The 71452-nt window shown below is 44.6% G+C and overlaps 3 protein-coding genes and 1 long non-coding RNA gene across 8 annotated transcripts in view; 2 read left to right on the forward strand and 2 right to left on the reverse strand.

The window, feature by feature from the left end:
* The window catches only part of DUSP26 (dual specificity phosphatase 26), a 5696-nt gene extending 2730 nt beyond the window's left edge, over positions 1-2966 (forward strand). For both annotated transcript variants that reach the window (XM_025921665.2, XM_025921666.2), the window contains exons 3-4: positions 1394-1608; positions 2109-2966. In XM_025921665.2, the coding sequence (XP_025777450.1) occupies positions 1394-1608; positions 2109-2308 (415 nt within the window). In that variant the 3' untranslated portion in view covers positions 2309-2966. The remainder of the gene's footprint in view (positions 1-1393; positions 1609-2108) is intronic.
* Positions 2967-13576: 10610 nt separating this feature from the next.
* LOC112858284 (uncharacterized) lies at positions 13577-16224 on the reverse strand. Its single transcript, XR_003223393.2, has 2 exons — positions 15781-16224; positions 13577-14628 (listed from the first exon to the last, which is right to left on the reverse strand). It is a non-coding gene; the product is annotated as an uncharacterized LOC112858284 (long non-coding RNA).
* On the forward strand, positions 15402-29242 carry RNF122 (ring finger protein 122). The gene is made up of 6 exons (XM_025921661.2): positions 15402-15857; positions 20570-20726; positions 25938-25983; positions 26500-26541; positions 27752-27834; positions 28110-29242. Exons 1-6 carry the CDS (start codon positions 15833-15835, stop codon positions 28222-28224), a joined length of 468 nt encoding a protein of 155 aa, XP_025777446.1. The 5' UTR covers positions 15402-15832; the 3' UTR covers positions 28225-29242.
* A 42017-nt stretch (positions 29243-71259) lies between these two features.
* Positions 71260-71452, reverse strand: part of STMN4 (stathmin 4) — a 22390-nt gene continuing 22197 nt past the window's right edge. For all 4 annotated transcript variants that reach the window (XM_086703739.1, XM_086703740.1, XM_086703737.1 and 1 more), the window contains one exon: positions 71260-71452. This exon is cut by the window's right edge and continues 401 nt beyond it. The gene's annotated coding sequence lies outside the window, so the exon portion shown is untranslated.

Raw genomic sequence — 71452 nt, forward strand, 5'->3', positions numbered from 1 at the left:
CGCGCGCGCGCGTGCGCGCGCATATGCATGCAAGAAGGAAGGAGAAGGGTGGAGGGGAGGCGCTGACTCGTGTTGTGGGTTTCAGGTTGAGGACTGAGGGGTAGGGGTGCATGGACAGAGAGTGGAGGATTATGAAGATACCCAACTCTGGACAGAAAGTCTCTGTTCACGTAATAATGTCATTGATTTAGCAAAATTAATTATTGAGTGCCAGTGCTACAAACCGGACATAATAGATGACTTCTCTGACCTTCCATCTATTGTGCTGTGATTCTGGGGGGAAAAAAAAAAGGCAGGCAGTGGGAGCCAGGAAGTGGGTAGTAAGCTGAAGGGTTGACCAGGCAAAGCCACGATGTGTGCAGAGGTTCTGGAAGATGGGGGCCATGGAGAGAAGAGCATCACGGGAAGAGTAGTCCTCCCCTCTCTCTCTCAAGGGCGTTACAGTGTACAAGGAGTTTTTCACATGCATTTTCTCTCTTGATCTTCACAACAGCCTTGTGAGGTAGGTACCACTATCCCCAGGTTACAGATGAGGAAACTGAAGCTCAGAGAAGTGGTGACTGGCCCAAGGTCACACGGGGCGTAAGTAGCAGAGCCAGGACTTGCAGGTTCAAGTTCAGTGCTCTTTCTACTTGAGGAGTTTGCACTGGACAGGGCATTTGCCCTGAGATATGGCCATGGTGCCTGAGAGGTGTCTACCACTGAGCTGAGGGGTGTGGGCCAGACGGACACCTGAAAGTGACATCATAAAACGGTAAATGTGGGTGTGGAGTAACTGGTGAAACATGAGAAGGTTCTGGGTGTCAAAGAGAGCGTAAGGTAACAGGGGAGCTAGGCGTGGGAGCAAGGGCCAGAATCACAGCACCTCAAGGTTACCAGGGAGGTTAAATGTGAGCTGGCCCAACAGCCCACCTGATGTCCAAATTCCCTCTGCCACATCCATGCCTCCACACTGACCTCCTCCCTCTGCTTGAATACCCCGGTGGCAGGAAAATCATTCTCTGCCAATGATTGAAAACCATTCAATCTTTCTTCAGCGTGATTCCATGGCTGGGACAGACTTCCTTACACAAAGTACAGATCCAGTGAATTCTTCCCATAGATCAAGTCAAACCCCGCCGCCTCAGAGCACTCAATATTTTATCATGTTTGTTGTTCACCCACCCCGTAGTCTTCTCTTCCCCAGGCAGAACCTCCCCAGTGCTCTCAACCCTTGCTCAAGGACGAGACTCCGGGTCATTGCCCATCTTGGGTCCCCGCTCTGGGTCATCAGTAAGTAAGGCAGACGCATGGAGCCAATGACATTAGCTAGGCAGCAGCCAGGGGGGAGACAAGGGCTCCTCGCCCCAGAGCCTCGCTTCCCCACCCTCCCTTTAACCTCTACCCAATGCAGGGACATAGCTAACAACCGCCGGGAGCTCCGCCGCCTGGGCATCACCCACGTCCTCAATGCCTCGCACAGCAGGTGGCGAGGGACGCCGGAGGCCTACGAGGGGCTGGGCATCCGCTACCTGGGTGTCGAGGCCCACGACTCGCCAGCCTTTGACATGAGCATCCACTTCCAGACGGCTGCCGATTTCATCCACCGGGCACTGAACCAGCCGGGAGGTAGGAGGGAAGAGAAGGGAGGAAAGAAACAATGGACATTAAGTTAGGGGAAAGCCCGAGGGTTCAAGTATGGAAGAGATTTTAATGACATGACCAAATGCTCCGCGTATAGTATCAAGGAAAGAAAAATGCCCTCAACTGTTTGCAAAAGGCAACGCATGAAAAGGAAGGAAGGAGATAATCCAAAATGTTAACAGAGTGGCGATGATAACGCACTCGGGAGATATCCCCTGGGTCCCCATTCTGGGCTAGACCCAGGCTTCTGTCGGTGATGAGTATCTCCCTGTGAGTTGCTGAGCTGAGCTGCTGTGTTGTCCATCTTATTCTGTTTGGGCCTCCCGGGGGGTCTTCGTTCTTCCCACCGCTAGTCTGCACCCCACCCTGTCTCCCCGCACCCCTCCTTACCTGTCTTCCTCCTCACCTTCCCTACAGCTCTCTCCCTAACCTTCTCCACCCCCCACCAACAGCCCCACAGCTGCCTCGTGTGTCTGTCCTCGCAGGGAGGATCCTGGTGCACTGTGCCGTGGGCGTGAGCCGGTCCGCCACACTGGTCCTGGCCTACCTCATGCTGTACCACCACCTGACCCTCGTGGAGGCCATCAAGAAAGTCAAGGACCACCGAGGCATCATCCCCAACCGGGGCTTCTTGAGGCAGCTCCTGGCCCTGGACCGCAGGCTGCGGCAGGGTCTGGAGGCATGAGGGGAGAGGAAAGGAAGTCAGGCCAGGTGCATGGGTCCCTGGCTTCCGGCTGGAGGGAGGAGGCCCAGATGTCCCACCGTCTCCCGTAGGCGGGAGAGCGACAGGGCTGAGGCTGCCACCACTGCTGCTATTTGCTGGGAGGGGATGGGGAGTGAGGTCGGGTGATGTGCTGGGTGCCCAGGAGGGAGCTGACCAGGGAAGGAAGCAGCTATGGTGTAGGTAGACGGCAGTCCTGGGATTCAGACACCCTGGATTCCAGCCAGGTTGCTTGCAGTGACCCAGAGCCCCTTCCCCCCATTGTGCCCAAGTGTCCCCCCTCACTCCCTTATCGAAACAAAAGTGCCATCTCTGCCCCATGCCTGCGCAGGGAATCGGGGATGCCGCAGGCACGAACGTGATGGTGTCCCCTTGTGTGTAGATGGTGGTGTAGAGACAGACGGTGCAGAGAGGGTGTGAAAAGCTGTGAGACCAGAGGGAGAAACCCACAGACGTGTTACTCCAAGCACAGGAAGAGGAAGTGTGGGAGGATTGGCGCTGTGCCCGTGGGCGCTGGCTGCGGCCAGAAGCTGCAGAAGGGCATGGCTGGGAGTCTTTAGAGGGTCGCTCACTTGCTGGCTGCAGGTGTCTCCAGGAGAAATAAAGACGGTGGACAAGAGAAGAGCCTTGTGAAGTCATTGACAGCTCGTAGGTGTTCCCCACCTCCCTTCTGGGAACCCCCGTCTTGCTGGAGATAGCCACAGTTCCTGACTCCCTCACAGTGGTCATAAACCCCCAGTAGTTCTTAGGGATGGTTTCTTTTCTCTCAAGTCCCATTTTACGTGGGCCACAAGCGAAATATTAAATTGTTATTTCCCTCCATGTCCACACAGGGGCAGCAGAGGACCAAAAACTTCAGGCTTGCGACCAGTTGGTGTAGCTGCTGGCCGGGCATGCCCTCCTCCGTCTGCCAAGCTTAACATAGGTCTCTATTCCCAAACTCAGGGGTGTAGGAAATAATACCTTCGTTTTCAAACATTTCTCATTTCTCTATCAAGTCCCCATCGTGATGGGATCGAATATCCATGTTAAATCAACCCCAGCCTTAAATCCTACATTCAGGGATTCGGGTTTTGCCTGGTTACCAAGGAGTTGGAGGAGAGGGAAGGAGGCTTGATGTGATTGCTTCTTCTTGTAATCTTTACAGGTTTGCCTCATTAGAGTGTAACAACGTCTCCTTAGTAAACTGATAAAAATTTAGACTCACCCACCAGAGAGAATAGTATGGTCTTTCTGTTCTCCCAGCTGCCAAACTGCCAGCTCCCACGTCCCTCCTGTTAAAAAAGACAAGGTCCCAGAGCAGAATATCTGCAGGAGTAGAAGGAGACAGAAGAGAAAGTGAAAAATACAAGCAAGAGAAATCGCTCAATATGCCTGAAGAGCATATCTTACCCCAAAGTATAGAAACAGAATCTCAAAGCTGGAAGGTACCTTCCTAAATACTCCATTTCCAGCCTCCAACAAGGCATAAATAAATCTCCTGTTTAAAGTCTTTCGTGATCATCATCAGGCACTCGCTTAGACACCCTGGACACCTTTGATAGCGTCCACCCCATTTTACTAGCTCTCGACATGAAAAGGCTCTGATACTGTGCCTGCATCACACAGTCCTGCTACAGTGGTAGTGAGATGAAGCCAAAAGATATGGCAGCCTGGGCTCCGTGGCTCGTAGGGCCTTTGGGCAAGTCACTTTGTCTCTTCCCCACCTACTCACATGCCATAGTTCTGTCTGCTTCCACGGAGTTGCTCCGGGCATTTGATTAGATATGCAATACAAAGCTTGGAGCCCAGTCAGCATTTAATAAGTGTTCTTTCTCTTGCTCCGTCCCTCCCCACGATTTGAAGCCAGCTCTCTGGCTCTCCTGTGTCCTCTTACTTTCCGCCTAGCAGCTCTGATTGTTTCCAAGAGTGCATTTGTCATGAGTTTCCTCCCCAGCCTTGCCACTGGAGGCATCTGATTGTGGCAACCAGCACTGGTCTCTGTGCGTGAAGCTACACCTAGACGACAGGAGACCAGCAGGACCTAGTAGCTGGGACCTCAAATTTCTATTACCGTTGAGGGTCAAATTATTCTAAGGGGCAGAGTGAGGTCTTCCTTAGGAATGTGGATTCTAATCCAAATGCATCGATTCCCTGTCAGAACTAGGGGCAGGAGGACTCAAGAGTAAGTACAAATAACCCAGAAGTAACGCAGGCTCTCAGAAGGACTGTCAGTGTGACCTGACCAGTACAAAGTACGGTAGAGCTGGGACCCCCCCCCCCCCGTTTTAGTCTAGTAGATAGATTACTCTTGAGGTAACCGCAGCCTCGGCTGTATTCCTGCAGGCTGAATCTGCCTCCCGTAAATCCCCTGGAATTTTTTCAAGCTGAACAACTTGAGAATTTATTTCTAACTTCTGGTAGGAAAGGATAGTTACTAAAGTATATTTGACCAAAGATGATCCTCACAGAGGAGGTGGCATATTTTTATCATTTGACAAAGCCATGCTTTGCTTTGCTTAGGGAGTCTTCCGCCTTTGTAGATATTAAGACACTAGCTCATTTAATCCCCATAAAACCCCAGCGAAAGGTGTCATTGGCATTGCTGAAGAACAGGGAAATTGAGGTGAAATACTGTTCCCAAGGGCACACAAGTAGTAAATGTAAGCGTTAGGATTCAAACCTGGCACTCTGGCCCCAGAAGCTGTGTGTGTGATCATCCTGCTTCTATGCCTTTGGTCCCTAACTCCACCATTTAAGGTTGTGTGTGTGTGTGTGTGTGTGTGTGTGTGTGTGTGTGTGTTGTGGGCCTATAAGGTTGCAGGGAGAGAAGAAGCTGGCCACAGCCTGGCTGTTACACAGATAGAATCAGTGCTCTCTTCCCAAGGGGCTGGCGATGTCTGCTGTCACAGCTGGGTCATGTGCTACCTGCCGGAACCGACGTTGAACGTCCAGTCTCCCTAATCCTCTTCTTGGAAGAAGTTGACCATTTGAACCCAAGCAAAGGGGAAATGCACAGGAATAAGTGAGCCCTTGTTAGATTCAGCCTGTGCTTCCAGCCGGCTGGGCCTCGCCCCTCGGGAGCTGCGGCCCCAGTCAATCGTGTAATCCTGCTGCGCTCCTGCTCTTGCCGCCTCCAGCCTTGGCCTGTGCGATGTTGACTCAAGCCCTTGTGGCGGGCCCCAGAGCCTGGGCTGCCTCTGGAGAGAAGGAGGAATGTTTGCCCAGTCCGTCACCCCTGTAACTAATCCCAGCTGAGAAGCTCCACAGGGAGAGGAGCTAAGAGAGAACGGCTGCTCTGAGCCCCGACGTAGCAGATGGATCTGCAACCAGACAGGCGGCTGAGAACTGTGTCTGCCGCATGGAGAGGGCTGGGCCCGGCTGGCTGCGCAGAAAGGCCTCCGCCAGAACAGTGTCTTACATAGAAGGAAGCCTGGCCGGGGAGAACGAATCTGGTTGAGAAGAAAGACAAACCCAAGGCACCTGGGTGGCTCAGTCCCTTAGGCGTCCAACTTCGGCTCAGGTCATGATCTCACAGTTTGTGGGTTCGAGCCCCGTGTTGGGCTCTGTGCTGACAGCTCAGAGCCTGGAGCCTGCATCGGATTCTGTGTTGTCCCTCTCTCTCTGCCCCGCTCATGCTCTGTCTCTCACTCTCTCTCAAAATTGAATAAACGGTAAAAAAAAAATAATAATAAATAAATAAATAAACATTAAAAAAAAAAGAAGAAGAAGAAAGATAAGCCCTAACTGGTGGTTACCAGGGGGGAGGCAGGCGGCGGGGAGGGGGATTGGTGAAACAGGTGAAGGAGATTAAGAGTTAAGAGTACACTTGTGATGAGCACCGGGTGATGTGTGGAATTGCTGAAATCACTATACTGCATACCTGAAACTAATACAACACTGTAAACTATACTGGAATTAAAAAAGATTGTTTTAGAAATAAATAAATACATAAATAAATAAATAATAAATAAATAAATAAAACAAAAGGGAAGGAAGGGAGAAAGAGAGAGGAAAGGAAGAAGGAAGGAAGGAAGGAAGGAAGGAAGGAAGGAAGGAAGGAAGGAAGGAAGGAAGGAATCCAGTTCATCATAGATTCCTCTCCCTAGAGCTTTTTTTGAAGATGGAGCAAAGATCCAAACGTTTAGGGAAGAGCCGTGTTCATACCCTAATCCCTGGATCCTATGAAAATGTTACCTCGTGGCAAAAGGGATTTTGCAGAGGTGATTAAAATACAACTTTGGGGGCGCCTGGCTCAGTTGATGGAGGACGCAACTCTTGCTCTTGGGGTGGTGAGTTTGATCCCCATGTCGGGTGTAGAAATTACTTAAATAAATTAAAAAAAAAAACCCAAAACTTTAAACTATAACCTTGCATGGGGAAATAACACTGGACTGTCTGGTGGGCCCCATGAACCCTGAAAATCAGAGAACCTCTTCACACTGTAGTGAGAGATTTGACATGGGGGCTGAATCTTCATTGCTGGCTTAGAAGACAAGGAAGGAGGCTGTGAACAAAGGAAGGCAGCTGGCTTCTAGAAGTGGGAAAAGGCAAGAAAACAGATTCTCCCCTGATCCTCCAGAAGAGAACACTGCCCTGCTGACAGGGCTTGATTTTAGCCCAGTGAGACCCATGTCAGACTTCTGATCTACAAAACTGTAAGATAATAAATTCGCGTTGGTTAAGCCATTCACTTTGTGGTGATTTGTTACAACAGCAATGAGAAACGAATATCAGCCCCTCGATTCTCCATGAAGACCTTTCCACGTGAGCATCTAACCACTGGTTTCAAATGCTGAGACTAATCTCCAGCATGTTTTTTTGTTGTTGTTTTGTTTTGTTTCAACTGAGAGCTGGTGACACACTGTAGGGGGAGAAAGATTCATTTGGGAAGGGCTTTACATTAGGGGTAGCAAACTGGCTGCCTGACACCTACATTTACCAGCAGAGGGTATCTCATGATCTGTGCAATGGTTCCACGCCTGGGAAATGTCCCACAAGATGTGGATTTCTAGTTCCTCCTAAACTTTTGAAAGGAACAGTGAGCCTACATTTTCACATGACAATGGTGAGTAGGGGCTGTCCCGTTGGGATGAAGTAATACCTGCTCTCCAGGTCCTCACTCCCCATCACTATGTTCTTACACTGAGCCTGCTTCATTCAAGATCATTTGCCTACACACATGCGCCCCCAATATTTAGAGCAGCGCTTTCAACAATAACCAAATTATGGAAAGAGCCCAAATGTCCATCAACTGAGGAATGGATAAAGAAGAAGTGGTATATTACTCGGCAATCAAAAAGAATGAAATCTTGGCCATTTGCAACAACGTGGATGGAACTGGAGGATATTATGCCAAGCGAAATAAGTCAGAGAAACACAGATATCATATGTTTTCACTCATATGTGGAATTTGAGAAACTTAACAGAAGACCATGGGGGAAGGGAAGGGGAAAAAATAGTTTCAAACAGAGAGGGAGGCAACCCATAAGGGACTGTTATACAGAGAACAAACTGAGCGTTGATGGGGGCAGGTGGGGGAGAGAAGAAAACAGGTGATGGGCATTGAGGAGGGCACTTGTTGGGATGGGCACCGGCTGTTGTGTGTAAGCAATGAATCATGGGAATCTACTCCTAACGCCAAGAGCACATGTTAGCTAACTTGATAATAAATCATATTAAAAAAAAAAAAAAGATCATTTGCCTATAGTCCCTGTGGTAAATCAAGCCTATCATGGTGTCTTAATATCTTACCAACAAATGTGAGATATTCCTTATCCTAAGAAGCCCAGAGAAGTCCATTTTGCCTCATTTTTTCCCAATCTCCACCTCGACCCCTGCCATTCTTGGACTGTTCTGCTCGTGGGCAGTGGTCACTAGCCTGCGAAATGGCCTAGGATTGTTCCCTTGATTTGGCAGACATTTAAGTCCTCTGCCAAAGTCTCATTTAAGCGTCTGGAAGCAGCCTGGGGGAACGTGGCTAGTACAGCCCATCCCTCAGGAAGATCCCTTGGAAGCCAGTGGGGAGAACTGGAAAGTGACCTCGGGAAGCAAGGAGAGGAATGTTTATCAGCCACGTTCTGATGGTCTGCAGACTAAAAGAAAAGGACTCTCGTCCCCCTAGGTGACTTTCCTGGAGGCGGTTTGTACAGTTGAGAATTGAGGGGAGAGGCCTCTCCCTGCTAGTCTCTGGAGTTCCCTCACAAACTCGGTCAGGGCTGGGCAAGTCCACATTCACCACCTATGACCTTGGCAGAGCCTGAGTTCTTAATCCCAGTTGAAGCCAAAAATAGCCCAAAAAAGGCTGAGGCGAGAGGGGTGGTAGAAATATTAACCTGGGAGGAAGACAGGGTCAGCTTCAAGAATTTCCACATCCCCACCTGTGGGACTGAACACAAGGGTAAGGTGTACTGGCAACTTAGAGCACTCCTTCCCAGCTGCACAGCACCTTGGCCCCCGGCCCAGGGATGGGAGGACGCTCACTCGCATTAGGAGAAAGGAGAGATGCGCCACGAGATCAGGAAAGGGTTAAAAGGAAGTGAGGAGAGGCCGGACACCTGGAGCAAAGGCTCAGGGAACCTCTGCCAAAAACACATGCATGTATAGCAAACTCCCAGCTGCCAAAGAAGACAAGGCTGTGCGATCCGGCCCAGCTCAGGACACACAGGTGAATTATCACAACCTCAAAAAATACCAGAAGTGGCGGGAATACAGGAGAATCTCTCATTCAGTGACTTTTCTGACCCTGCCTCACAGAGCCCTAGCATTTCAAATAGTTTTCATGGGTCCACCGATGGGGAACAGGTACAGGAAGAGAAACCCTATGGTGATTCAAACAGAGCAGATCTGTTTTTATTTCCTTATGTATGCAGTTTCCATTTTTAAATATTATTTAATAGGGCTGTCTGGGTGGCTCGATCAGTTGAATGTCCGACTCTTGATTTCTGCTTGGGTCATGATCCCAAGATGACGGGATCTAGCCCTGCATGGGGCTCCATGCTGAGCATGAAGCCTGCTTAAGATTCTCTCTCTGCTCCTCTTCCCTGCTTTCATGATCTCTCTCTCTCTCTCTTGAAAAAAAAAAAAAAAAAAAAATATATATATATATATACACACACATATATATGTAATAAAAAGATTCTGCTCAAAAAAAAGGTTTGTAATCCACCAATCACTTTATTTTGTGTTTTTATTTTTTGATGTCTAGTTATTTTTGAGAGACAGAGTGCAAGCAGGGGAGGGGCAGAGGGAGAGGGAGACACAGAATCCAAAGCAGGCTCCAGGCTCCAGGCTCCAGGCTCCAGGCTCTGAGCTGTCAGCACAGAGCCTGACCCCAGGCTCAGATTCACAAACCAGGAGATCATGATCTGAGTCGAAGTCAGATGCTTAACCAACTGATTCTTCATTTTATAAAGGAGAAAGCAGCCCTGGAGAGGTAACTAACCGAAGTCTCAGAGAGGACACAAACACCAGGACTTGGGTAGGGAGAGACTATTCACAGACCATCCTCCACCTCTTCCTGTTATTAACAGAACCATCCTGAGCTTCAGCAGGACTCATGATTGTCCATATAGAGACTCCATTTCCCAACATCCTTTGCAGATAGCTGGAACCATGTGACTAAGTTCTCACCAATGGAATGGGAACAAGAGTAATGCTCCATTTCTTACAGAGAAGGCGCCGTCCCCCCACTCTTTCATACCTTCCCTTGGGGTTGAAACATAAGACACGTAGCTGGCAAGCCAGCCTCTAATGTATGAACAAGGAACACATCTCAGGATGAGCCAAGTAGCAAGAGAAAAGAGCTTGAGTCTCTGGATGGCTTTGTGAAGCAGAACTACCTCCTTGCCTTGTACCTCCTTTTCTTGGAATATTTACAAGACAGAAATAAACTAGAGTCTTTTGAGGCTCTGCATTTTTATGTCTCATTGTTACAATAGCTGCCTGATTTATCTTTTGTTAAATAGCACGTTACCTCCCCCAAACTCAGTGGCTTCAAACAACAAACGTTTGTTGTCTCATCATTTCTGCGGGTCAGGAATTCAGGAGCAGTTTAACTGTGTGGTTTTGTCCCAGGGTCTCTCCTGCGGTTTGCAGCCAGGGTGCTGGCAAGCTCTGCAGTCACTTGACGTTTGACTAAAGCAAAAATATCTCCTTCCAAGTTCATTCCCATGGCTGTTATCAGAGACCTTCATTCCTTACCACACAGCTTTTGCATAGGTGACTGTCTTTTTGTTTGTTTGTTTTGGTTTATTTATTTTGAGAGAGAGTGTGGGGTGGGGGGAAAAGAGAGAGAATCCCAAGCAGACTCTGCGCTGTCAGACGCGGGGCTCAAACTCACAAACCGTGAGATCATGACCTGAGCCCAAGTGGGACACTTAACCGACCGGGCCACCCAGGCGCCCTGAGTGTCTTTGAAGGAAACTGCAGTACACTTTTACGACCCAATCTCCAAAGTCAAGGGTGGTCACTTGTGCTTCATTCTACTTGTTAGAAGCCCAGCGGCGTCTCAAGAGAGTGGTAACCAGGCCCCACCTCTTCCGGGGAGGAGCATTCAAGAATTTGGGGACATACTTTCGAAACCACCACAAAGACCCAGCGTGCGTCCTAATTAATACACGAGACGTACTGGCTGTTTGGTCCAATGCTGCTCCTCAGCCATGATACTTCATGATGTAGTTTGGTGGTGATAAGAATGAGCATTTTCCGGGGGCTTGAGAATTGAGGGGAGAGGCCTCTCCCTGCTAGTCTCTGGAGTTATTTTGTTCTGTCATATGCCAAGCATTTATCGAATGTTGTTCCTCATGTGACCCTCTATGGTAGATTCTGCTACAAGGTGAGGAACTGAGGTGAGGAACTGAGGTGAGAGCTAAACCTGCTCTCTCTCTCTCTCCCTCTCAACAATAAATAAACATTAAAATTTTTTTTTAATTTTTTTAACGTTTATTATTGAGAGACAGAGAGAGACAGAGCATGAGCATGGGAAGGGCAGAGAGAGAGGGGGACACAGAATCCGAAGCAGGCTCCAGGCTCTGAGCTGTCAGCACAGAGCCCGACGTGGGGCTCGAACTCCCAAACCTCGAGATCATGACCTGAGCCGAAGTCGGGCGCTTAACCAACTGAGCCACCCAGGCGCCCCAACATTAAACAAAATTTTTTAAAAGAAATGAAAGTTTGGGGAAATGTGGGGTGCCTGGGTGGCTCAATCGGTTGAGCAACAAACTCTTAATTTTCACTCAGGTCATAATCTCACAGTTGTGGGATGGAGCCCTGCCTGGGGCCCTGAGTCAGGCTCTGAGCTAGGCATGGAGGCTGCTTAGGATTCTCTCTCTCCCTCTCCCTCTCTCTCCCACTGTCTCTCAAGAAAAGAAAAATTGGGGGAAATGTCTAAATTTGTCTAATTTTGAAGTATGTTATGTTCATTTGGGCTGAATTATCACTTTTTAAATTTTTATTTATTTATGTATTTTGAGAGAGAAAGAGAGTGAGTGAGAGCACAGGGGAGGGGCAGAGAGAGACGGAGAGAGAAAATCTCAAGCAGGCTTTGCATCGTCAGTGCAGAGCCTGACACAGGGCTCAATCTCATGAACTGAGAGATCACGACCTGAGCTGAAATCAAGAGTCAGGTGCCCAACCCACCGAGCCACACAGGTGACCCAATGATCACTTTTTAATTATCAGCATGGTTAGTGCTCTCTTCCAGACCTCAGGGCTGGATCAGGAGGACCACAGAAGAGAGACTCCCTTACTGAAGGCGAAATGGGACGGTCAAGTTTTCTGGCCCCATGCTCCTCCACAGAATGAGCTGTCTCTCCCCCCAAAGTGGTTCTCTAATGCTTGCAAGGCCTTAAAATAGGGGCACATGGGGTGTCTAAGAGGATGCTGGGGTAGGGAGGTAGGGATGAAGAGAATCTCCGGCTCCTTAAACGTTTTCCTGGAGGCTTAGTATTACCCTTCCCTCTTTCCACGGGAGATTTAGAAACAGAATTCTACTTCAGCTTTCTCAAGTAACTTTGAATATATAATCCATCATCTTCTTTACTGTTTCAGTGTCTTCCTCCATAAAGTAACCAGATATATCTTCCTGACTCACAAGAGGCTAGGGGTCTGAACGCTCTGGATGGGGAAGCGGGGGTAAGTTACCTAAATTGTATTCACATGATGTGGGAAATCAGCTTGTCTTTGGTAAGACCTTCAGTCTAGAAAATGCTGGGGGACTGAACTAATCTTTTCAAGGATGTGTAAGACCAAAGCCTTTCAACCTGTATCTCTCAATCTAAGCCATCATCCGAGGCACAGCCCTCCTGGCCATCCCCAGGAGGGGTGAGGGTGAGAGGAGACTGCGAAGGGATGCATTGGGCTTCCCAAATTAGAGTCCTTTAGTGCCTCAGGAGATCTTACTGAATGCTTAAAATATCAGGCTTAAAACATACGTTGTTATAGAACATTCTGATGACTGTAATCATGGCCCTCATAGGTGTGACCTCAGATGGTCACTGTCCTGATAGACCAGGTCTTTCCCCATGAGAACTTGTGCTGTTCCTACCTTCAAGGTGTCTTCCCACTTTGGGGCTCTTTAAGAAGGGTGGGGAGAGGAGACATTCCTCACTTCTTGTCAATTTTTCCGTCAAAGTTGGAAAATCTATGCCCTACAGGGACCAACACATAGCAGGAACTTAATGCAATCAGGCTCACCTATTGACGCCTTCCCCTTGAGCCAATGTATAGAAAGAATTCTTGCATAATAATTATACACATTTTTAAATCATCAACACTGTCTGGAACATAGCTTAAATTGTATGGTAATTGATACACATGCTCGCACATACATCTATTCCAAAAGTACTTAGTGAACCAGACACTGGTCCTACAAAAGTGGTTCCTGCCCTTGAAAAATCTCTTTCGGGGCGCCTGGGTGGCTCAGTCGGTTAAGCGTCCGACTTCGGCTCAGGTCACGATCTCACAGTCCATGAGTTCGAGCCCCGCGTCAGGCTCTGGGCTGATGGCTCAGAGCCTGGAGCCTGCTTCCGATTCTGTGTCTCCCTCTCTCTCTGCCCCTCCCCCGTTCATGCTCTGTCTCTCTCTGTCTCAAAAATAAATAAACGTTAAAAAAAAATTTAAAAAAAAAAGAAAAATCTCTTTCAAGGAGGGCTCCCGTGAAGGGCTCAAATTTAGGAAATCACTGGAATTATCCCGATAATCCCACAATAGACCACATTTTACGTGAGGTGAAAGAAATGCAGAGAGAGACAATGACAGTGGTGAGCCACGGAAGAGATGTATTTTCAGCTGAATCTTACAAAATGTCAGGCACAGAAAGAAAAAGGGCATTCAAACATAAGTGATGCCGTGTACGAAATCACAGTCAAGAAAGAATGTCCTATGTTTAGGGGACAACAGCAATAGCTTTGTGGCTGATGAATAGCATGTGAGCAAGAGAGTATTTGGCATTAGGAAGACAGGCAAAGGCCGGACTGAAACCATCTGAATGCCATACTCTACAATTTGACTTTACCCAGCAAGTAATGGGAACCAATAAAGGTTATCGAGCAAGAGAAGTAAAGGAGCAGATTTACATTTTAGGAAGATAACTCTGGGCCCAGCAGAGAGGACAGATTTGAGAGTGAGATCAGAGCATTATTTCTTTCAGCATAATTGCTTGAGAATTTGGCTGAGGAGGGGTGGGGGAAGGTGGAGACAAAGCATTCTGGAGCCCACCCTTTAACTACTGAATCAGAACCTCTGGGCTCCAGGTCTGGGAGTCTGTATATGTAACATCTCTAACATAAGTGATTCCTGTGGGCTCTAAAGTCTGGGGTAGAGACTGGAGTCAAAGAGGTCAGTTAGGAAGCTTTTGCAATTGCCCAATTAAGAGATGAAATGAGTTGGATCAGTACATGATTCCGACCCCCCAGACCAGCTCTTAAAGAAAAACAATTGTTATAAGACAATTACGTAATTAAGTGCTAAACTGTTTGTTGCATACTGCTGTGTGATCTCAGCCAAGTTATTTAATACCTTAACCATCATGCTTTTAAATGACAAAGCACTCATATGCATAATCTTATTTGAGTGTCACAAATTCCCAAGCGTTAGGGAAAGTGTTTATCACCTTCAATTAACAGATTAAGCTTAATTGGAAGATGAGATTGAGTCATTCTTATTTGTTTGCTTGCGTGTTTACTGTCTGTCTCCTCAGGCACTAAGAATCTCAGGAAGAGTAGAATCCTTCTGTCGCCAGGGACCTAGATGGGTCTCCGGTGTAAACAGCGCTGGGCACGAAGTAGGTTCACGGTGAACACATTCTGTATAAATGAAAGACAGAATGACAGACGGAAAAAAACAAGCGATGCAATGTCAGATAAAAAGAAATTATTTTGGACGGGGAATTAAAACAGTCTCTCTTCCAAGTGCTATTCAACACCTAGGTGGTTCTAGATGCTGAAGATACTGCCCTTAAGGTATTGCCCACGTGGATTTCTGGATTTGATTCTGCTACTCTGGAGCATGGAGGCCTTGACAGATCTACCTTAAGCTTACTCTTTGGCTCCTTGTTTGTAAAATGAGGGGCTGACCAAACATGAGAGGACAACCTGACCTCTTTCCAGATCTCATTTTTGCAATTCATCTGCTTTACCCTCTTGCTTCAGTTCCCCCTTTAGCAGTGAGCGAAGGAACGTGCTGCTAGCCACCACCCAGGACCGAGTCCTGGACCTCGGAGCAGAAATGTAACCCCTCCCTAGAACTGGCTTCTCAAAGAGCTATAGAAATACTAAACAGTAACAGCTCTGGAGGCGGAAAACAATGTGGTACTAATCCTTCGGTTTCCTCCAGGTCCCGGCGGAGGAGGCTGGCCCCCGCCTGCGCCAAGCTTCGCACCGCGCAGCTTGCTTGTCTTTAGAGTTAAGTTTCCCGAGGACCGGGAAGGCGAAAGGGGAGGCGCCCACTGTGCAAAGATGCTCTCCCCTTGGAGGGGGGCGGGCCTGCAAATAATACCCGGGGCCAGCAGGAAGGCTCTCATTGGCCCGAGGGCAAGTGACGGGCGGGGGGCGGAGTTTGCGGGGTGGGGGGAGTAAAAGGGAGGGGGGTGTGCGCAGCCCGTGTCAGTTTCGGAGTCCTGGCGGCTCACCTTCGCGCCAAGGATCCTGAGCCGAGGCTCCCGGTGAAGCTTTTCCCTCCTCTGCGAACCGGGCTCCCCACCCTGTTCTGTAGCGCCCTGCATCTCCCCCAGCTCGGGGGCCCTTCCTGCATTTCCTCGGCGGTGCGTTGATCCTGGGGACTTTCTGTTTGTTTGTTTTCCCCTTTTCCCTCTTTGTTGCTCCGAAACCATTCAAGCCGAACCCCCCCCCCCCACCACCCCGGAGGGCGTTCGACTTGTGAAGAAAGGCGGCTGCCGCCTACAGCACCGGCCCCTCCTGCGGACCCGAAAGCCGGTGCGCCCACCCCGTCTGCCCTACCCGTCGGCCGCCTGCGTTCGTTCGCCGGAGGAAGCCAGCCGAGAATTCATTGATGCACCCATTCCAGTGGTGTAACGGTGAGTTCCCGGGGCGGGAGGGCGAGCGGACGCCGGGCCGGCCGCAGACGCGGAGGGGCGCAAGGCTTAAGATCAGACGGAGGGCTCGTTCTTCCTCTTCAGCTAAGTTTGTCATGAAATGGGACGGGCGAGCAGGCGTCCTGGCGCCCAACGAGGCTCTGCACAGCGCGGAATTTGAAACAAAAAAAATCAGGTTTAATTCCAGGGCCGGAACGTCTCTGAACGTGCGGGGGGCGTGGGAGCCGAGGGGTTCGCGGCCTTTGTGTGGCGCCTTCGCTCTTCTACCCCCTTCCCTTGCCTTTGTGCGCTCAAACTCTGGTCTTTGTTGTGGTTGTCGGAGGAGAATTAAATCCGCGCTCGGGCTGGGATCTCCTAGAGGGAGCTCAAGTTCCCGGCCTGGAACTTTGCAGGCTATTTTAAATATGTATACAATGCAGCGTGCGGGACGGGGCGCGGAGGCGGCTTCCTCTGTGCCTTTGTTGGCTTCTCACTGGCTGCTAGGGGGCTTTGTGCTTGAGGAAGATGCCGGATTAAAGAGCGTGCCTTTATTGGATTGATAAAGCCTTGCAGATGTCTCAGCGCCCGGGTACCTTTGGGTGCAGAGTTAGGCCAGCAGGAGTCGTGCTCTCTGGCCCCAAGGCCACACTGTGGTACTAGCTTCTGATCTGTGGTGGTGGCCGCACCCCCTTACCTAAGTCACCCCTCCACCCCATTCCCTACCCACCCGCCCTGGAATGATGCTAAATTCATCTCACCTGAGGCTTTTTTTTCCTTCTTCTTCTTCTTTTTTTTTTTTTTTTTTTTTTTTTTTTTTTTTTTTTTTTTTGGTATTTCAGGTGATACAGGTTGGTTCTGACTCCTCACCTGAGCGACTCAGTTAAAAGGTATTGATGTTAGATACTAACGTTCCAATGGTTTTGGTGTTTTGACTGCGAAATCCCAAGGCTTGGAGTTTCTGGAGGAGGTGTGTGGGGGCCGGGGGCCTTATCTCTGAGTATGGTAGGCTGGGTAGTTACAAAAAGAAAAAAGAAAAATCCATTCTTGAGGGCAGACCCCAGCCAGATCTTGGATTAATTATTTCAGGCGGCTTTTGTTTTAAAACAAAACCCTTAAGGCAGGGTTTGGACAGCATGTGTATGAGCGTCCCCCAACCCCCTCTTCCTCTTGCTGGTAGGATCTAATTTCCTGAAAATGAACCAAGCTGTGTGTGATAGGCGGGCATTGAGGGACAGGGGGGTGGGGAAGGACGGTGCATCCCGGCATCTGGGAAAGATTCCCGGCGGCTGGGAGGGGGAAGCATTTCCCAGACCCACCGATCTTCCTTGGCCAGCCTTCTCTTGACGTCATTCCAACTCCCAGCCTGCACACCACCGAGATGAGACATTCTGATGTCAGGGCTTTCATAGGTCAGCTGAGACAATGGAACAGAGACTTCGCAAGAACCAAGGTGGCTGGCACTTTATTCTGGCGCTCCTATTTTCGTATCGGGTTTTTAGACCAGCAGAAGACTTGCTCTTTTTCTTTTCACTTCTTAAAGTGGCTGATAGATTGTTTTGACTCCAGTAAGGAAGCAATCCCTTCCCCCAGCCCCTTTGTGGAAAAATATCTGGAGGCTCTCTTTTCTCGGGTTGGTATTCTGCCCTTACAAGTGTTTCTCACCTACAACTCTTTCTCACATAAAGTTCCAAGCTCACTGACTCCATCCTGGAAGCCCAGGGAAAGTCTGTTAGGAGAGGTAAGATGGTCAAGGTAAACTGATCAGAGGACCACTTGAGACCAGAGTGCAGATACATATCCTCTATAATAGCCAGTGCTCTACAATTTCCCAGGACAGGAAACCAAATGGGGTTCTCTGGGACCCTAAAGGTAACCAGGATTCATCTCCTAAAAGGTGCATGGAGAGCGAAGACAGATCGGAGGTTAGACCTTCTTAGTGCATCAGTTGTTAGTGAGGTAGGGAGCCCAGAAGCAAGGGCTTCTTGTTGAGAATAATAAGGGTAGGAGCTAATTATTTAATCTTTTCAACAGAGTCTTTCAGGACAAGAACTACTTCTCCTTTTTGTTTTCCCACAATGTCTAGGTCAGTGCATAAATCAGCCCTCGATTAATACTTGTTGGTTGGCTGGCCATTCATTAGCTGAGGGCAGTTTCTGGGCAACTTTCCCAAATATCACTCTCCTTACTTTGGGATGGGAGCTTTTGCCAAGGGTACCAGGTTGTCTTGAAGAATCAGGAGTTACTTATCTGCTAACTAATTAAGTGAAAGCAAGCCAAACACCAGGCTAGGCACTGGAGGAGCTACAAAAGTCCAAGTTGCTGTCCTGAGACTTGGGAGTATTCGAGCTTATTAGGACTTTTTCATTTCTGATTGCAGTATTCTAGTTCTATCTCTATTGCCGTGCCTCCCTTTGTATGGCAGAAGCCTTTGTGTTCTCTTCATCCCTACACTGTAAAATCACCCCGTGATTCCTTTTTTAATTTTTTTTATCTTACGTGTCTATCATGGTACTTGTCATATAATGGATGTTCGAGTTAAATTAAGTTGATGCTTGGAATATTTGGGCAACATAACACAATACTAAGTATTCAAGAGCCAGAATGTGTGGTAGAGGCTGTGAGTACTGTAGAATTCAGGGAAGAGAGGGGTCACTGGAATATCATGAGGACCAGGCTTGGTGGGCGTCCAGAAGGGAGGGGGAGTTTCAGGCAGGGAAAGTTGCATGAACAAAGGTATGGAGGCAGGTGAGGACAGGTTGGACAAGAAATAGGAGACTGGTCTATGTTGGGGGATGCTGGAAAACTATGAGCAGTGGAGGTTGAGGCGACCCAGTGCGTGCATGTTTAGCAGGACTTAAAACCAGTCATGAGCCTGGGAAATACATAATGGAAACTGAGTGGGAGGATATGTCACACACATGGGCTAAAGTAGAGGAAGGACTTGACATCAGTGAGGGTCTGGGGTGGGGACTTGGAATAGAACTGGTCCCGACATCTGAAAGAGGTTTGAAGGGAGGCTCATTATATGGTCACTAGATTGATCTAGGAGATGACTGAGGAGATGTAGGATGTCAAAATCGACTTCCGGTCCTTTCAGCCAGTCTTCTGCTGAATTGTAGCACTGGTAATTTTAATCTAGAATTCTCAAGTATATTAATGGGTCCTGGCTTCTAACCAAGCTGTCAGGCAGGTACTTAAAACCATGTTGAAGACTTGGGTACAGAGGTCTTTGGAAACAAGCCTTCTTAGCTGTTTGACGTTAGACAATTTATTTAATGATTGAGTCTTTTTTTTTTTTTTTCCTGTAGAAAGGGTAAGTAAATTTCTCAGTGGCATTACAAAGATTAAATTGGTAGCGTGAGAATGTGCTTGGGGTATTGCAAGATTCTAGTTTTCTCGTCTCCTCACTTTCTGAAATCTAAGAATTTTATTCTTGCCTTTTGGATCACGATAATATTTTGTCTTGGTTGCAGGACTAAACACTCCACCAGCTTATTGTTTCTATCCTATATTTTTTTTCTTACTGTTAAACAGTACAGAACATGTACTAATTCTCAGAACGAGTACTCCCAAAATAGAGAGTGGCCCCAGGACTGGTTAATCCAGCAATTTCACGGACATAAATCATTTCTTTCCCTCTCCCTCCCGCCACCCTCGGCCATTGGCTTTATATTGAACTGCTTTCTTTCCAGCTCTAACTTGGCTGCCACCATTCCAATCTTTCCTGCTCCGGCAGAACTTGTCTTTGTTTCCTTGGCCAGAACCCTGTCACATACTTACCTCAACACCAAACTCTGGCAAGAGGCAGGTGACAACGATGATTGATAAGCCAATCAGGATTTACCCTCTGAGGATGCTTGGGCAGCCAATCAGGATTTACCCTCTGAGTCATGTGAGAAGGGGAAGCATCTGGTGGCTGGTCAGTGCTTCCCCCGCTCCAGGTATGGGAATCTGATGAGGACCTTGTTAAAATGTAGATTCTGATTCATTCTGTCCAGGGTGGGCCGGAGATTTTGCATTTCTAACAAGCTCCAGGGGTTGCCAGTACTACTATGGCACTGCTTTGAGTAGGAAAGGGAAGGGTGCCCAAAGTAAGCTGCGCACCACCCCCCCCCCCCCAATCTCTTTCTGGAACACTGGCCCAGCCTCAGGGTGAACAGTTTCTATTCTGGTCCTGGTGCAGCCTGTCTCCTGGAGCAGGTGGCTTAATAATGACAGATGACCTTTGCAACTGCACCTCGGCAATTTGCAAAGTACATGTCTCACACCAGTTTGGGTCCTCTCTGCATTTTGCTTGTTTTTAAATGACAAAGTGAAGCTTAGATAAGTAAGTTTTTAAAGGTCACCTCTCTAGGGAGAGGCAGTGTTGGAACCCAAGTACCCATCTTCTCACCTACGTCTCTTCATTCTGCTACTGCACTAAATGAGCTTCTACGCAATGGAGTCGAGTTTCCCGTTTGCTGAATCCTTGATCCCCTGGATGGGGATGCAGTTTTAAGTACTGTGTGTAGTATCCCATTTCACGGATCGCTGAGTGACCCAAGATAATGTAGCTAGTCAGTATCAGAGCTGGGTTATAAACTTAAGTGTCGGCATCAGAGAGGTTTAGGACCCCAGAGCCTGCCCTTTCTCTCTCCGTCCTGCCTGACCTGAGTACCATCAGCCCCAGTGGTCAATTTCCAACTATAATGCTTTCCCTCTCCCTTTCTTTTCAGGGTGTTTTTGTGGCCTGGGACTGGTTAGCACCAACAAGTCCTGCTCAATGCCACCCATCAGTTTCCAAGACCTTCCCCTCAACATCTACATGGTCATCTTTGGCACAGGCATCTTCGTCTTCATGCTCAGTCTCATCTTCTGCTGCTATTTTATCAGGTGGGTGGCACCCTGGGTGACCTGGGGCAGGGAGTCCAGGAGGAGGAGGCCGGGGAGTAGGGTGGGCCAAGTGAGATTTGCACAGCAGTCCCTAACTTCCCACTGGGGCCCCTGCTTTGAGGACAGGGCTCAGCCTGTCCTTCCTTGGGCCCCTGAGGCCTGGTGTTTCTATTTTCAGCAGCCTCTGGAGTTGTCCCAGAGCATATAAGGTCACCATTGGTTGGGCTACATCGCATCTCTTGGCCAGTTATTCTAGGGTGGCCTAGAATTACTATCTGACCAAGTGATATCATTGGTCATCCCTTAACCGTGTCTCCACTCCCCACGCATAACCTCTGGGTGGCCGGGGATAGGTGGGCATCGGTTACACCAACGGCATGTTCCTCTGCCCTCCTGGGAAATCCTGCCGTCAGCCATCCAGATGCTAATATTAGCAAGCTGATGTCTGGAGAGCTGCTTGGTCTGCCTCGTAAGCTCTTCTTTTTTGATAGTGAGAAAAACCCTAAAAACGCCCCTTATTCTTACTGCGTGGAGATCCAGGGGAGGACTTGAGCATGGCGGGGCTAGCCAGGGAGGTGTTTCTTCACCTCCCGTTGAAAGACATGGGAATTGGTGGCTCGTTTTCTATCAAAAATTTAGGGCATGACTGGCATTTAGAGTGGAAATGAAAGTAGTGTTTCTGGCAAGGGCATGCTGTTGGGATCACCAGTTCCTCATTGTATGGGACTGTCCTGCACACTGGGGAATGTTGAGCATCCCTGAACATGCTAATGGTCTTTAGGGCCATTGTGATAACCACCCCCTACCCCCACCACACCTTACGAAATGCCTAGGTAGCCAGCAGCTGGAGTCTTAAATCGTTTAAATTAAAAGGAGGGACAGAGGAGTTCTGGCTTCCTCCTGAGATGTCTTGGTGGGTCTGAATGCTTTGCCCAGAGAAGGGGCAAGGGGGAGGCAGACACTCAGTCTCTATTCCTAAGGCTAGCAAGAGTTTCCTCTAAAAAAGGGGAAGGGCCCTCAGTGCCCCCAGTCAGCTACTTTAGGCCTCTTCTTTCTCAGAACTTTAAAAAAGTTCCTGGGACTGGAGTTTTCCACTTAAAAGTTGATGCAGAGAAGATCGTGGTGTTTTTTCCCTCTTGTACAACCGAGCCTAACATTTGCATAAGTGGGAGTGAGGGCAGTTTTCTAGCATCTCCCCACCCCTTCCCCTTTCCCCAAGCCTACGTTTTCTTCCTCAAACATTCTGCCTTCCTGACCACCAGCCACCCCCATCTCCCCATACCGAGCAATTCATGCAGTTCCCCAGGGACTAAAGATGGAGACACACCAAATACCAAAGGTTTATATATGATACTGGGGGAGGGGTCTGCAAAAGCAGCTCTGGTGTACATACACACACACACACACACACACACACACACACACACACACACACACACACAAGCTGCAAAGGCACTCAAGTGAAGAAAAATCTAGAAAATCACTCTGGGCCAGGATGTGGGTGACCAGGGTTCATTTCCTAACTCTGCCCCTAATACGTGCGACCTTGGGTTTTAGTTCTTCTTTACCAAGTGCCTTCTTTTGCCACACTATAGTTGGCATTTTGTGAAACACCCCTCCAGTTTCTATATTAGCCCACGTTGTAAATGAGGAAATTCATGCTCTGGCAGTTAAGAATTTGCCCAAGGTCCTATATCGAGGAAGATCCAGGGGTGGGCTAGCCCAGTGGTCATTAGCTAGAGTCTTTCAGATTCCATATGTTCACCTTCCCTGTCGGGTTCCCATTCCTTGAATGGAAATAAAAGGAACAGCTGCAGCATCCCTTAGCACCCCCATACGGCCGGAGATGGGGGTCCTGCAGAAGGACAGGCTGGGGAGCTAGATAGGGCTGATTTATTTTTGTCTGGCTGGAGTGGAAGAACAGAGCCGTAACCACATGATACCAAAAGCTTTCCTGACTGCGGGCCGCTTGGCGCCACCTGTCCCTTCCGCAGTAATCTGCCCCTTCTGTCACCCCCACCTTCTGTCCTGCAGCCTGCCCAGAGTCAGCTGACCCCGAACTTTCATGGTTCCAGAGGCTCGCTGCTGTGTGGCAGCCTGTGGGTGTCTATATATAGAAAGACACACAGGCACAGAAGCCACTTCCTCTCCCCGCTTCTCAGTTTCCTCCATAGCCAAAATAGGCCCATGACCCCTACTCTCCACCTGGTGAGCTCAGTGGCCAACACCAGCCTCCTCTCCCCTGCTCCCCTCACCCGTTCTTCCCTGTTCCCCAGGAGCTGACCTCTGCCCTACACAGGATGGAGGGGCCAGTGAAGTACAAATAAGCAGGAAAGGAGCAATTATTTTCAGGACCTGGTGGCATTGTTTGCTCCAAAAGGGAAAAGCAGTGAGGGAGAGCCCGCTGGCAGTGGCTAGAAATGGTCTCATTGAAATCGGAGTATTTTTAGTAGCTTTGCTCACCCAACAGCTGAGAGGGCCACCTGTCCAAAGTAGCCGGCACTACCTCCTCTGCTGGGATGTCCCAGGGGCTTTGCTTTTCTGCTTTGTTTCCCTTGCGACCTTTTTGGGTCTCATCACAATGTATATCTTCCTGTTCTGGAAAGTCTGCATGCAGGGCGAAGGGGGTGGGTCTGCAGCCTTTCACTCTTCTGGTGGTACTGGGCTCTGAGACCCAGGCTGCTGGAGGATCCTTGACTGCGACCATCAAATGGAACCAGACACAGGGGGTGAGGGTGGGCAGGGGGCGCCCTGCGCATCCCAGGACACAGCGAGCAGAAAGGCACGGCACACCCTACCTGCGTAGAGCCGTGTTGCAGGTGAGGTGGTTGAGACCCCAAGGATGTGTGGCATCCTCTCATTCTCGGGGTTAAAAAGCAGGCCCCTCACCACTTCCTTATTTACTCTTCGGCATCCCCGTGACAGCGACGGTGACTGCCTGAGAATGCGGCTGTGAGCGCTTTGACTGTGAGAACACTTTTTTGCTTCCCCAGCTTCATTCGGTGTCAGCCAGGTGACAGTTGTTCGTTGAAGCCTTGCATGCACCCTGCCCCGCCCGTCTTGTTTGGAAGCGGGCACAGAGATGCATGCATCTGAAAAGCTTTCCCGGACTGAGGCGTTCTCTGAGTAAAGGACGGAACAGTGGGAGTCCTGGCTAGGTCTTTGGCCCAACCCTCCAATGACCAGAGACCCTCCAGTGGATGTGCTGCCCTGGGACTTAGCCCTATGGTGCAGGAGTCAACCTGGATTGGAGTTCTTTTTTAAGATTTTATTTTATTTTTTTTAAGTTTATTTATTTTGAGGAAGACAGAGACAGCATGAGCAGGGGAGGGGCAGAGAGAGAGAGGGAGAGAGAGAATCCCAGGCAGGCTCCACACTGTCAGCACAGAGCCCAATGAGGGGCTCAAACTAACCAAACCGTGATCATGACCTGAGCTGAAACCAAGAGTCAGACGCTTAACGGACTGAGCCACCCAGAGGCCCCTTAAGATTTTTTTCAAGTCCTCTCTACATCCAACATGGGGCTCAAACTCCCAATCCTGAGATCAAGAGTCACATGCTCCACCACTGAGCCAGCCAGGTGCCCCTGGACTGGAGTTCTTAAGAGTCTCCAGGCACCCGGCCTCCTAGGGCCCTGACTTGTGCTAGGAACAGTGGAGATAGCTGGGAGCCAGATCCAGATCTGCCCCCCGACTGTGCTTGGGGCATGGCTCTGCTCTGCCCCTCATTCCGCACCTTCCGCTGTTCTAGTCAGCTTCTCCACAGTGCCTGTGGCGCAGGCACCTTCTTACCTTCTCGTTGAGGCTCCTGATTTGAGATTCTCTTCCTCTGACTCCTGTCAGCCTTCTTGTTCTGCAAAAGGACAAACATTTGGGGCTTCGGAAGTCACACAGTCTCTTTCTTAATTTCCCCCACCCTACTGTGCAAAAGCCGCCACAGATAATATGTAATATTTAATTTATTATCATGTGCACACATGCACTCTCTCTCTCTCTCTCTCTCAAAAATAAACATTTTAAAAGTTAAGAATAAAAATCAGTCTTAGCTCATAGGCTCTATTGAACAAGTGGCCCTTAGGCCATCATCCACCACATCTATTCTAACTTGATGGGTTTCTGATGTTTCCTTCCAATAACGCAGATCTGGCAGAAGTGTTCAGTGGAGAGAAGGCCCCATGTGGCTCCCAAGTATAGGAGGACACAGAGCCACCTGCTTGATTTGGACGGTTTCTCTCCCTGCAAATAAAGAAGCAGCAATACTGCGTAATCGTGATCCTAGCTGTTCGCTGTAGGCTTGTTGATGAAGATCGGGTGTTTCCCAAGGGATCTGGTCTCCTTCTCAGGATGATGGTGTGTCCCACCTAATAGGCGAAAACAGGCCACACTGTTAAAGCGCTCAGGCCCTATGCTCTGATAGACTGATTCAAATCCGCCTCTTGTTGCCGACTAGCCAGGAGGTTTGGGCGAGTTACTTCTTTGGACTCCATTTTCCTCATCTGTAAAAAGGAGGGTTTCTCACAAAGTATGTGAATATGGTAACACAGGGATGGGGGCAAGCAAGTCCTCGATACAACCGCTGCGTTATTGCCGTTAGTAACAACACACTGGGTTTTGGCTATTGAGTTAGGTTGTGTGCAGGCCACCAGCTGGAAACCGAAGAGAAGAAAACAAAGAGGGCATCCTCGGTGTTTGCCTGGGTGCCGTGAAGGGGAGAGTGTGCTTTGGTTCAGAATATTAGTGTTCCCCTGGGTGGAAAATTCCCCAGAGTCAACGGAGACTCACTGACACTGCTACCCTGGCTTAATGGCAAGATCCCTTGTAAGAATATCTAACTTCTGTATACTCAGGAAGCGGAGTGTTGACCTCTCGACTTGGGGGGCCTGAGGAGACTGACTTTCTGGGAAACAGCAGGGAGTACGAATGAATAATTCTGCCAGAATGTGCTCTGCCAGAATTCCCCGATCTGTGGGACCTGACGGTAAACTTTGAGGCTGTTGTGGCTGAGTAAGAGTCTGAGTCCTTAATCAACTCTGGGCGACCTGCACAGGTCCAACCACATCATACTCCATGGCTTCTCCGGGACAAGACGCCCCTCTGAGGAGCAGCCTCTCCGCCCCCAGAAGAGGGCCCACGCAGCCTGCCTGCCTCTCTCACTCTGAATGGCTCTAATTTGTACAAAGGCATGGTAACCTCTCCTTTCTCTCTCCCCTAGCAAACTCCGGAACCAGGCACAGAGTGAGCGATACGGCTATAAAGAGGTAAAGTGCTACATCTTTCTTTCTTTTAAAAACAATTTTTTCAATGTTTATTTTTGAGAGACAGAGACAGAGGGTGAGTGGGGGAGGGAGACACAATCCGAAGCAGGCTCCAGGCTCCCAGCTGTCAGCATAGAGCCCGACACGGGGCTTGAACCCACGGACCGTGAGATTATGACGTGAGATGAAGTCAGACGCTTAACCGACTGAGCCACCCAGGCGCCCCAAGTGCTACATCTTCCTGTGAGACTTCCTCTCTGCTACCTGCCCTGCTAGAGAGAGGATAGGCAGCAAGCAAGCTGAACCCCCTCGGCCTCCCTGCTGGCTCCCCCTGGCCAGTGCTTTGTACCGTCCTCGAGTCTGGCCTGGCCTGGCCCAGGCAGTGGCCAAGCCCTCCCCCTTCACCAGAGGAAGTGGAAGACACGCCTGTGCGGGGCTGGGGACTCCCTTGGCTGGATGATAGCACCTGGCCCCTGTGCTTGGCTTCTTCTGACGCCATGCCTCCTCTCTCCTTTTCAGGTGGTGCTTAAAGGTGATGCCAAGAAGTTGCAGTTATATGGGGTAAGTGTCCTCGGCCAGGGTGCAGGAGGGCCCTGGCTGGCAAGGCAGACAGCACCCTCTCCAGCTCTCAGCCAGGGCCTTTCAGGAACTTATCTCCTTGGGCCAAATAAATGTGACTCATTCCAGTAGGTAATCCGTGTATGGAATTCATTATGTCTGGAACCGGCGCAGGCAGAAAACATAACGGGATCGCGGAAGGGTTGGAATGAGCGAGGACACGTGGCCCCGGAAAGGCTGCTGTGCATCATGTTTAAGGGGAGGATGGGTCTACCTCTCCACGCCAGATCCCAGCTACCCTTCCCTGCTTCTAGGTCTCCCGTCTTGGTTTTTCACTAAAGAAGGCCCTTTTTACCCTTACACATATACTCTGTCCTGGCAGACTGGGGACCTGACCAGTGCATCTAGCCCTGCCATTCTCGCCTGTTTGCTCTCCAGTCCCCTCCCCCAAGCAATACTGCCACTCCTTGGGTCCCATCAACACAGACTTTTTAGGAGTGGGCTGTTGCCTCTTCCTTCCCTACTTGTGCCCATGAGATCATCTAACTTTCTCAAGACTTCTGTCCATAACCACAGACACTTGTGCACAGGGTGTTTGTGGTGGTTGGGCACTGGGCGGACCCACGGGGATCGCGAGGCATGAGACAGCCTAGGAATGCTTCATTTTATCCCTCTTTGATGTGTGCTATCACATCTCAGCAAATTCAGTGTTCCCTGAGCCCTCCTTGAGAGGGAGAATTCAGCTGTGATCAAGAAGTTAGTCCAGAATTACAGAAAGCTAGAGTCCAAGAATATGAACTGAACATTATACCCCCATTTTTACCTTTAGATATAGATGCATGCCTCCTTGCAAAATGTACTAGGCTAGAAAGGTTTAAAAAATACTCCTCTAGAACACTTACGGTCAATGGAAATTTCTGTGATGATAGAAATGTTCTATATCTGCCCTGTCCAGTATGGGAGCCACCATGGCCACATTGTGGTTACCGAGCCGCTGAAATGTACCTAGTGCAACTGAGGAACTAAACCTTTAATTTCATCTTCCTTTGGTCTTGTGAACAGTCTGGTGTGGTTAGTGGCTACCCTATGACTCAAGTTTCCCTGGCTAATCAGGAAACTGGGCTAGAGCTTTGTTTTCTTGGATGGGGATGAGCCGATGGGTGAATGCGGTTCTTCCCCAATCTCCTCTCACATCTTCCCTTTCTTCCCACAGCAGACCTGTGCAGTCTGTCTGGAAGACTTCAAGGGGAAGGACGAGCTAGGTGTGCTCCCATGCCAACATGCCTTTCACCGGAAGTAAGTATCCACCGTGGGGGACGTGTGTCCAGGGGATACCTTTCGAAAGGAATAAGTAGGGAGCGTCTTCGAGAACCTGTAATCCCTACCCCCTCCCATCTGCCCCTTGCCAGCGATGCCTGACATCCTGTCTGGACACCAGGCAAGCCGGAGGGGTTGGACCGGGGCAAGGATGGAGGTGTTGCTGTTCGGAGAAGCAGCTGGGCTCTCTGAGTGAGAGACACGTAGAACGGGCTGGGTGTCTTAGGGGAAAACTGGTCTTCTTCCGCCCACAGGTGTCTGGTGAAGTGGCTAGAAGTACGCTGTGTCTGCCCTATGTGTAACAAGCCCATTGCTGGGCCCTCAGAGGCCACTCAGAGCATTGGAATCCTATTGGACGAGCTGGTGTGAATGCTGCCTCTACACCAAGGCCTGGAGAAGACCGCTTGCCTCATGGGTGCCTGGCCCCTCCGCACAGCTACGGGTGAACAAGACTGGTGGGTGGTGACTGACGTGCTTACCTGAAGGGGCAGTAATGCAGGGCTGGGCTCCCACCATCAGGGGGAGGCCTGAGTCGCCCCACCTTTCTGCCTCCTGAAGCCTTCTTCAGCTACTCAGCACCTGCTACTCAGCACTGGCGTTGTCACCCATCAAGAACGCTGTATCCTGGTACCGGACTGTCTACCTGCCTGTCCCTGTGGGGGAAGCTGGGGAAGGCAATCCACCCCTATCTGGCCGAGAACTTGGAGCTCACCCCTTAGGAGGACTGGCTGCCCTGACCTAGAAGAAGGGAGGAGATGGGCCCTGCCCCACCTGTAACCTGCCTCCCCTCTTCGCTTCTTCCACAGGAAGGGGAGAAGGGGAGGAAGGAACCATCAAGGAACCAAGTGCCTCCAGTGCAAGCGAGGGAGGCTCTGTAGGAAATCAGGAAGAACAGGGACACGGAAAAAGGAAAGTCAATGTTTACATGGGGCCTATGGAAATAAAGGCTTGGCCTGTAGGCCTGCTGACCACAGGGTAATGGGGGGCGGATGCCTTCCCTCTGCTAGGATCTGAGGTGCTATCCATTCACTGTCTTCCTCAGCTGATCTCAGAGCGTCCTATTCCGTTTTGGGGTTATAGTACCCCTCCAGAGGAAGGGCTTATTTTACACTCAAATGAATTCCCAGGGGCTTTTTCTAAAGGAGCAAAAGGGGCCTGGGGATGGGGGTGTCTGAAGGTTAAGGTGGCAACAGATACCTTCTTCCCCTTTGTAAATAGTATTTTTATACTTCATCCTCACCATCTCAGGCTTTATACATGGAATCCCCTGAATGGAGGGGGTGGGGTTTCCTCTCTCCTCTTCCCCCCGCAGAATAGGTGAGGGTGGGAGAAAGGTATGTATTTAAAGAAAATTAAATTTAATAACAAGTTTCTCTTTTTGCCTGTGGTTGTGGCCTGTGTCTCTTGGCCCTTTTCTGCCAGCAGAGGAAACAAGTTCTCTACCCGCCTCTCGCTTCTCCATACTCAGGGCACACTATGCGCACAAAGGTTCCTAATTCTTAAAAAAAACACTGATATCAGGTTATTACCCATATAACATAGGGCTCACATCAGTGTACTTTAAGACCAGACTAAAAATATTCTAAAGGCGGGCTTAAAGAAAGTTGATGTATGTCACCCAAGTGTGTGACAGGATGCTGAAATTCCAAAGACTTGAATAGCGTCCTATGTTTAATTCAAGCAATTGTGCTCTTAGCACAACTAAAGGTCAAGGTTGCTACCATAGAGGCTTGATCTCTTTCCCTTATTAAGCTTTTCTCTTGCCTACTTGCTGACCATCATGGACACATGCTACCCCCTGAACGCACATCTAGAAGTGTTGGCATTAACGAATGTATGCCCCTCTGTGCGCTCAGATCTTGTACCCACACCCTCCAGCTTTGCTCTCAGTGTCTCAAGGGAGCGTGGAACCAATAACGGATATGCAAAATGGATTATGAGGGCCGGGAACAATGTTCTTGGGCATCACAGCATGGAGCCGGTGGGCCGCGGTTGACCCTTGTCGGTGGAACACGGCAGTGGCCAATGGTCGTCCCAGGGGAGCAGGCCCTGGGCACAGTAGCAATATTTGTTGAGCGAAGTCTAATGTAGCCGTGGGTCATGGATGTGCAAGAGCCGCCCGTGCATCCAGAGGAGCCAGGCCTAAAGGGCAGGCGTGACCCCCTCCCTCCCCCGCAGTTGTGCCATGGAGGCTGTCGGCACACCGGGTGCTCGTGCTTGACAGACCCGAGGCGGTCCTCGTGAGGTTGTCAGCACCTCTCCTTTGCCCAAGGACCTCCTCCACACTGGGCATAACCCCTGCTCCCTGCCTCTGCCCCCTCCTTGCTGTTGCCAACCCTACAAAGTCTGGTCTTTTCCTCACCGGGCACCCGTTCGAGTCCTGCCAGTTTCCGTGTGCAGAATAAATGTATTTCCTTAGCAAAACAGACCCTCCCTCTAGCTCCCGCTGCAGCCTTATGGTGGAGGCAGGTCTGGGACGAGGGGGGAAAGGTGGTCTAACAGGTTGGCTTCACCATCTACATGCTCCTACCTTGCCGTCTCCCCTCCTCTTAGGGAGAATTTACCAGTGCTGGCATATTCTGATTAGAATGTTGGGACTAAAATGTGTTTACAAACTTGAATGGCATTGTCCTGACATCAAAATGACGGGGTAAAAATGCCTCGGAGCTAGGTAGGTGGTGGTACGGTGCGCAGCGGCGAACAGGCACTATGTTCTCACTGATCAGATGGGAATGGCAGTAACGAGTCACAGTCCCAGCCCCAAATTCATGACCCATTAGTGTGGTCTTGTTTCTCAGCGCAATGTGTCCAGATCACCTGGGCTAGACACTGCCACGTGCTGGAATGCAAGACATTCCTTGCGTTGGGAAAGCAACAGTGTGTTTTGGGTGAGCAAGCTCACCCGTGGGGAGGGGATACCTGAGCTGAATCCTGAGGGAGTATCCTGGATAAAAGCACCCCAGGGATTAACCAGCCTTGTGGGGGTCAGAGAGTGCATGCCAGTCAGTGTGAAGCTGAGGTGGGGAAAGGCTGGGAGAGAGACAGTCCCAGGTGGCACTGGAACCTGAGACTTGATAGAGTAAGAATCCCGAAGTTCCTTGGATCAGGCTTTTAAAAGATCAGAGCACCATTTGGAAGCTAAGCCAATGCTTTTCTTCCTTGCACAAAATGTTCACAGGCAACTACAGTGTAGATAGCACTGCTCCCACTGCTGAAAAAGAATTTGAATCTTAAACGTGTTTCAAAGAGCAAAAAGGGGTGCCTGGGTGGCTCAGGCGGTTGAGCATCTGACACTTGATTTTAGCAGGCTTGCGCTCTCTAAAGAAAGGAAGGAGGGAGGGAGGGAGGGAGGGAAGGAAGGAAGGGGAAGAAAGTAAAAACCATGGGGCACCTGGCTGACTCAGTTGATAGAGCATGCAACTCTTGATTTTGGGGTTATAAATTCGAGCCCCACGTTGGGCATAGGGATTACTTAAACCCAAACAAACAAAAAACAAAGTAAAAAACTGAAGGAAGCTGAGCGATAATCATATATACCAGGATCCCAACTCCAATGATCTGTGGCAAAGCAAACACCAATCAATCAAAAGATAACGAGCACTTACCCCTCAGTGTGTTCTTTTATAAAATACATTTTGCTTTCCTTTCTGTATATACCCCTCTGAGTTTGGGATTAGGAAAAGAGTGTTGACACTGTGTAACAATAGTTACACAGATTGTGCACAGCTAAATTCAACGTTGGATTTGCTGACCAAAAACAGCTTTGGAGGCAGACTGCTCTCCATGAAGATTCTGAAAGTAGCAGGTGCTATGAGCTCCTGGGTGGACGCCCTCATGGAAGACACAAACCCCAGATTACTGTCAAGTGATTTGTGTGATTACCATTATCTAGGACTGGATTTTTTTTTTAACTCCACGGTAGATTACTTCTTTTAAGGAATCATACGTCGATCCACCATTCACAAAATGGGTAATTGAAATAGGAAAGAGAAACTCAGAGCAGAATTTGAACATCCCAGACTTTGACAGATTGGGACAATGGCTGCCTTGAAGAATGGAGGCTTACTGTTCCTGTTTCTCTCCCTTCAAGTCTTCTATTCCAACTCAAAGTCACCCTCTACCCACTGGGGCTTTGCCCATTCTCATTAGGGCCTTTTCTGCCTCCCCATTTTTGCCATTCCCCCCCCCCCCCCCCCAACAGCCTGTATCTTCCATTCTACCCTCTTCTTCTGTCTCTGGGTGTCAGAATAACATCATGGATGCCCTTGACCACACCACTTACTCACTACAGGTGAATCTTCTGTCAAAGCCATATGGACAGATCCAGAGCAACTGATGTGACCAAATTAGAGACAGGAAGGTCAAATGATGACCAGTCGTGTGGGCTGATATATAGCCAATGTCCTCCAGACCCAAGACCATCAACAGCACTGGATTCCTACTGGTCCTACTCTAAGAAATTATGCCCATTTAATTCTTCCTTTGATAAACTGACAATACTATGTAAACAGGGGGATATGGCCAATGTCACCTTTGTGCTTTGAAGTAGCTTCTGTTCTTATCTCTATGTGACAGCCTCAACAACGATCCAGGGCATGTGCTCTGTAGACAAAAGGGAAGCTGCCAGCACCAGGAGCACAAGAAGACGTTTTTGGTGGCTCCTGGTGTTCTTCTCAGTCTTTGTCACTTTCCACCACTGCTATCCATCAACCCATTTTTCTTATCCTTCTTCTCTCCTCTCTCATTCCTTTTTTCTCCCTCTTCCTTTTTTTCTTCATCCCAGCCTATTCTCTGATATTACTGAACACACCAAAGCCACTGCAGACCCCTCCTGATGGCCCATGATTGTCATGAATGGTTCAAAAGATACCACCAATTACTAAAGATTTATACCAAGATGATGGTGTGAGGTCCCCCAGGGACCAGCTCTGAATTTCTAAATGTTTAATATTTATATATGCTCATTAAGTCCCAGGAAGGTAGTTGATATCTTTGTATAAAAACTGAAATCAGAGGCACCTGGGGTAGTTCAGTCAGTTAAGCATCTGACTCTTCATTTTGGCTCAGGTCGTGATCCCAGGGTCATGCGATTGAGCCCCGCATTGGGCACCACGCCGACGGCATGGAGCCTGCTTGAGATTTTCTCTCCCTCTCTCCCTCTTTCTGTCCCTCCCCAGCCATTCTCTCTCTCTCTCTCTTTCAAAATAAATAAATAAACAACAACAAAAAAAAAACCTGAAATCATCCTGTTTACTTAATCGTGTGTTTTCGTGTCCCTATAGGGATCAACCAGGAAATTCAAAAATGCCTTTTTTGTACCTTTTCCTTCTTTGAGTTCCCCATTCTAATTAATAGGTAAAACAGTGTTATTTGCTTGTACCTGGACTCTTTGCTTTTGGTGCTCTGGTGCTGAGGCAAGAAATGGGCACTCAGGTGGTCCTGGTGGTAGTTGCACACTGTATATACAGAGGGCATGTATCTCACCTGCACTCCACTGGGTTATAGGATCTCTGGAGACATTTGTATCCACCTGATGAATGTCATTAATTACTTTTCATTTAAAAGACAGTATCTTTTCTTGCCACAGTTAATTTGCCAGAGAGGCAATTCATAAGGCCAAGTTATGTTCTTAGTAGGAATTGCTCTTTTCAATTCCCCTGCATTTTTAGTAACTCCCTTGTCTATTTAGTGTCTCAAAAGAAGAACCTAGCAATGGTGACTTTTTAAAAAATACAGTCATAAGTTATCATCTCTTTCCACAAATAACTGATCTAGTCTGGTTTCTAGATGGAAAGTTGCAAGACCCAGATGCAGAAAACCATGAAGCCATATTTCAACTATGAAGAAAAATCTACTTCCTGCATCTGTTGAGAAATACTATAATTACAATTGCTCATAAATGCCATACTTTATCTTTCTTTTGACAAATTGCAGAATTCTTGCCAAAATAAATGCCATTATCTGTATGCTTCAGGAAATTCTCCCAATTTGATGAGTGTGTGTGTGTGTGTGTGTCTGTCTGTCTGTCTGTTTGTCTATGTGTCTGTGTGTTGGGAGTAGAGGTAGGGAGGGAGTAGGTGGGGGATGGAGAGATGGTGAAACATTTCCAAAAGAATGAGAGCCCTTGGATCGCATGGATATGCATTCCTTCCTGGTAATAAGTAGGTATTCAAGGAAATACAGTGTCATCATGGAAATAAAATTTCCTGTTTTAAAACTTTTCCAAGGAGCAATCCTTGAGATTCTCCCTAGAGTTGATGTGGGTCTATTTCCATTTCATAAAACCTTTCTTCATTTCAAAGCTTTGGTTGTAAGTCAGAAATATACTGGGGTGCCTGGGTGTCTCAGTTGGTTGAGCATCTGACCCTTGATTTGGGCTCAGGTCATGATCCTGGGGTTGTGGGACTGAGTCCCAAGTTGGGCTCTGTGCTGAGCATGAAGCCTGCTTGGGATTGGGATCCTCTCTCTCACTTCCTCTGCCCCCTCCCCTGCTCTCTCTCTCTCTCTCTTAAAAAAAAAATGTACCAAATAAAAACAGTTTTGTATTTAATTTATTCATTTTGTTTTTTTAATTTTTTAAATGTTTATTTATTTTTGAGAGAGAGACAGAGTGTGAACAGGGGAGGGGCAGAGAGAGAGGGAGACACAGAATCCAAAACAGGCTCCAGGCTCTGAGCTGTCAGCACAGAGCCTGACGTGGGGCTTGAGCTCATGAACTGCGAGATCATGACCTGAGCCACCCAGGTGCCCCTTGCTTTTTATTTTTTTGAAGATTTTTTTTAAGTTTACCTATTAAAAAAAATTTTTTTTAACATTTATTTATTACTGAGAGACAGAGCATGAGCAGGGGAGGGGCCGAGAGACAGGAAGACACAGAATCCAAAACAGGCTCCAGGCTCTGAGCTGTCAGCACAGAGCCCAACACGGGGCTTGAACTCACAAACTGCAAGATCATGACCTGAGCTGAAGTTGGACACTTAACCGAACGAACCACCCAGGCACCCCATAAGCTTACTTATTGTTAGAAAGAGTGTGTGAGTGGGGGAGGGGCAGAGAAAGGAAAAGGAAGAGAGAATCCTAAGCAGGCTCCACACTGTCAGTGGAGAACCAACGTGGGCTCGAACCCACAAACCATGAGATCATGATCTGAGCTGAAATCAAGAGCTGGATACTTAACTGACTTAGCCGCCCAGGTGCCCCTGTTTTGTATTTAATTTAGAGAAGAGTAAAGGGAAGGAAAAAAAAAACAGTCTTTATGTAATCTCCAAAGTGTTAGGGCTTAGAGGGTTTTTCTAGTTTTATGAGAATTTGTAGTACTGATTTTCATATATCCCTGTTTTATTATTTTTTTAATTTTCTTTTAAGTTTATTAATTTATTTTTGAGGGAGAGAACAAGTGGAGGAGGGGCAGGGAGAGAGGGGAACAGAGGATCTGAAGTGGGCTCTCAGCAGAGATCCTGATGCGGAGCTCAAACTCACAAGGTGTGAGACCACGACCTGAGCCAAAGTCGGATGCTTAACCAACTGAGCTACCCAGGTGCCCCATATATACCCCTGTTTTAGAGATGAACAGATCTCTGGGGACACTGGTGCATTACAATGATGTTTCACTGTGACCCCTTTCATGTTCAAAGCTGTTCTCTAAGCAAGTGACAGTTTGTCGCTTTGGTTTGCTGTCCTGCGAAAAGTCAGCTCCAGTTTCCCAGAAGTTGTGTGTTCATGATGAATCACTGCTTTTCCTCAGTGCAAAAGTTGTCAGCCCTCTTGATTTGGTTATACATGCTTAATGCAAAGTATCTAAATCTGTAGTCTAATCTGTACATGCTCTCCTGTTAATTGTTATTGACTGTTTTGATTATCTTGCTTGAAGAATATTTCCTACTTTTTAAATTGATAGAAATGAAGGGTTTTTTCCCTGCTTTAAAAAAAAGAAGAAGAAGAAGAAGGTGGCTGAGTGGCTGATATTCTCTAAGACACAAAGAGAATCTATGATGACTTTAAATGTACGATACAGGGGTGTGTGTGTGGCTCAGTCTGTTGAGCATCTGACTCTTGATTTTGGCTCAGGTCATAATCCCAGGGTCATGAGATCAAGCCCCACATCAGGGGGCTTAAGATTCTCTCTCTTAAGATTCTCTCTCTCCCTCTCCCCTGCTCATGCCCTCTCTCTCTCTCTCTCTCTCTCTCAAATAAAAAAGATAAATTTAAAAAATGAATTTAAAAAATAAAGGCATGATGCAATATGAGAGGGGCCACTACACCCAAAACCAAAAGAAGGAAACAACAGGTTTACTTCAGCTGATAGAAACTGATCTGGAAGCACAGTGGATGTCAAGTTGGGCATAAGTTAGTACAAATCCCAATAAATCCAAAATGCAATAGCATGTCTATACTCAGCATCCTCTCCACTTTCTTCAATGCTCTTCAGTATTGACCAAATCTCTATTGAATAATTTTATTCAGATTTTTATGTCTGCGGAAAAACAGAGAGGCTATAAAAAGTCCCATGAGGAAGAAACTGGCGTATTTTAAATCTGCATGGGTAAAGACATAGGGGCAAGCAACTTAATGGTGGTCTTCCAAATTATGTTGTAAGCATGAATCTCCATGACAAACTCAGTCACTCCGGAAATACATTGTTTTCTTCCCTTCAAAATTGCCTTCGACCCTGAGCCACCAACTTTCTCCTCATCTTTCCGTACACACCATGCTTGTCTTCCTCCCCGAATTATTCGGGAGTCTTAGAGTCTTATGCAGATCAACCCTCTAACCCCATCCTCTGTACACCCTATGAAACCACTGATCCATCTGTTTTCTGGGCTCTGAGACTCCATATCTATCATTCCCGGTGCCCAGTTTGCAGTCTGAGAGGCCTCTGCTGAGGCGTTAAGGGCCCAACCCACACAACTTCCTCCACTGACACCATCTCAGGCTAAGGTGCCAGCCCCCATTAACCTTGGGACCTGCCACCATTTTCCTTTTCAGGTTGAAGAATTAGAGCGTGAACCACCTGTATTCCACAATCAACATTTTGTTATGTTTGTTTTTATCCCGTATCTATCCATTTATCCACAATCCATGTATTGTTTTCAATGCATTTGAAAGCAAACTTCAGATTCCAGTACCCTTCTTATATTGCACTTGACAGTTAGCTTCTCTGTTTCCAGCTGAATGGAGAATGACCAGAAATCTGCCTTGAATATGAAGAGATGCACTTTTTGATAACTTGCAGATAAATTTTGAAGGGAAGCTCTGACTTCAGGGTGGTTTTAGAAACGACTCAGGTCATTTTATATTTAAAATGGGGTGAGTAAAGAATTTTTCACTGCCTCTGGTAACTTTGAACCCTGCTCAACATTATGCTGGTGTCGAGGAAAAAAGAAGGGGCAGGAGAGGGGAGAAATACATCCAGAGTGTAGGACATCCTCCTCTTACTGCACATACTAACATTTCTTGCACAATTACCCCCGGAATATTCTCATTTTGGACTTTTTCCACACCCTAAATTTAGCAAGCTAGAATTATCTTTTAAGTACCACTTTAAGCAACCTTTTTGAAAAGAAAAATGCCAAAGAGGGGGAAATCTGCATTTCTTTGTGGTTAGAATTAGAATATAATGTCCTCAAACTATTCTGCAAAGCAGCAGATTATTCCTTTATTATATGCTGAAGAGAGAGTAAAGACAGTAACCCCAGCAAATTCATTACAGGTCTGTAAGAGCAGAAGCTTCTACATTCAGACTCAGAACAAGGCAATGCATGACAGGCATCTTGTATGTTCTGGTGAGGGTGCCCACGGGATTGAATAGTTGCCTTGAATGTGTCAAGCCTGTTTCATTACTTAAGGGAATTCTACCTTTGAGTCTACTGAGGACTAAAAAAAGTCTTTAAAAAGATGTTTAAGGACTTTTTCACTTTTTAATTCCTGAAATTTGAAACACTAAAATGTTCATGTAAAATCAGGTTTTCTTAAAGCAAGGGATACCCATAGAATGCAACAGAATTTCCTTAAGTCTGGTTTGCAAAGAGAAATGCATGAAGTCAGCACAAATGAAGAGTGCAAAGTTTTGAATGAATGCTTTTTGTTCATTATAGTTTTACAGTGGGGGAAGGGCTCAGTATTGGAGAAGCAAAAGGTTTACAGCGATGAACTGTGGCTTTTTTAGGAGATCAGGGGCACCTTCTGTGCTGCTTCTCATTAGGAGGCTACATACATTGTGTAGTGGAACAAAAAATGGGTTTTAAACCCAGCTCTGTCTCTAATTAGCTGGGAGACCTGGCTAATCTAAGTAATCTAAGCGTTACTTTTCTCCTCTGTTAGATGGAGATAATCATACCGCCTCCAGACTGTGGTTAAGAAGAATACATAAAAGAATGTATAACACAGGCTCAAAGTCAGATTCAAATATAAGCTATTTTTGTTTCTAAAGTAATAGGGATTTAGACCCCCAAGTAAGGGGACTAAATGAAAAGTCTGCAAGAAATAAGAAAGCTTGTGTATTTCCTCCAACAGTCCAGTAGTCCTTCATCAAGCGTTTACGATGTCACAGGTGCCGCACCCAGGATTTGCTTTACTTGACTGGGCATAGCTGATAGACGATGAATATGCTGTTTGTAGAGAAGTCTGATATAGGTCCTTGTACTTAGAGCCAAATATTGAGGAATATGTATTCCAAACTCTTAAATTTATTCATCGGCCAACATATATTAACTGATAAACAAAAACCAAATGGCCCCTACACCCAAGATGTTTATGGTCTTATGGGAGAGACAGATACTAAATATAATGTATACATGTGCCAAACATGATAAAGTATGCATCGCCCACATAAATTAAACATGGGGTGGGTGTTAGCGCAGGCAGGAAAGACCTCTTGGAGCAAGAGGTATTTAAGCAGAAACCGGAAGAATGACAAAAACTGAGGAAAGACCAGACAGGAGAGCATACGTGAGAACGTGGTGGCAAGACAGAGCCCAGATGATTGGGGAACGAATCCAGTGTGGTTGGAGCTCAGCAAGAGAAGAAGAAAGGTACGAGATGAGATTGAAGGGACACTGGGGCACATCATGTAGGTCCAAGCAGCGACAGGAAGGGGTTTTAAGTTATGATAACAGGGTTTAAAGAGAAGTGACATTATTTGAGTTGAGTTTTTAATTTTTTTTTAATGTTTATTTATTTTTGAGACAGAGAGAGACAGAGCATGAACAGGGGAGGGTCAGAGAGAGGGAGACGCAGAATTGGAAGTGGGCTCCAGGCTCTGAGCCATCAGCCCAGAGCCCGACGCGGGGGCTCGAACCCACAGACCGTGAGATCGTGACCTGAGCCGAAGTCGGACGCCCAACCTACTGAGCCACCCAGGCGCCCCTGAGTTGAGTTTTTAAAGGAGATGGGATGGTGGACAAGAATGAAAGCAAGAGGCCAACTGGAAGGCTACCAAAATGGATCAGGTGAGGTAAACCTGGACTGAGATGGGGCTAGCAGCAGCAAAGAAAAATTGATGAATTCAACGTACATTTTTGGAGATAAAATCAACAGAATTGCCAACAGATTGCATGTGGGGAGGGAGGGAATAGGAAGGGTGACAGGTTTCTGGCTAAACGACTTGGTGAATGGAAGGGTCATTCAATCAGAATGAGAATATAGAAAGAAAAGTTTTCGAGGGAAAGATTCTAATTTCGGTTTAGAAATATTAAATTTACTCATGAGACATACCAATGGAAATGCTAGATAGGAATCTGAATGCATGATTTTGTTTGTTTGTTTATGTCTTTTTTAATGTTTATTTTTTGGAGAGAGAGAGTGAGCAGGGGCAGAGAGACAAAGAGACACAGAATCTCAAGCAGGCTCCAGGCTCTGAGCTATCAGCACAGAGCCCAACACAGAGCCCGACACGGGGTTCGAACTCACAAACCGTGAAATCATGACCTGAGTTGAAGTCGGAAGCTTAACTGACTGAACCACTGAGGAGCTCCTGTTTGTTTGTTTTTTAAAGTTTATTTATTTATTTTGAGAGAGGGAGACAGAGAGAGAGAAAACGAGAGAGAAGCCCAAGCAGGCCCCACTCGGGACTTGATCTCACAACTGTGAGATCATGACCTGAGCCGAAATCAGTCGGACACTTAACTGACTGAGCCCCCCAGGTGTCCCCTGAATGCACAATTCTGAAGCTCAGTGGCGAGAGTGGGCTTCATGTTCACAGTGGGGATTGAACTTACAGGTGGGACTGAAGGCTGCAGGAAGCATGGGCTCACCTCAGGAGAGAAGGCTGGCAATGAGGAAGGGGTCTGTGACAAGCCCTGAGGCACTACAGCCTTTGAAGACCAGGAGGAGGCAGAGGATCCAGGAAAGGAGGAGTGACAGAAGGGGAAGGAGAACCAGGAGAGGTGAGCTCTGCACAAGCTGGAGAAGAGAAGGCTTTAAAGAGAGAAAATCAAGAGTCGAATGTTCCTTAGCCATCAAACAAGAGATGTATGAAAGCGGCCGCTGGCTTTGGCAACGAGGGGACCATCGGTGGCCCGAGAGCAGTTTTTCTAGATTTGGGGTGGGTGGGTAGTGAAGGTGGAGTTGAGGGTGTCGAAAAGTCAATGAGGAGAAAGAAGCCATTCCTACAAAACTGAAAAGAAACAAAAGTAAGTGAATCGAGTACATGTATATCAGGTTGGTCCCAGAGCCATAAAGACAGGAAAAACATTTTTCAGGTGGCTTGACACACATTTGATTGTGATTATTCACTGGCATATCCTAAACACAAAAAAGAACAGCAAAGAAATCTTAAGTCATGTTCAATAACCTTATGTTTAGTGATAACACTTTTTAAATATCTTTATGTGTATATTTAGGATAAAGCAAATAATTGTTAATGTTTTTAGAAAATAAGATTTTCAGTGAAAGAGAAATATGTCTTATACTTCGAAAGTATAAACCTAATACCTTAATTTGAATTGGGAATATCAATATGAATTCATGATTTATTTTCTTTTTCTGAGAAGAAATATTTCAGACGTGCTGAAATATTTCCTAGATGTGTCTGCTGAGGCTGGAAACCTAAAGTCAATGTTTATTTCTTTATTTTGAGAAAGAGAGAGAGAGAGTGAGCAGGGGAGGGAAAGAGAGAGAGGGAGAGAGAATCCCAAGCAGGCTCTGCACTGTTGGCACAGAGCCTGATGTGGGGCTGGAACTCACTAACCGTGAGATCATAACCTGAGTTGAAATAAGTGTCAGACACTTAGCTGACTGAGCCACCCAGGCATCCCCTGGAAACCTAAAATCAATAAAAACTCAGGAGGAATGGTATCCCACTGTTTGGAGAGTAGCCTTTATTTATTTCAAAGCTTATTTATTTTGAGGGAGAAAGAGAGTGTGCAAGCGGGAGAGGGGCAGAGAGAGAGGGGGAGAGAAAGAATCCCAAGCAGGTTCCGCGCTGTCAGTGCAGAGCCTGATGCAGGGCTCGATCTCACAAACCGGGAGATATGACCTGAGCTGAAATCAAGAGTCAGACACTCAACTGACTAAGCCACGCAGGAGACCCTGGATTATAGCCTTTAAATAACATTTCCTTTTAGAAGGAGCCCGGGCTCCTGAATGGTTAATTCAATCTTACTATTCTAGAAAGCAAGGAAGAAATCCAAGATTTCTGGTCATGTCAGAAAGACACAGGAGCCGGGCGCCTGGGTGGCGCAGTCGGTTAAGCGTCCGACTTCAGCCAGGTCACGATCTCGCGGTCCGTGAGTTCGAGTCCCGCGTCAGGCTCTGGGCTGACGGCTCAGAGCCTGGAGCCTGTTTCCGATTCTGTGTCTCCCTCTCTCTCTGCCCCTCCCCTGTTCATGCTCTGTCTCTCTCTGTCCCAAAAATAAATAAACGTTGAAAAAAAAAATTAAAAAAAAAAAAAAAAAAGACACAGGAGCCAACATGAAAAGACTCCCATTGGCCTTAAAAGTGTGGGGGTGGGGGGTTGGGGGGGGAGTATACAGGAAATCTGTACATTTCCCTCCGTTTTGGTGTGAATCTAAAACTGCTCGAAAAATTACTGTATTTTTAAAGATATTTTCAAGACTCCCTTTGGCAAGAGATAGGATAGTTTGAGTATGAAAAGAATAATGACAATGGAGTAAAACTCATCAAATATATGAAATTCCTTGAGATCATATGAAACTAACAACAGCAAAATATCAGGTATTCACTGAAGGCTGGTAGGACGCTGGACTCATCCTTAAACTTGGTAAGTAAAGGAGAAGAACCAAGCATTTACCATGCTTTTCCTGTACAAACTGTATTGAAATATCAAGGGAAAGGTTGATGGGGAACTTTATACCAGATAGATCGCTCATCAATGTAAAGGGGAAGTCACGTGCCTCCAGTGATACAATCAGAAGTACACAACCCTGCCCCTGAGGCTGACCCTGCATTTAATTGTGCCTCTAGATCTAACGATCACTCTATAAGAAATGGGGGAGATAAAGGGGAAAAGTCAATGACACCAAGAAGCAGCAACCTGCTAAATCCAGAGTTTCAGTCCTTTCACAAGACAAATAGCCTTATTTCTTCAATGGCATTTTTCAAAAAATTTATTTATTTTGAGAGAGAGAGAAAGCACTCTCTCAGAGAGAAGGGCAGAGAGGAGAGACAGGATCCCAAGCAGGCTGGACACCATCAGCACAGAGCCCGATTTGGGGCTCGAACTCATGTACTGCGACATCATGACCTGAGCTAGGACCAAGAGTCTGACACTAACCCAACGGTGCCACCCAGGTGCCCCTTCGATGGCACTTTTTAAAAAATAGGGAAGCTATTATACAGATTTCAAAACTCAAGAGAGATAACCAGGAGGAAAATTTCCATGATAAAAAAAATTCTAGGGGCGCCTGGGTAGCTCAGTCAGTTGGTCATCTGACTCTTGGTTTCAGCTCAGGTTTGTGGGTTCAAGCCCCACATCAGGCTCTGCACTGACAATGTGGGGCCTGCTTGGGATTCTCTCTCCCTCTCTCTCTGCCCCTCCCCTGCTCTGGTTCTAAATCTCTCCCTCTGTCTTTCTCTCTCTCAGAATAAATAAACATTCGAAAAAAAATTTTTCTAAGCGAATGACAGAGATGGGGAGTGGGTTTGCTATTTTGTTTTCTGTTTTGAGACGTTTTGCTGAGCAGACAAATAGGGTGGTGGCCGCAGAGGGGCTTGGCATCAGGAAGAACATTTGAACGGTGGAATGGAGGGAGCCCTTTGGGGCACTAAGGGGAATGATTAGAACACAGGAAGGGAATGCCGTTGGAATGAAGTCCTCAAGGAAACACAAGTGAGCAGGATCTCAGCCCCCGTAGAAGGAGCAGCCCCTGGATAAGGTGCTCTTAGAGCCTACACTACCTTAATAAGAAACGCGTGTAGAAATATTAAGCTGACGGCACAGATCTGAAAAAGGAGCTAAGCAAACCTAGCGTTTAGGAGGGAGAAAGGCATAGTGGAGATGCAGTGGATTTATAGCACAGCCAAAGCGGGCTCATGTAGTCAAATTTTCAACACAGGTATGGCTTTTGTTATTCTGGTGGATATTCGGTGTTTATGGGATTCTTTTGTTTTATAGCTCTCTTGACACTGTTTCAAAGAATTCTGGCTCATTAAAAGCCATTTGGTGCTTACCCTACAAATCTTATGCACGTGTGAACCTTCCAAATAATTCGTGTACTCTTTTCGCCCAAACCAGCCTTCATTAGGTTAAAAATTTTGTAGCCTCATACGCAAAACGATATAGTGGCCGCCTCGCTCTCCACAGGCATTCAAGGGCTGTAAATCGTCCTCTCCTTTTCCCATTTGGCCGGCAATCAGAAAAGTGGCTCTGCCACGAGCAGTAATGACCTTCAGTGTGTTCCAAACCCTATTATTAACCACCCTGAGACCGCGGGAACCCTGAGAGGCGTAGCTGCAATGCTGTCACGCTCTGAACACATCAGCTTTTACTCTTCCTAGCATGCAGGGGAGCGGACCCTTGTCTGTTTGACTTTCTCTCATATTTGTTTCTCCTTAGGAAGAAGTCTTCTCCTCAAATCGTTAATTATATGGCCTTGGAGAAACAGAGAGGCACTGCTAAATGTTCAGCCACCAAATCTCTGGAATTTATTGCATTCTTCCATGTCTCCTTAAAGGAAATATTTAACAATTTAATCCCTTTACACATAACCACATCCATACGTAATTTTCCGGAAGTCACCTATACGCTTTGTGAAGCGGTGTGGCCAGTCTTTCCTCTCCGTGTTTTTGGTTTGCTGTTGCTCTAGCAGCTTCCTCTCTTCCTCCTTTGCCTTACCAGAACATCCAAGGCCATCTGTGCCGAGAACCTGGGATGTATCCTTCCGTGTTTTCTCACCCGGGTATTCTTCGACCCTGACACATATTCATGTATCTTACTTACAGAAGCATGCATTTTTTTTTTTTTTAGGTTATACTCAGTTTTCTTTTTTTCTTTTTTTTTTTTAATATATGAAATTTATTGTCAAATTGGTTTCCATACAACACCCAGTGTTCATCCCAAAAGATGCCCTCTTCAATACCCATCACCCACCCCCCCCTCCCTCCCACCCCCCATCAACCCTCAGTTTGTTCTCAGTTTTTAAGAGTCTCTTATGCTTTGGCTCTCTCCCACTCTAACCTCTTTTTTTTTCCTTCCCCTCCCCCATGGGTTTCTGTTAAGTTTCTCAGGATCCACATAAAAGTGAAAACATATGGTATCTGTCTTTCTCTGTATGGCTTATTTCACTTAGCATCACACTCTCCTGTTCCATCCACGTTGCTACAAAGGGCCATATTTCATTCTTTTTCATTGCCACGTAGTACTCCATTGTGTATATAAACCACAATTTCTTTATCCATTCATCAGTTGATGGACATTTAGGTTCTTTTCACAATTTGGCTATTGTTGAGAGTGCTGCTATAAACATTGGGGTACAGGTGCCCCTATGCATCAGTACTCCTGTATCCCTTGGGTAAATTCCTAGCAGTGCTACTGCTGGGTCATAGGGTAGGTCTATTTTTAATTTTTTGAGGAACCTCCATACTGTTTTCCAGAGTGGCTGCACCAGTTTGCATTCCCACCAACAGTGCAAGAGGGTTCCTGTTTCTCCACATCCTCTCCAGCATCTATAGTCTCCTGATTTGTTCATTGGCCACTCTGACTGGCGTGAGGTGATATCTGAGTGTGGTTTTGATTTGTATTTCCCTGATGAGGAGCGACGTTGAGCATCTTTTCATGTGCCTATTGGCCATCTGGATGTCTTCTTTAGAGAAGTCTCTATTCGTGTTTTCTTCACTGGATTATTTGTTTTTCAGGTGTGGAGTTTGGTGAGCTCTTTATAGATTTTGGATACTAGCCCTTTGTACGATATGTCACTTGCAAATATCTTTTGCCATTCTGTTGGTTGCCTTTTAGTTTTGTTGATTGTTTCCTTTGCTGTGCAGAAGCTTTTTATCTTCATGAAGTCCCAATAGTTCATTTTGCTTTTAATTCCCTTGCCTTTGGGGATGTGTCAAGTAAGAAATTGCTGCGGCTGAGGTCAGAGAGGTCTTTTCCTGCAGAAGTATGCATTTTTAAAAGCATTGTTTTATAAAACGGTGGTCATAGCGTCTCTCTTGCATCCTGTGATCACCACTGCACAACACCTTGGGGAGAACCCTCCCAGTAGTCTGGTTGAGCTCCGCTTCATTCTTTTAGTAAATGGTGGAAGAATTCCCCAGTGCGGAGGTGCCACTGATGAGCCTTCACTTTGTGTTCAGCTTTTTGCCCTGTGAAGTCACACAATGAACCTACTTGTTTACCCTTGTGGTCTTGAACCCATATCCTTACATATGGATGTCTGTACCTGACAGGGTCTCAGGAGTCCAGCTACCAGTGAATTCATTCATTCTTTTTTAAAATTTCTTTTAATGTTTATTTATTTTTGAGAGAGAGAGAGAGAGAGAAAACATAAACAAAGGAGGGGCAGAGAGAGAGGGGGACACAGAATCTGAAGCAGGCTCCAGGCTCCAAGCTGTCAGCACAGAGCCCGACGTGGGGCTCGAACCCACAAAATGTGAGATCATGACCTAAGCCAAAATCGGATGCTTAATTGAAGCACCCAGGTTCCCCAACTCATTCATTATTTTAAGAGGTGTTGTCAGATTGCTTTCCAAAAAACTGGAAGAAGAAGGAAGAGTCAAGGAGAGGACAGCAAATGTGGACAAGATGCTTACCCTGTGAATTTAAATTGTGTGGATTGTTGGGACCTCATCAAAACAAAAAGCTTCTGCACAGCGAAGGAAACAATCAGCAAAACTAAAAGGCAACTGATGGAATGGGAGGAGATATTTGCAAACGACATATCAGATAAAGGGCTAGTATCAAAATCTATAAAGAATTTATCAAACTCACCCAAAAAAACAAATAATCCAGTGAAGAAATGGGCAAAAGACATGAATAGACACTTCTCCAAAGAAGACATCCAGATGGCCAACCGACACATGAAAAAAAAATGCTCAACATCACTCATCATCAGGGAAATACAAATCAAGACCACAATAAGATATCACGTCACACCTGTCAGAATGGCTAACATTAACAACTCAAGCAACAACTGATGTTGGTGAGGATGCAGAGAAAGAGGATCTCTTTTGCACTGCTGTTGGGAATGCAAACTGGTACAGCCACTCTGGAAAACAGTATGGATGTTCCTCAAAAACTAAAAATAGAACTACCCTACCACCCAGCAATTGCACTACTAGGCATTTATCCACGGGATACAGGTGTGCTGTTTCAAAGGGACTCATGCACCCCAATGTTTATAGCAGCACTATCAACAATAGCCAAAGTATGGAAAGTGCCCAAATGTCCATCGATGGACGAATGGATAAAGAAGATGTAGTATACACACACAATGGAGTATTACTCGGCAGTCAAAAAGAATGAAATCTTGCCATTGACAACTACATGGATGGAACTAGAGGGTATTATGCTAAGTGAAATTAGTCAGAGACAGACAAATATCATATGACTTCACTCACATGAAAACTTTAAGACACAGAACAGATGAACACAAGGGAAGGGAAGCAAAAATAATATAAAAACAGGGAGGGGGACAAAACAGGAGACTCTTAAATATGGAGAACAGGGGCGCCTGAGTGGCGCAGTTGGTTAAGCGTCCGACTTCAGCCAGGTCACGATCTCGCGGTCCGTGAGTTCGAGCCCCGCATCGGGCTCTGGGCTGATGGCTCAGAGCCTGGAGCCTGTTTCCGATTCTGTGTCTCCCTCTCTCTCTGCCCCTCCCCCGTTCGTGCTCTGTCTCTCTCTGTCCCAAAAATAAATAAACGTTGAAAAAAATTTTTTTTTAATAAATAAATAAATAAATAAATATGGAGAACAAACAGAGGGTTACTGGAGGGGTTGTGGGAGGGGGGATGGGCTAAATGGGGAAGGGGCATTAAGGAATCTACCCCTGAAATCATTGTTGCACTATCTGCTAACTAACTTGGATGTAAAATAAAATAAAATAAATTGTGTGGATTGAATGAGGGCACAGGTACAGGGTAATGACCAACTCAGTTTATATTATTATTACTTCTTCTAAAGACTGGAGGCACCCCAGGTGACCATCTGGGCCTCTGTGGAGGGACTCTATTCACAAGGTGTGCAAAGTGATCCTCCATGATTGTGCACCTGGGGGTTTAGAAAGGAAGGTCAGAACCATGAAGAGTACAGGCTTGGGGGTCAAACCGACCTCACCTCAAGTCCCCACTTTACCCCTTTCCACTGTGGGATCTTGAGCAAGTTACCGGACTTCTCAGCTTTAGTTCCCTCATCTGCAGAGTGGAGATAATGGTGTCAGCCTCGGAGGGTGGCTGTGAGGAGGAAACATCTAGAAGGCCCCGAGCAGAGTGCCTGATGCTCGGTATAGGTGACACTGTTTCTCAAATGCCTTCCCCGCAGCCCCCTCTCCATGTGTGCCCCCCACCGGATGAAAGCCTGCTAAGCAGGGATTGTATCGGACTCACCTTTGCATCTTTACGTATCTAACCCCTACCTTGGTTTTCCTTCCTACCAATGACCACAAGGCCTTTTGCACAGTTAAACCAGCACTGATGAAAAGTAAGAGCAACGACAATTTGTTACTATGGAGAATTATGGGCTCACACCAAAGTAGAAAGACTAACAGAACGAATACCCATGGTCCACCACCAAAATTCAACATTGTCACCACGGCCACGATAACCTTTGGCCGTCCATCTCTCAATCACTCATTCTCTCCACCCCCTCCAGGGAGTGAATGTTAAAGTGAATCCCAGATATCGTATCGTGTCAACTGCGAATATTTGTGTATCCTCCCAATAGCAGTTCTCCAAGTGTGATCTGGAGACCCCTGAGGGTTTTCTTATCAGGAGGGTTTTCTTACCAGGTCAAAACTATTATTATAATAATATTAATACACCATTCATCTTTTCATTCTCATTTCCTCACGAAGGTACATTGGAGTTTTCTGACACAGACTGAACACAGTGGCAGATCTGACAAGCCAGCTGTCTTGAACTAAACCCACATGAAAGAGAGTTGCAAATTTTGATGAATCTGCTCATAAAAATATAAGACAATGCCACTCTATTTTTTTTGTCTTCGAATATATACTTCTTTTCTATAAAAATAAGTTTGGAAACATATTTAAACATGTATGCTTATGTTGTTGCTTTCTTAAAAGAATCAAATGGATATTTTAAAAATTTGCCGGTTTGGGGGCACCTGGGTGGCTCAGTCAGTTAAGTGTCTGACTTTGGCTCAGGTCATGATCTCACGGTTCGTGAGTTTGAGCCCCACATTGGGCTCTCTGCTGTCAGCGCGGAGTCCGTTTTGGATCCTCTAACCTCTCTCTGCCTCTCCCTGCTCATGTGCTCTCTCTCTCTCTCTCTCTTTCAAAAATAAGTAAACATAAAAAAGTGATTTAAAAATCTTTTCAGTTTTAATTTCTACTATAGAGAAACATCTATTTCACATAAAGAAAAGCTCTGGGGGGTCCTCAATACTTTTTTAATGTTTTAATTGAGATTTAATCCACATACCAAAAGATTCACCTTTTTAAAGTATATAATTCAGTAGGTTTTAGTGTATTTATGAGGTTAGGCAATGGTCACCACTAGCTAATTCTAGGACATTCTTACCATGCTGTAAAGAAACTCCATTAACTGTTACCAGTGAGCCTCCATTCTCCCCTCTCCCCATCATCCCCTTTCTGACTCCAACTTGTTTCTTCTAGACATTTGATATAAATGGAATCTTTTGTGTCTGGCTAATTTCACTTAGCATGTCTTCAAGGTTCATCCATATTGTAGCGTGGGTGAGAACCTCATTCCTTTTTATACCTGAATAATATTCCACTGCACATATATACCACATTTTGTTCATTTATTTATCAGTTTATGGACTTTGGGATTGTTTCCTCTTCTGGCTATCAGGAATAATAATGCCACCGTGAACATCTCTGTCCAAGTTCTTGTAAGAATCCTTGTTGTTAGTTCTCCGGGCTCTACACCCAGGAACAGGATTGCTGAGTCATGTGTTGAACTCTGTGTTAACTCTACACTTAACTTTCTGAAAAACTGTCAAACTGCTTTCCACAGCAGCTGCATCATTTTACGTTTCAACCACCAATGTATAGGCGTTCCAATTCTCCACAGGTTTCCCCAAATTTGTTATTTCCAGTGTTCTTGATTCTAGACATCTTTGTGAGTATGACTCTCATATTTAGAAGTGTAAAGAGTCCTGAGACTGAAATTTTTTTTAATTTTTTAATGTTTTTTATTTATTTTTGAGACAGAGAGAGAAAGAGCATAAGCAGGGGTGGAGAGCAAGACACGGAATCCAAAGAAGGCTCCAGGCTCCAAGCCATCAGCACAGAGCCCAACGCGGGGCTCAAACCCACAAACTGTGAGATCATGACCTGAGCCAAAGTCAGACACTTAACCGACTGAGCCACCCAGGTGCCCCGAGACTGAAAGTTTTAAGAATTGCTTTTCTAGCTGGGAATGCAAGCTGGTGCAGCCATTCTGGAAAACTGTATGGAGGTTCCTCAAAAAACTAAAAATAGAACTGCCCTGCAACCCAGCAATTGCACTACTAGGCATTTATCCAAGGGATACAGGGGTGCTGTTTCGAAGAGACACATGCACCCCCATGTTTATAGCAGCACTATCAACAATAACCAAAGTGTGGAAAGAGCCCAAATTTCCATTGATGGATGAATGGATAAAGAAGATGTGATACACACACACACACACGCACACACACACACACACACACACACACACACACACACACAATGGAGTATTACTCAGCCGTCAAAAAGAATGAAACTACAATTTGCAACTACGTGGATGGAACTGGAGGGTATTATGCTAAGTGAAATTAGTCAGAGAAAGACAAAAATCATATGACTTCACTCATATGAGGACTTTAAGAGACAAAACAGATGAACATAAGGGAAGGGAAGCAAAAAATATATAAAAACGGGGAGGGGGACAAAACAGAAGAGACTCATAAATATGGAGACCAAACTGAGGGCTACTGGAGAGGTTGTGGGAGGGGGGATGGGCTAAATGGGGGAGGGGCACTAAGGAATCTACTCCTGAAATCATTGTTGCACTATATGCTAATTAATTTGGATGTAAATTTTTAAAAATAAAAAATAAAACAAGTTAAAAAAAAAAGAACTGTTTTTTTAGCACAGAGCTTAAAAAAATAAATAGAATAACATGGTCAGCCTAAAAATTACCAACAATTCCACACAAATGAGTAATACCACGGCAACCAAGTCTGCCGGACAGACCCAGTTTATACCTTCGGACCCTTTCATTTTCAACACGCCCTGTTCATATGACAACTTATATGAACACCCTAATAACGAGTCTATGTTCAAATTTCCCCAATTTCATATTATATACAATATTTCACATTATATACAATATTTCATATTGTATATAATATTCATATTCAAAAATGAAGGCTGTCTTTTGGCTCACTGGAAGCTTGGTAGGATTATAATTTTTAGGGTAATGTTTTATAATTGTAGATGATTTAAATGTCAATCTTATAAATTGCTTTCTTTTGATTCTATTTGTAAGTATGCTCTTGTTTTAATGTTTTTGTTATTGTTAACAAACCCATTTGAATAATCCAGAATGACCAAAGAATTTTTTTTTGTCTTTCTTCTTGGACGTGGTACAGTAATTTTGATTTCTTTTTCCCCTTTGGTTTTATTGCTATTTTCAAAGTGACTCTACAATAGCTCTAATGGTAGTCTGAAAGAATTCTAAATCTTAGGATAGTGTTTTATAAATGTACATTTATATAAATGTGAATTCTGCTACTAAATTATATCCTCTTAATTTGATTTCTAGGGAGTCTAGACGTGTCATTGCTACTTCACAAATCTCTTCTGTTGTTCCAGAAACACTGCCAATTTTTTGTTTCTCCTCTAAAGTAATTTTGAATTGGCTTTCATTTGGTTTTGCTGCTACAGTCAAGTGATCATACTCAGATGGAAATGGGATAGAATTCTAATTCTTAAGATAGTGTTTTAGAAGTGTAATTTATTTGATAGTAAATTTCATGAGTAAACTGTTTCCTTTTCTTTACTTTCTAGGTAGTATAAGACTTGTATTTCATTTGTTGCCATGGAAAAACACCCATAACGTGAATTTGAGTAAGGGTTTTACTATGAAGTCCCACAATTGGAGATAATTGGAACTCAACATTTATCTCTGATACCAAGGGTTGAATTTACTCTGTGTATAAGACCAATGTGTCTGACTAAATAAATCTTGATTAAAAAATACTAAGCTAACCCCACATGCAGACACTTTTGGAGGGGAAAAAAAGAAAGCAGTCCTATCTAGGTGGTCAATTTGCAGGGTTAGTCTCTATCCAAGAAAAAGGATGAAGATTGTAAAACCCGCTGCCAACAGAGAGAGGTTTGAGTGTAAAGGGCAGGAAACAGATATAGAATAATTCCCAAACAGAGCAGAGCGGATGCTTTAGAAATATCTCATGGGGACCAGCAAGGGCTAGGAAGGGTCAGAAGAGGGGTCCCGTGAGGTTACTCCCTAACATAGGTAAGCCATTTAGGACTGGCCCAGCCCTTTCTTATTGCTGAGGACATCCATGGAATAGTTTAAATGTTAACTGGCATTTGAAAACATGACTTCAAACACCCCACTCTCTGTTCCTCTTGTTTTGCTTTGCTTGGTATTAAATAATTCAGTTTCTGAATTCTTAACTATGTGACTTCAATTTTAATACATAGCTTTGATGTCACTGAACTTGGTACAGTTGACTCTCCTACATCCTCTTCTGCTCTCTGTGATGTTAAGCTAAACATACTGTTTTGGGGGCACCTGGGTGTTTCTGTCGGTTGAGCACCTGACTTCGAGTCAGGTCGTGATCTCATGGTTTGGTTCAGGAGTTCAAGCCCTGCATCACGATCTCTGTCAGCACAGAGCCTGCTTCAGATCCACTGTCCCCCTCTCTCTCTCTGCCCCTCCCCTGCTCTCACTCTCTCTCTCTGTCTCAAACATAAATACATATCAAAAAATTTTAAACATACCGTTTTTGACTCCAACAAGACAAATCTTTGTTAGGTTCTTCCTGGGGAAGCCTACTTTTTTCTGACAGCCCACTTCCTTACTCAATACCCTTAATCCAGACTAAACACTCATTATGTCCTTTATTCTTTTCAGGTTAGGAGGGCTCCTCATGAAATAAAACATCCTATTATGACTACTGCCTTTATCATTTTCATGCATGGTTAATTCTTAGGATTTCATGATGACAAAGATTGTAGGACTACCATCAATGTAATATATTTTTTTTCATGGTAGAAAAAACACTACTTCATATTATACATAATATTTCATATCATATATAATATTACATATCATATATAGTATTTCATATCATCTGTAATATTTCACTATATGTAATATTAATAGTATCTATAATATTTCATATTATAAGTAATATTTCATATTGTCTGTAATATGTCATATTATACATACTATATCATGTTATCTGTAATATTTCATATTATATATAATGTTTCATATTGTATGTAATATTTCATATATAATATTTCATATTATATGTAATATTTCATATGATATATAATATTTCATGATATATAATATTTCATATCCTGGCATTGGTTCAGGACCTCTGGCATCAGGAGTACATGCAGGTCATAGGATACAGAGAAGGGCGTTGAAAGCTCTCCATGAAGCTTTGGGCTTTAATCTCGTCTCTTTCTGTGAGAGCTACAGAGAAATCAGGAGGAAAGCAAAGGGCCACCCGCTTTGGGCACTGGTTTGAGGATACGTCTAGGATGCAGTGTCCAGTAAGATCTAAGTAAGAGTAACAGTGTCCGTCTAGAGTCTGTAGCTCAGGGGAGTTAGAAGGACCTGATATAGAAAATTCAGAAGACATACAACTAAATACGGTTTTTAAACTGTGGGATTAGATGAAAACAGAACACAGGGTAGGTAAAGAGAGGAAGAAAAATGCGTGAAAATCTAGCTTTGGGCAAAACACCGTGTCTGAGAAAACATACATCTACATTGTCTCCTCTTATTTTGTGGTCGCTGTTGTTTGTATACTTAAGGACGTATACAACTGAAATATAACTGAATAACTTATGTGTTACATCTTCATATATAATATTTCATATCATCTGTAATATTTCATATTATATGTAATATCTCATATCATCTACAATATTTCATATAATCTGCAATATTTCATATCATCTATATTGTTTCATGTCATCTCTAATATTTAATATCATCTATAATATTTCATAACCTCTGTAATATTTTCTATCACCTATAATATTTCATATGATATATAATATTTTTCATAGTATATATACAATTTCCTTTCCTGTCATTGGTTCAGGACCTCTGGCATCGGGAGCACATGCAGGTTTAGGATATAGAGAAGGGCATAGAAGGCTTTCCATGAAGACTTGGGCTTTAATCTCATTGTTATCTCTTTCTGTGAGAGCTACAGAGATATCAGGAGGAAAGAAAAGGGCCACCGGCCTTGGGGATTGGTGTGAGGATATGTCTAGGGTGCACTGTCCAGTAAGATCTAAGTAAGAGTGACAGTGTCCGTCTAGAGTCTGTAGCTCAGGGGAGTTAGAAGGACCCGATATAGAAAATTCAGAAGACATGCAACTAAATACGGTGGGATTAGATGAAAACCGAACACAGGGTAGGTAAAGAGAGGAAGAGAAAATGCGTGAGAATCTAACTTTGGGCAAACCACTCTGTCTGTGAAAACATGCATCTACATTGTCTCCTCGTATTTTGTGGTCGCTGTTGTTTGTATACCTAAGGATAGGTATACAACAGAAATATAACTGAATAACTTACGTGTTATGTCTTCATATATAATATTTCATATAATGTGTAATATTTCATATCATGTGTAATATTTCATATCTTATATAACATTTCATATCATCTGTAATATTTTATATCATCTATATTATTTCATATCATCTGTAATATTTCATATCATCTATATTATTTCATATCATCTGTAATATTTCATATCATCTATATTATTTCATATCATCTGTAATATTTCATATCATCTATAATATTTCATATCATATGTACTATTTAATATCATATGTCATATTTTATATGATTTGTAATATTTCATATTTTATATAATGTTTCATATCATATGTAATATTTCATATCCTGGCATTGGTTCAGGACCTCTGGCATCGGGAGCACACGCAGATCATAGGACACAGAGAAGGGCGTGGAAGACTTTCCATGAAGACTTGGGCTTTAATCTCATTGTTGTGTCTTTCTGTGAGAGCTACAGAGAAATCAGGAAGAAAGCAAAGGGCCACCGGCCTTGGGAACTGGTTTGAGGATACGTCTAGGATGCGGTGTCCAGTAAGATCTAAGTAAGAGCGACAGTGTCCTTCTAGAGTCTGTAGCTCAGGGGAGTTAGAAAGACCCGATATAGATGATTCAGAAGACATCCAACGAAACACGGTTTTTAAACTGTGGGATTAGATGAAATCAGAACACAGGGTAGGTCAAGAGAGGAAGAGAAAATGTGTGAGACTCTAGCTTTGGGCAAACCACTCTGTGAAAACATGCATCTACATTGTCTCCTCTTATTGTGTGATCGCTGTTGGGTGTATACCTAAGGAGGTATACAACTGAAATATAACTGAATAACTTAGATCTTATGTGTCCATGTATATAATATTTCATATTATACATAATATTTCATTTTCATAATATTTCATATTATTCATACATTTCATATTACACATAATATTTCATATTCATAATATTTCATGCTATACATAATATATCTTATCTATAATATTTCATGTTACATATATTTCATGTTATATATAATATTTATGTTTGTTATATATACTATTTCATGTTATATATAATATTTCATATATATATTTCATGTTATATATAATATTTCATAGTATATATATTTCATATTATATATAATATTTCATAGTATACATAATATTCATATACATAATATTTCATATACATATATCTTATACATAATTCATTTTATACATAATAGTTCATATTATACATAATATATCTTATACATAATTCATATTATACATAATATATCTTCTACATAATATTTCATATTATACATATTTCTTATATATAATATTTCATATTATACATATTATTTCTCATACATATTTCATATTTCATATTATACATAATATGTCATCTTATAGATAATATTTCATATTATACATAATATATCATATTCATAATATTTCATATTATATGTAATATTTCATATAGATAATATTTCATATATATTTCATATTATATGTAAAATTTCTTATACATAAGATTTCATATTATACATAATATTTTTATACATAATTCATATTATACATATTTCTTTTACCAAATATTTCATATTATACACAATATTTCATGTTTATAATATTTCATATAATACATAATATTTCATATAATATTTCATATTATACATAATGTTTCATACACATAATATTTCATATGGGTAGATCCATCCATATTGTGTAAATGGCAAGATCTCATTCTTTTTTATGCCTGAGTAATATTACTCATAATACATTACATATGCATATATGTGTGTGTGTATGTGTGTGTACACCACATCTTCTTCATCCATTCATCTATCAATGAACACTTGGGCTGCTTCCATAATTTGGCTATTGTAATTAATGCTGCTATAAACTTACGGGTGCATATATCTTTTCAAATTAGTGTTTTTTTATTCTTTGGGTAAATATCCAGTAGTGTGATTACTGGCTCATAAGGCAGTTCGGGGCGCCTGGGTTGCTTAGTCGGTTAAGTGTCCGTCTCTCGATTTTGGCTCAGGTCATGACCTCATGGTTTGGGAGATTGAGTCCCAAGTCGGGCTCTGTGATAAGCATGGAACCCGCTTCAGATTCTCTCTCTCTCCCTCTGCCTCTCCCTGGCTCGAACTCTGTCTCTCTAAAAAGAAAAAAAAAGAAAAACATATATATATATAAAATCATCTAAACATGCCAGTTGAAAGATAAAAATAGTTTGGGTAGAAAAACAGAACTCAGTTATATGCTGCCTATGAGAAAGCCAGACCAACTTTGTTTGGTTTAGCGTTAGCATGTCTGTTTTTATTGTTTTTACTTTAAACTTCTTTATCTCTTTATATTTAAAATGTCTTGCTTCTAGGGGCGCCTAGGTGGCTCAGTCGGTTGAGTGTCTGACTTTGGCTCAGGTCATGATCTCGCGGTTTGTGGGTTCGAGCCCCGTGTCGGGGTCTGTACTGCCAGCTCAGAGCCTGGAGCCTGCTTCAGATTCTGTGTCTCCTCCTCCCTCTGCCCTTTCCCTGCTCACGCTCTGTCTCTCTCTGTCTCTCAATAATAAATAAGCATTAAGAAAAAAAAGTAAAGTGTCTGGCTTCTAGGCAGCATACACGATTAAGAAATAATAATTGAAACTTTTCCAAAACTAATCAAGAAAAGTCAGGTAATCCCAGGTGTGAGGAAGCACAGGCATGTAAAGGAAGCTAATGATAAGATCTAACGTTTTATTAAGTGTTTATTATATTTCCTGTACCACAGTAAAGCCTCAGACACTGCATCTGTGACTTGCCACAACTATATTACCACCATCCCACAGATGAGCTATAGGCATCGCGATCACTGTCAGTCCTTCAGGGAAGCAGAGAGCTGCACGTCCTGGTATTTCTGAGACCAACAGAGCGCACCAGGTCTGTGGGCCAGACAACAGCAGAAAGCCAGCATCAAGAATCCTGAGGATCTGAAAGATGAGCATCAGAGGACAACGGTGGGCAATGTGTGAGCAAACAGAAGACTCTCAGGAAGTAGAGTGAGAAACACCAGGAATAAAAAAAGGTGGAGAACAGAGCTGGGTCCCCGGGAGGTTTTGAGAGTGGAGCTGTACTTCCATTACCCGCCAGGCAGCGGAAAGGAGGGTTTCCCCAGGGGTGTGCCACCTGTCAGTTCTCCACAAGCATTTCCTAAGCAGCCCACTGAGTGCTGGCTAGGTTCTCAAATAATTTAATCAGAGGCAAATAAATAGATGAAGGAGAAGCGCGAGGGAAGGAGGAGGGAGGCAGGAGGGAAGGCACAGAGTTGGAAATACGTATTTCATGATGGGCACGATGCCCAGAGGCCAGAGGGCTTTGCAAAAAAGAAACATTAATAGCTAGGATTGGAAAGAGAAATGCCAGAATGTGTGAACTCTTGACGTCTGGTCTTTAGGGCAATACAAGGTGCGTGTATGTCTTCGACCATTTCCTGTCTCTGCATCAGGGTCCCACAGTCTGAAGACAGAGCTTTCGACCCATAAGACCATATTTCTACCTCCACATGTATGGCAATTCCATGAAATCACCATGGAGGAAAGGAAGTAAGGAAACTAAATGCACATTACCATGAGTGTTTGAATACCTCTCTTGAATTTTAGAAGTTAAAATAGATTAATATCCTGTTTGGTTTTTGAGACATTCAAGACTTCTGAAGCAAATGGACTAAAAACAGCACATAACAAGGCATCCCCGTGTTCTTGAAGCTTCCCATATGAATCAAGAGCCTTATAGTCCTCACCTTTCAAAGAAGCATATGGTTTATATGTGAAGAGATTAGGTGATTTAAGGCGGCTTAGGATTGTTCAGCTATCTCCCCTGTTTCGCTGAGGCCAGAGCATTACATGTGGCTTTAGAAGTCTTTTCTGCATAGATTCAAGGGACCCAAATAAAACTGCCAACAAGAAAAAATGGATGAGTGCTCTATTTCCTTCCCATGAGAAAATTAACCTGGAATCACTAGTGTGCCTCATTTCAAGGTACCCAGAGGTATCTCCTTTGGGAATTCAGAGCATAACTTAGTTCACCTCATTACAGCTGTATGACAAAGCCCTAATTCTCTCAGCCTGTGAAAGGCAGAGCCAGAATGTTCTTTGTGTTTCAAAAGAACATAGGTTCTACAGTCAAGCTGATTAGATTTCAAATCCTGTGGGGTTGGGGGGCGGGGGCTGGGTGGCTCAGTGGATTAAGCATCCAACTCTTGGTTTCAGCTCAGGTCATGATCTCACAGTCGTGAGGTCAACCCCACCCTGGGTCGTGAGGTCAAACCCCATCCTGTCGGGCTCCATGCTAAGCAAGGAACCTCCTTAAGATTCTCTCTCTCCCTCCCTCTGCCCCTCCCCCCTCCTCCTCTCTCTCCCTGTCTCTCTCTCAAAAAAAAAAAAAAAAAAAAAAGATTTCAAATCCTGGTTCTTCCACTTAGAAAGAACCTGGACACTATCCTCAATCTCTGAGACCATCGGCAACCTCTGTGAAATGGGTGCAATAATGCCTACCTCATAGGGTTATGGCGATGAGTAAACCAAATGAAGTGAGATTGTCTAAGGGCCATAGTGCATACAGGAGACATCTCAGGTCTGTTTTCTTCTCTGGTTCCCAGTGCAGAATTTAATTTTAAAATTATAAAATTTCCCTTGGGTATTTATAAAAAAATAAGCCTGAAATTAAATAAATACCACATATAACATTTCTAGAAACCAAACTAAACAGACATTTAACCTCTATTACCATTCACCTGCAAAGAAGCCACAAAAATAGACCAAGGAAGAAAGTGTGAAGATCTCATTACGAATAAATTTAGACACAGTTTTCTCCTTCCCTAAGGCAAAAATCTCCCATGATCTTAATTAAACTTTTCAAAATTCGTCTTGATCCTTCCTTCCATTCCTTGGAAATCTTTTCTTATTCAGGCTTCAGGCTTTCTTCTCTCCCTTATCTACCATCTGGAGCATCTATTAAATATGCCCAACGTACACATTCTGTGTGTGTGTGTGTGTGTGTGTGTGTGCGCGCGTGTCCCTCCCTCCCTCCTTTCCTTCTCCGAACTCCCACTTCTTGCCCAAAAAATTATTTGAGTCTCTGAAAAGAAGTCGTAATTATATTGTATTTCTACAGGAAGTCCCTTCGCTACTTTGCTGCCAACAGATTGATGTTCTGAAAATGGAATTGTGTGATCATTGCCCTGGCAGGCTGGGACTAGACTTCTTATCTTTGCAGATTATTAGATGGCTCTTAACTACCTGTAGATTAGGTGTGAATTACTTAGTTTGACATTTGGGGCCCTTCCCTGGCTCATCTTCTGCCAGTCCCATTGCAAATGTCATTCTGGCTCTTCTGGATAACACACTGTTCCCTAAACACACTAGTCTTCCAGAGAACGTTCCTAGAAGTTGCACATAGCCATTGCCTTTATCCATGCTGTATGATCCTCGAAATGTCCTCTCCCCACACTCCTTCCATACCTGGTGACTGCCTCCTTACCCTGAGGATTCAGCTTAAATGTCATTCTCATTCAACCTGAGCTAATGACCCCCTCTTCTGTGCCTCCAGCACATAACAGCAACGGAACCGATCACCTGTGGCTGTGTGGTTGGTGGTGGGTGATTCTTCCCCAAGAGAACGCAAGTTTTATAGTCCTTTTATTCATGTCCATGACCCCAGTGCTCCCACAGCATTATTACAATGTCAGGGCACTGGGAAGACAACAATTTTATATTAATGTTACTAATGAAAACAGAAATTAAATTCAATATGATTAGATCCAATTGTTTTACACACACACACACACACACACACACACACTCACAAAAGGATTTATTTCTCTTTCAAATGTCTGAAGTATATTTGGTGCCTGTGCTGTTAGGGATCCAGGCTTCTGCCCCCATGTATACTTCTTTTCCTATTTTCACCTCAGGATCCAAGATGGTTGACCCAGCTCCAGCCATCCCACCAATGGTCAATCCAGCAGGAGGTAGGAAATGGAAGAAAAAGGGCACACTTCTCCAATTAAAAACACTTCCGGGAGGGGCACTTGGGTGGCTCAGTCAGTGAAGTGGCCGACTCTTGATTTCAGCTCAGGTCATGATCTCATGGTTCCTGAGTTTGAGCCCCGCATTGGTCTCTGCCCTCACAGTGTGGAGCCTGCTTCAGATCTTCTGTCTCCCTCTCTCTGCCCCTCCCCACTGCCAAATAAGTAAATGTGAAAAAAATTAATTAAAAAAAAAACCCTACTTCCTGGAAATCGTATTGTCCTAATTCCATTTCCTGGTCAAAAATTGGTAAACTGACACCTAGCAGTAAGGGAGTTTGGGAAGTGAGGAGTCTTTATCCAAAGTTTCAGGATGCAAATTAAACACGTACTTATGAAACAGACTCCCTGCGGCCGCAATGACTTATGATAATTTGAAGTTATGCTCAAGGCAAGTTAAAATGTGCACCACACTTAGCATTAATTAGTTACTCTACATTCAAGCATATATTTTCTCATGTATTTATAGCTAGGGCTGAAACTTCACTCAACCATGTGAATATTGGGATATTCCTGCGGTTCCTGCTTCTGAGATTGCTTATGTCTACTTGTTCCCCAGCTTTGGTTGTTTTTTTGTTTTGTTTTGTTTTGTTTTATTTTTTTTTTCAACGTTTATTTATTTTGGGGACAGAGAGAGACAGAGCATGAACGGGGGAGGGGCAGAGAGAGAGGGAGACACAGAATCGGAAACAGGCTCCAGGCTCCGAGCCATCAGCCCAGAGCCTGACGCGGGGCTCGAACTCATGGACCGCGAGATCGTGACCTGGCTGAAGTCGGACGCTTAACCGACCGCGCCACCCAGGCGCCCCGACCCAGCTTTGGTTGTTAAGCACAGCACCCCACTACTCCCTAATGGTGTTAATGAGAAATGGCTCATCAGCAAATTACATAACTTAATTGTAATCAAGAAATCAGCTTAATTATATTACTTAAAGAAATCACATCTCAAATTTCCCACACCCCAAACCGAATCTTTCTTCACGGAACCTTCCCCTCCTCCCATACTCTCATCTTGATGATGGCAGCACCATCTGCCCATCTGCTCAAGCCAGAAACGTGGAAATCTCTCTATTCAGTCACCAAGTTCTGTTGATTCCTCCTGTTTCAATCCCTCCCTCCACTCCCTCACCATCACATTATTTTTGTTTATTTTGAGAGAGAGAGAGAGTGCAAGCAGGGGAGGCACAGAGAGAGGGACACAGAATCCCGAGCAGGCTCGGCCCTGGTGGCATGGAGCCCGATGTGGGACTCGAACTGATGAATTGTGAGATCATGACCTGAGTCAAAATCCAGTGTGGGACGCTTAACTGACTGAGCCACCCAGTGTCCCTTCTCACCATCACATTCTTAGTGCAGGCTCCTACCCTGCCTGGTCTTCTTCTGTATCCTCCCCACCAGACTCCTGCTTCTGGTCACAGCCCTTTCCTCGATGCTAATGGCCTTCCAAATTACAAGTGTGTTGTTCTCTTGCCTGAAACGCCCCATAAGACTCACAGGACCACGCCCACACTGGTTAGTTCCCACCCCTCCAGGCCATGTGAGGAATCCTGCCAGTCCTTCCAGCTCCAGCTCTTGGCAATTCCACATATTAACATAAATCCTTGCTTTGGGGAGCCACTTGTCACTTCCAGAATGCCATGTGACATTCTCACCTTTGCCCCTGCTCTTCTCTTGGTCTGGAAGGCTCTCCACTTCTGTCCCCCATTCTTTTCTTTCCATCCTCTGCTGGCCTTACCTTTTCCCAGTTATCCTCCAAAAGTTAGTTTAGACATGATTCCTCTGTGTACCCTTCTTGCCCCCGCCTCCTCCCCCTCCCCTGAAGAGTAAGGCCTGCCCTCTGCTCGTGAAGCATATACTTTCATTATAGGACTTATTACAATATTTTAAAACTCTGTCTTAGCTAGATTGCAAGACATTTCAGAATAGGAATTTTAATCGTGTTTATATGTGTGTCCTCAGAACCTTGCACAAAACCTAACCCATAATAGGATCTTAGTAAAATGAAAGACTTAATGCATAAATTAGCATGTCGCTGTGTTTATGCCCATATAATTTTGTATGGTTGAGAATTATCTTGCTTTTTCTACTTAATATTATATAATTTTTTTATTTCATAGGGACTGCTGAATCACATTCCCTATAACATTAAAATTTTTAATAAATATCTATTATATAACTGTTCCCTACTTGTTTTGAGAGAGAGAGAGCAAGTGTGAGCACAAGAGAGGGGCGGGTGGGTGGGAGGAGACAGAGAGAGAGAGAGAATCTCAAGCAGGCTCTACACTCAGCACAGAGCCTGACGTGGGGACAGATCCCACTATCCTGGGATCATGACCTGAGCCGAAAAAGAAACGCTCAACCAACTGAGCCACCCAGTTGCCCCTTTGTTGTCTACTTTTTAAATTATTTCCCTATTGCTAAACATTTACATTATTTGCATGTTTATATTTAACACTTTGATGAACATTAGTGTTGATGCAGCTTTGTATTTCAGAATATTTCTTTAGATCTTTAGAAGAAATACACCTAAATAAATGGGTATGGGCATTTTTAAGGGTCATGTTAAATATTGCCAAATGGCTTGCTAAAATGGCCCAACCTATTTGGGTTTAGAAAAGCAGTACATGAGGGTGAGCATCACATTTTAAGAGATACAGGCCCACTAGAAATCACCTATAGCAGAATGAAACAAATTTGAGGAATTCGTAAACATCACATGCAAGTAATTATTGGAGATACATGGAATAGAAGTAAGGGTGGAAATGATATTTTTAAATCATGAAGACAACATTATGATAACACTATCATTAGGAAGAGGAACCAGACTTTGGTGTCATTTATAGAAAACAACAATAGAATAGCACTAGCTACTATTTATTGAACATTAGTCGTGTGCCAGGCACTGTGTTAAGCGTTGTAGCTATAGTACTTACTGAATCTTTGTTTTACGGAGAGATAAAAAAGGCTTCCAAAGTTTAGTCACTTACCAAGATTCACAGAGGTAATTAATAAGAGGTCGGTATGCATAAATCCAGGTTGCACTGGTTGTAAAGACCGTGTTTTTAACCACTACCCTGGGACTACCCAAACTTTTCTACCAAGTAAGCCTAATGGTAGAGAAGAGTGAAAATTGATCCTTAGGGTTTGTGGAATATAGTAGACAGAGCTAACCCTCTGTAATGTTCATAATGCTCCCATTATCATTATTCACATTAGCCAAAAAGAGGATGTCTACCAATGGATAAATGGATAAACAAAATGTGATGTATTCATACAACGGAATTCATACAATTCTTGAAAAGAAAGGAAATCATGCCCCATGTTACAATATGGCTGAACCTTAACGACTTGATGTTCACTGAAATAAGCCAGTCACAAAAAGATAAATATTGTCTGCTTCCACTTATATGTAGTATCTAAAGCAATTAAACTCATAGCCACAGAAAGTAGAGTGGGGGTTACCAGAGACTGAGGGGAGGGAGAAGGGGAGGGGAGTGGTTTAATGAGTGCAGAGTTTCAGTTTTGCAGGATGAAAAATTTCTGGAAATATGTTTCACAGCAATGTGAATATGTTTAACACTTACTAAACTGTACACTTAAAAATAGTTAAAATGGTAGCTTTTACATGATGTGCTTTTACTGCAATTTAAGAATCTAGGTACATTTTTGTATTGTATTTGATTTTCATATTTACCATAACAAGATTTTCTCCCAACTTTCCAATAAAAATAATCCTCTAGGAAGATGTGAAATTTTTATCTTGTAGCTTTGCATATCCCCACGTGTCACGTGCCCAGTTTGAGACACATTACTCTGCATCACACTTGCAAGGAAACCAAACTCAACATTATCCATGGGGCACTGTCATTTCTATATCTTCATCCAGAGAAATAATTGGCTATTATCTCTCTGATTTTTTAAAATGTTTATATATATATATATGTGTGTGTGTGTGTGTGTGTGTGTATATATATAGAGAGAGAGAGAGAGGGAGAGAGAGAGAGAGAGAGAGAGAGTAGGGGAGGGGCAGAGAGAGGGGGACAGAGAGAATCCCAAGCAAGCTCCATGCTGTCAGCACAGAGCCTGACACAGGCTCGATCCCAAGAACCACAAGATCACGACCTGAGCCAAAACCAAGAGTTGGATACTTAACTGACTGAGCCAACTTGGGTGCCCTGTTCTTATCTTTATGCGTTCCTTTCAGTTCTTTGGGGTTAATTTGTTCTTCCCTTTCTAAATTCTTAAGATGGACTTCAGATCTTCTTTTTCTAACATAGGCATTTAAAGATACAAATTTCTCCCTAAGCATTTCTATAGCTGCATCCTATAATTTTTCATATGTTTTTGTTTTCATTCAGTTCAAAATATTTCTAATTTTTCTTGTGATTTATGCTTTCGCCCATGGATTAAAGTATGTTGTTTAATTCCTAGATATTTGGGGATTTCCACATATCTCTCTTGCTGATTTCTACTTCAGTTCCATCATGGTCAAAAAACTTATTTTGTATCATTTCCATCCTCTTAAATGTTTTGGAACTTGTTTTATGGCCCTGAATATAGTCCTTCTTGATGAATTCCATGTGAATTTGAAAAAGAATGTACATTCCATTATTGTTGGATATAATGTTTTAGTTGGTCAACTGATTTTCTTTTCAGTTCTATCAGGTTTTGTGTATTTTCAAGTTCTTGTTATTAGATGCCCATATATCCATAATTATTATTTTCTTTTGATAAATCGACTCCTTTTTTGTTATATATTTTCTCCCTTTGTGCCTGGCAATAATCCCTGTTCTGAAATCTAATTTGTCTGATATGAATGTGGGCATTCCAGCTCGGTTTTCATTGCTACTTGCATGATATATCTTAATTTATCCTTTTACTTTTAACCCACCTTTGTATTTATATTTAAAGTGGGTTACCTGTGTCTAGCAAATAGCTGCATCTTGCTTTTTTGTCCAACGTGACAGTCTGTACATTTTAATTGGAGTGTTTAGACCCTTTAAATTTAATGGAATTATCAATATGGTATATGTGAAAGTTGTTAAGAGAGTAAATTCTGAGTTCTCATCACAGGAAAAATCCATTTTTTTCTTTTTCTTTTCTTTTTTTTTTTCTTTTGTATCTATATGAGATGATGGATGCTAACGTATTGTAATCATGTCACAATATACGTAAGTCAAGTCATTATGTTGTACACATTAAACTTTTACAGTGCTGTATGTCAATTATATCTCAATAAAACTCAAGGAAATAAATGAAAAAATTATTAGTGTGGTTAGATGTAAATAAATCATCTTGCTATTTGTTTTCTATTTGTCCCACTTGGCTTTTGTTTCTTTTCTCTTGTCTTGTTTTGGATTGGATTTTTTTTTTAATATTCTATTTTATCCCCAGTCTTGGCTTATTAGCTACACCTCTCTGTTTTTCTGGTTCTCATCTTTCTTGTTGGTGGTGTTGTTTTCATTGTTACTCTAAGGCTTATAACATACATCCTCAACTTACTTCAGTCTCTTGTTAAACATCATAACCCCTCTCCTATAGTATATAAACCTTATAAATACCTCCATTTCGGACCTCCAATCTTTTGTTCCTTCCTTCTTGTAATACATTTCATTTTTATGTGTTAAAAAGCCCTCACTACACTGTCATTAATTTTGCTTTAAACATTTTTAAATAAGAAAACAAATGTGTTTATATCACCCACATATTTATGATTCCTGATACTATTTTACATAAATCTGATAGCATTTTCCTTCTCCTTGAGGAAAGTTTGTTATCATTTCTTTTAGTTCAGATCTGCTGGCAACGAATTCTCTCAGATATTGGTGATCTGAATCACCTTCGTTCTCGAAGGATACTTTTGTTGCAGTTATAATTTTTAGTTGCCAGTTTTTTTTCCTTTCAGAACTTTAAAGATTTTGCTTCATTATTTTATTAGTTTGTTAGTGCTGCCATACAAACTACTGCAGACTAGGTGGCTTACCCAACAGACATTTATTTGCTCACAGTTCTGGAGGCTGGAAAGTCCAACATCAAGGTTTCTGCAGGGTTGATTTCTTCGGAGGCTTCTCTCCTTGACTTGCAGATGGCCGTCTTCTTGCTGTGTCTTTCCTTTGTCACATGGTCTTTCCTCTGTACACGTCCTTACCTCCTCCTCTTATAAAAACACCAGTCAGGGGTGCCTGGGTGGCTCAGTCGGCTGAGCGTCTGACTTCAGCTCAGGTCATGATCTCACGGTCTGTGAGTTCAAACCCTGCGTCGGGCTCTGTGCTGACAGCTCAGAGCCTGGAGTCTGCTTCGGATTCTGTGTCTACCTCTCTCTCTGCCCCTCCCTCGCTCATTCTCTCTCTCTCTCTCTCTCTCTCTCTCTCTCTCTCTCTCTCGAAAATAAATAAACATTAAAAAAAAAAGAATAGCAGTCCGATTGGATTAGGGACCACCATACAATCTCATTTTAACTGAATTACTTCTTTAAAGACCTATCTCCAAACACAATCACATTCTGAAGTACTGGGCGTTAGGGCTTCAGCATAGGAATTTGGGGAGTTCATGTTCAGCCCATAGCAATTATTTTCTGACAAGAGTGAGCTATCACTCTGCTTTGATCCTCTGTATGTAAGGTATTTCTTCTGTAAGCTGTTTTCAAGCTTTTTCTCTTTATCATTTTTTTCCAGTATTTTGGTTGGGGTGCGTCTTGGTATGATTTTTCTCTGTTTATCCTCCTTGGAGCTTGTTGGGATTTTTAAATCTGATGCTTATACTTGTTATGAAATCTCAAAGATGTCAGCCATTATTTCTTCCTATGTTTTTCTGTTCCCTCGCCACCTGCAACATTCTCCTCTCCTGAGACTCTAATTACACATAAGATAAAGCATTTTATCTTGTTCCACAGGTCACTGCTGTCCTCTTCATTTCTTTAGTCCTTTTCATTCCTTGCTTAGTTTTAGATACTTTTTATTTCTTTGTCTTTAACTTCAAGTTTCCCTTTGCTGTAACTAACCAGCCATTAAAGCACCCCCTGTATTTTTTTTCCAATATTGTATTTTTCATTCTAGAAAATGCATTTGGGTCTTTTTTTTATATCTTCTATTTCTTCTATCTATACTTCCCACTAGTTTCTTGAACATATGGAGCACATTTGTAGAAATCTTAAAATCTTGCTTAATTCCATCACAGCCATCATTTCTAGATTTGCATCCATAGATTTTTCTTCTGACTAAATGTTATAGTGTCTTACTTCTTTGTATGCCTGATGAAGTTTTTTTGAATGCCAGACATTTTGAATTCTACATTATTGGTCCTGGGTTTTGTTGGATTCCTTTAAATCAACTGGGACTTTTTTCTGGCATGCCTTTAATTTACTTGAAAGCAGTATGACTTGCTTTTAAGTGTTCTCAGAGTGGGTTCAAATTAGCCTTTGTCTTTAAGAAGGTGCTGAGTGAGAGAAGAATTGAGTCCAAGGACAGAGTGAATGGACAGGAATAGGACTCAGGAGGCAGAAAAGAGCAGGAGGAATGAGATAGATCAGGGGGCAAATATCAGCGACCAGCAGACCTGAGAAGCTGTATTCCTGCAAAAGTCAGTGAATATTTAAATTGGGGTGGGGGTGGGAGAAGTTGTGTTTATATGTAAAACTGAGCTAGGCTCTGGGCTTCGATAATCATAAAAGGGTTTCTTATTTACATTCAGAAGTTGAATGCTATAGGTATGAGACGTTCCCTTGGTTGCAGTCAGGCAGCCTTGGTCTCCATCCACTTAAAGGAAGTGCTCTAAGCCTGTCTTGTTTACCAAATCGCTGCTGCACATTTCCAAAATGCCCTCCAGGGGGCATTCCTGCCCCATTGAAAACCACTGATTTGGGCTCTCAGGATTTAAAATCCGCCTTTTATTCTGCTCTTCCTTAGCCCCCGTTTCTCATGTTGCACAACATCAGGGACATCCCAAGGGCCCTTTTCTTTGTATACTCTTCCTGGGTGATGAATTCGTTCACTTCGGCAGCAGCTGCTTCCCAATGTTCATGATTCCCAACTCACATATCCGGCTCACCCTTCCTAGGTCTGCCTCTTCCTCTCTGTTCAAAGTTTGCTCATTCTTAAAGTCTCAGCTCAAGTGCCGCCCACTTCATGAAGACTTCTCCCTTCCTCTTGCCTTTGGAAATACTACCTAAGGCTTAGCTCTTAGCTGTCCAGAATTCCTCACACTGTAGTCATGATTGGCACCTAAAAACCTGGAAAGTGGCTTTTCAAAATGTAGGTTCCCAGGCAACATCTTCAAAAAGATAACATTTCAATAAGCTTGGTAAATTATTTTCACTTACAAACACCTAATGTTTGTAATGTACGTTGTAATATACATTTTAACAAGCTCTCAGAGGCATTTTGGTGTCAACTAAAAATTTAAGACCCACTGCCTTAGACATTTCATTTGCATCCCAACTGATGCGTAAACCCTTCCAATGTAGGAATCCTTTTTAATGCTTAGAAGCTAGTCCCATGCCGAGCACATAGTTGGAGTTTCCAGCTTTCAATGTCAGGCACTGAGAATTGGTGGGACCCATCTGTCTTGTTGACAGATTTTACAGTCTTCTACATCATCTGGATCAGCCATATTCTTTGATATGTGCAATTGATAGTATTTTCTGGGTCTTATATACAGTGCTTTAGTAAAATGCTATCTATACAAATGAAGCTTCGGGACAAGTACCCTGGTGTTTCTTTCATCCAGATTGCTGCCCATAATCCCATCCTATGCAGAAATTCTGGAGCAGCCACTGCCTGGGACACAAAGAGTAATAAAACTGGTTCCTGTTTCCAAGCAACTTCAAATCTAATAGTTGAGAGACAGAGGTAAACAAATAATTACATAGTAAACACTGCCTATAAGAGGTATAGAAATATTGGTGGAGTCAGGGAACTTAATATCTGAGCTGAGTTTTAAAGAATGAGTGGGGGGCGCCTGGGTGGCGCAGTCGGTTAAGCGTCCGACTTCAGCCAGGTCACGATCTCGCGGTCCGTGAGTTCGAGCCCCGCGTCGGGCTCTGGGCTGATGGCTCAGAGCCTGGAGCCTGTTTCCGATTCTGTGTCTCCCTCTCTCTCTGCCCCTCCCCCGTTCATGCTCTGTCTCTCTCTGTCCCAAAAATAAATAAACGTTGAAAAAAAAAATTAAAAAAAAAAATAAAGAATGAGCGAGAATTCATATTCAGCCAGGCAGGGAAGAGCAACCCCAGCAAGAGAACAGCCTTTGCAAAGGATGGAGGGGTTTATCAGGGAATGAATGATAAGCGCAAGAGAGTTGGGGGAAAGACAATAGTGGGAATGAAGCTTCCTCTTGGCCTTGGGTTTTCCAGTGGGAGGATGGAGACGCTGATGGCGTAGATTTGTGGGAATAGACCCTTGAGGCCACTCTTGGTTCCTTCCGCTTGGAAGCAGACAGTTCTAGATGGCATAGCCCCAGCTTCTCACTTTCTCAAGCTCAGCAGCTTCGGAGGCCCCTGGGGCTAACCTCTAGTCTCCACATTCACTGGAGAGCAGTGGCTTTCAAAGAGTTTAATTGCAACCCCCAGAAGAAGTGCATGTTATGCTAGAACACACATCAGCAAACATACAATTGAAACACAATTTCCACCAGTGTCCATTGTTTCCTGTGATCACTTTGATGCTTTGTTTCCTAGTCTATTCCATTAAAAAAAATTAAGGTTGGGTGGCACCCACTAAGTTGATTTCACAATCCAATAAGACACAACCCGACTTTGAGAAACCCTATTCTAGAACTCACATGTGAGTTTGGAAGTGTTGAGAAACAGCACAGTACAGTGGCTAAGAACTTATACTCTGGGAACAAATGGCCAGAATTCAGTTCCCTCACTTATTACCTGTGTGGCTTGGGCAGGTCACTTAACCTTTCTATACCTCAGTTTCCTTGTCTGCAAAATAGGACAACGTAGGTATAGATAGATACAGATATAGGTAAATATAGATATAGGTCTCCAGAAAATTGCCAGGCATCTAGTAAGTGCTGGTTAAGTGTTAACTGCCATTACCTTCCTCCTCTCCCTGCTCTTCATCATCATCAGTGATCCCTCCTGCTATCCCAACCTAAAACGGAGAAGCCAAATACAGTACCACTGGTGGGTGGGGGCGGGAGCAATACCAAAAGATTTATTTACAAGGCTGTACAAAACTACACAGTGTGCAGGACAGGGTGGGGGCCCTGCTCTGCAGGCTGTGCCCTTATTTGCAGGGAAGAAGGGGAGGGAGACCCCTTTCTTGCTCATGGTTTAGTGTTCTGGATAAGGTGAATGCTGGCTCTGAAATGATCCCTCTGCTTTCCACTAACAGACATTTAATTTTCTTGCTCACTTTTTGTGACCACCTAGAATCCCACACCCCCAAAGTGAGGAGAACTTCTTTCTTAGGATGATGTCAGGGACCATTCAAATGTCAACCCATAGCGGGCAAGATGGAATTTCTTTCCTCATCAATTCAGTGAATTCAATCCAATAATGGACAATCCACAAAGGGGGAAGAAGAAGAAGAAGAAGAAGAAGAAGAAGAAGAAGAAGAAGACGGAGGAGGAGGAGGAGGAGAAGGAGGAGAAGAGGAAGGAGAAGGAGGAGGAGGAGGAGAAGAGGAAGGAGAAGAAGAGGAAGGAGAAGGAGGAGGAGGAGAAGAGGAGGAAGAAGTGGAGGAGGTGGGAGGGGAGGGGAGGGGAGGGAGAGGGAGGGAGGAGGGGAGGGGAGGGGGAGGAGAAAAGCAAAAAACGAACTCTTTAATTATGCCAAAGTCTGGCATGTTTAACCCACCTCCCCCAGCACCTCTCAGATGCTCTGATGGTCAAACTCAGGAACAAAAGAGGCAGCTGCCCCCTGATGGGTGGAAACCAAATTCAAGAATATTTTGTCAGTCACTGAAAGGACAAATTCAGGAAATAAAGAACGGGAGACCTGGAGTAAATATTTCATTGGTCATGATGATCAAAAGATGATGGTTAATACACACACACTCGGACCTCATCCCACCTGTTGCAGGGCGGAAGCAACACGTCCGGGGGCCCCCCACCCTCTCCCTGGGCTTCCCCCGCAGGGCCCTGCAGCCGCTGCCCCACCCCGGACTCTGCCCCGTTTGCAGCCTCCCTCAACATGG

The sequence above is a fragment of the Puma concolor genome, chromosome B1 (assembly GCF_028749965.1).
Source record: "Puma concolor isolate L17-30 chromosome B1, mPumCon1.1.hap2, whole genome shotgun sequence".
NCBI lineage: Eukaryota > Metazoa > Chordata > Mammalia > Carnivora > Felidae > Puma > Puma concolor.

Bases quoted from the DNA above. Each gene is read 5' to 3' on its own strand.
- RNF122 (XM_025921661.2), top strand. From the start codon at position 15,833: ATGCACCCATTCCAGTGGTGTAACG. The intron at 15,858-20,569 runs GTGAGTTCCCGG...CTTTCTTTTCAG, and splicing joins CCCATTCCAGTGGTGTAACG to GGTGTTTTTGTGGCCTGGGA. The intron at 26,542-27,751 runs GTAAGTGTCCTC...TTCTTCCCACAG, and splicing joins AGAAGTTGCAGTTATATGGG to CAGACCTGTGCAGTCTGTCT.